Consider the following 69258-nt stretch of genomic DNA (forward strand, 5'->3'; position numbering starts at 1 on the left):
GCATTTAGGAAGTGCCAGGCCTAAGCCAGGGACTCCCAAGCCCGAGCTCACGAGCTAATTTCAGAGAGGCCTCGTTGTCCCCATGGGACAGGTCAATAAACTGAGGCAAGGAGCTGCTCCATGACTTCTAGTAAGTGGCATAGCTGGCATTTGAACCCATACCTGCCTGAGTCCATAGATCATGACTTTCCACCCACTGCCTGGAAAGGCTGAGCCAGAGACGCAGGAAGAGAAAAATGATAATATAAATAACATATCCCCCTTTCTTATCTCATCAGGCCCTCTCCATCATTGCGTGGGTGGGGACCTGCAGGCATCACCCCTTTTTACAAATGGGCAAGCAGAGGTCAGCACCCCGCACCAAGCATTTCTAGCAGGAGGTGGAATCTGCTTCCCTCATGTGAGGTCCCTGGCAGACCGCACACTCATGCCTGCCCAGAGGTGAAGGGTTGACCCCTTGACCTTTGTCAGGCCCTTCCCGCCCTCCCTAGCCCGAAGCTTTCCTTCTGAGTCAGCTGATCTCGGGGCCAGATTGGTCAGTGGCTCCTAAAATCCCCCTACCTCCACGTGGAAGCATAAGAGAGGACTGGCCTATGTGGCCATTATATACTTTAGACAGTCTATATACACCGATGGAGGCCCCACGAGCAGAGGAGAAGATAACCAACGCCCCACCTTACAACCTCCGAGACTCAGTTTCACTGTGTGGGGAAGGAGAGGCAGTAAAGACACCCACCACCATGAAGAGCCACGTTTCCTGCTGTCTTACTAGGAGCCACAAAGCTCACCATCGTGACCCACCAGTTCCCGGTGCCCTGCACACGGCGTCGGGCGCTCAGTGGATGTTGCAGAGCAGGAAACAAATGTGCGCACGCCGGGCATTGTGCTTAAGGCTTGTACAACGTTTGGTGAGAAGGATGGAACATCTACTAAAGCCCGGGTCCCGACCTCTTGCACAGCGCTGCTGTCACAGTCGCTTTTTCACACAGGCGAAAACTGAGGCTCAGGGGTCACCAAACTTGCCCAAGGTCACCGCTTCTGGAAAGTAGCCACGTAGAGATCTGAACCCAGGTCTCGGCCCCGGGGGCGCACTGTAACCCCTCCATGGGACCCCGCCTTCCCGCTCGCGCCACCCCAGCATACGTGGGGTTTTCCCAGGTTACGCACCCTAGGCGGGCGCCCGGAGCGCTTTGGAGGGGGGCGCCGCGGGGCTGGGAGAGCGCGGGGGCGGGGCCTTAGTGCCTGACAGGCGCGAGGCGGGCTCCGCGAGTCCCGGGCAGTGGGCGCGGCTTGCGTCTGGACAGGCGGCGGGAGGGACCCGGCTCTCGCCTGGGGGGCACCGAGCCGGAGTGGGCCCGGGTTTCCCGGGTGGAAGGCGGGGCTTGACAGACAGAGGAGGAGCCGGATTTGGGGCCAGCAGGGGCGAGGCCTGTGCTTGACAGGCAGGGCAGGTCGGTGTTTGATAGGCAGGGGACGGGCCCCGGAGACGGACGGGCCAGTCGGCGTGCAGGGGCGGGGCTTACGTCGGCGCCGTCCGGCCGGGGCCCCCGCGGCGCTGCCCAGTCTGGCTCCGGCACCGCCCGTCCTGGACGTGTATTTGCCGCCGCCGCCGCCGCCGCCGCCGCCGCCGCCTCTGCTCCGCCGCCGCGCCCGGGCCCCCTGCCCGCAGCCATGAGCGCTCTCCGCCCGGGTAGAGCCCGCCGACCTCTAGATTAGTTCTGCCGCCGCCCCTGGACCCGCCTGCACCATGGAATCGCCCGCCTCCAGTCAGCCCGCCAGCATGCCCCAGACCAAAGGTAGGAACGCCTGATAGGGAGCGCAGCTTGGACACCCCCCCCCCCCCCCCCGCCCCACCGCCGCGCGCCCATTCGGGCCTGGACTGCGGACCCCGACTTCGGTCTGTGTGATCCCATTTCAGGCCGTCCCGGACGGAGGCAGCATTCCGGTCCAGAATCCCTCCCTCTTCGGGTCTCCGTCTCAGCCTAGACCTCACCTGGGACCTCACCTGGACCCCAGCTGAGGCCTTGGAACAGCTCTCGGGCCCGCATTCAGGCTAGGATCTCGTTGTGATGACCCCGCTCCAGATCAGAAACCTCACTCTGACCTCCTCATTTAGGCCTTAACTGCCCCTAGAACAGGAACTCTCCCAACCTGGTCCCTCAGTTGGATCCAGGTGGGATTCACTCTGATCTGCACCCCGCCCCAACTTCCACTCCCTGGTCCCAGGGCTGTATCCACTCTGAGATTTAAAGGACTCCCCAACCGAGCCCCAGCAGTGCTGCCCTGCTGGGGAATCTCACTGTAACCCCCTCATACCCCCCCCCCCCCATGTGGGTGCCCTGGCTATACTCCAGCTAAGAACTTGCTCCTCTCCCCCAACTCTGTCCATCCTTGTAGGCTCCTCATTGCTCCTTCCCTGGCGGGCCTGTGGCCTGCAGCCTGGTCCCCAGGAACCTCTCTTGGCCTCCCACCCCACCCTAACACACGGCCCCCCTCTCCATCAGCTTCTCCTTGTCTCGACTTGCAAGCTTCTCTCTGCACTTGGAGAGCTCACTGCCTTTTGCTCTCCTGTATCTCCAGGGTTAATCCGCACCGGGTTTGTCCCTGCTGCCTCTGGGTTCAGGGCCGCCGCTAGGCCAGGGTGCTGGCTGTGCAATGGGCTCACTCTTGTTTCTCCAAGTAGCCGGCCTTCCTGGAAATTTTTGTGAGGTGGCGGCTGCGGCGGCAAGGCAGCAGGATTTGTCATGCGGGGCGGGGGTGGGGGGGTGAAACTTGGAGGGTGAAAGGGGGATTTTGTGTGTGTGTGTGTGTGTGTGTGTGTGCACGCGCGCACGGAAGAGGGAAGGATGTTTTTGGCATGTTCAAGCCTCAGCAGGCTAAGGCTGTGTGAGATTTCCAAACCGGACATAGCTGTAATGAATGGGCTGCCTCGTTGCTCTCTAAATCTGCTGCTGCCTCACACTGGCAGCAGGAGTATCTCTGGACTTCAGTTTCCTTGTCTGTAAAATGGGAGTAATCACACACCCCTTGTGTCGTTTTCTGGGTGTGATACGATGCAGCAAATCCTGAAGAGCTTCCAGCAGGCATGGGTGAGGAGGGGAGGAGTGCAGCAGGGCACCTGGCACACAGTAGGTGCTGAGGCAGGCACAGTTGCCCACACCTTGTTACCGTTTTCCTTGTTGGGAAGGCCTCAGCATGTGGGGTCAAGGCCTTGCCTCTGTCTGGGTTGCAGCTGCATATAGTGAGGTGGAGAAAGGTAACAGATGTCACTCAGTGGGCCTCTGCTCAGGAGCTGATCCTACCTCTTTTTCTCTGGAGGAGCCCAGGCACCGGGAGGGCCTGTGGGGTCCTGGGGAGGGTGTGGGTCCATCTCTGCCCCTGTGGCCAGCAGCTGCGGTGGCTGGGGGCCAGAGCTCGGCTGGCCCGGTGGGCAGGGTAATTACGTCTTACGTAAGTGGGAGGCCGGATCCCTGCCCATTGCCCAACCACTGTGAGTAACTCAGGAGGCACTCAAGGGGGGAGGCGGCTAGGGAGGGACTTGCACTGCACAGACCTCGTGGAGCTTGGGAGCTGGGAAATCATATGCTTCTCCATTCTGGAGAACCAGGAAATCAGACACTTCTTTTCTCCAGCTTGGGGTCTGTGCCTGGCTTGGTCAGTGCTGTGGGACTTAGGACAGGTCCCTCAGCTTCATTGGGCCACAGTGTTTTCACGGGCAGAAGGAAGAGGTTGGAAGCGGTGTTTGTCTTCGAATGCTCTTTCAGCTTTTCCAGGCAGGCAATACCTCACCCAATAAAAGTTGGAGTTGTAGAGTTGTGAAGGGAGAGGGGTCCTAGGTGTGAAGGGAAAAGGGAATTTGGGGAGGCACTGTTTGATTCCCATGTGCTGTGTGACTTGAGTCCTGGTGTTGCAGTCTCTGAGCCTCTGCAGAGAGAGAACCAAGGTGAATTTCCAGTTTGTGGGTCCAGGTAATAGATGGTGTTGGTGGGTTAGATGGAGATTCAGGAGCCTCTGCAAGGCTCAGGGACCTCATCTGCCTCTTTGGGGTCTGTGGAAGGATATGGTGGGGAGCCATAATACCTCCTCATTAAAATCCTGAGACTTGTCACTTATCAAGCTTTTTTTCATGTTCCATGTTCTCTCCCATTCATTCCTCCCAGCCCCATTTATAGATGGGGAAACTGAGGCTCAGAGGTGGTTAGTGCCTTGCCTAGGGCTCATACAGTTGTGACAGGTGCAGCTAGGGCTCTGTCCACGACTGTATATCTCCAGAGGTCTCCCCAGTGCTCCTTTATGTTCCATTCTGTGCTGAGTTGGTGGGACCCACCCTCCCTGCACCCCATCATCCTAGCTGTTGGGATGCTCTGTTATGCCTTGAATCTGGGTCCTCTCCAGGGCTAGCCTGACCTGGCGCAGGGCCTGAGCTGGAGGTGATGCCTCTTGTGTGCATAGCCCTTTACAGTTGGGACATTTTATATTCATTCAGCCTGACCCATCTGACAGATGAAAAACTGGGGCCAGACAGGGGGAGTGGCTGGACTGAGTCCACAGAGCTGGGATTCTTAGCGGGGGCCCTCCCCATCCTGGGCCCAGCATCATGCTCTTCTCCACCTTCTCAGAGGAATCTGAACAAAACAGGGCGTGGTTGGTACTTGACCTTACCTTTGAGCTTCAGCTTTGAGCTTCCTGCCTCACAGCTGGTGTCCTGCTCTGTGCTCCATGCCACAGGCCTGGGGAGTTTTCCATGAGTCTTTGAGGCCCCAGGTCCCTCAGCCCTGCAGGTTTTCCCCCAGCCTCCTTGCCCACATGCCTTCTTTGGAGTCAGAGGCCAATGGCAGCTGGCGCTGGGGCCAGTGGTCAGGGGCACATTTGCTCGGCATGGTTTGGGTCTGCTGCTTCAAGCCACATGTGTCCTTGGGGGTACCGTATGCATCCTGTCACCGCCCTCACTGCACTGTGAGTGCCGCCCATGCAAACGTGTCATGGTTGATCTTCACATGGCTCCCGCTGCCCAGTGGGGACACTGAGGCTTCAGGAGCATTGTCTGTATCCTGGCCCTGCCTGCTGTGACTACTGTCCCCCCCCTCAATCCCCCCGTCCAGTCCCGTTCCTGCTGTCGGAAAGACTGGAGGGTGACACCTTGGGGACTTCCCCCACCCCTGATGTGACGCACAGGAAACTCTCTATCAGCCAGCCCATGGCTCCAGGCCTGAAAGGAGCAAAGTTCTCAGTTGCCTGTGTGGGGAGAAGGCTGGGGCAGCAGGAGGCTTCCGGTGGGTGAGTCAGCGGGCACTGGGTGCTGACTCACCCGCCGGGCATGCCAGCCCAACTGGCTGCTGCTTAAAGGGGCGATGCCTGCTGACTGGTGGGTTGGGAGGGGGGCTATGAGCCCCGGCCTTGCAGGTCAGCATAGAGTCCTCAGATGGGCATCAGAGGTGGCCCCCTTCCTGGACCTCAGACTAGGTTGGGACCTCTGGGCAGGCCTTCCCCGGCTCTGCTCCCGCCCCGCCCAGGAACTTCCTCTGTTAGGCAAGAGCCCTGCTTCCTCTTGTTCACAGAACAGAAGCAGGTGGTGGTGGCCATGCACCGCCCTTGCCTAGGGAATCCTCTGGTCTGCTGGGGGCTCTGGGAGGTTGGGGAGGAGAGGTGGTATGGGGTCGGCCTGAGCTCCTGGGGTGGAGAGGTGACCATGGTCCAATTTCAGGGCAGGCTCTTTTGCTATGTGATGTTGGCAAAGTTACATTCACTGCGCTCTGTGAATGATTGCAGTGCCCTGGGCATGGCGCACCTATCCCATGAGAGGCCTCAGCTTCCTCATCTGCAGACTGGGAATAGGGACTTTTCCTGCCTGTCTGGCTGGCAGCCACAAAGATGGATGCAGACAGCCTCCTTCCAGTCTTGCTAAGTGTTAGGTAGTAGGCCGGCCAGATTGGCCTCAGTCCCCAAAGAACCTCAGCTAGACAGGAAGGAGGTGCAGGGAGTAGACAGGCCTGTGTTCAAATTTTGGCCCCCTTCACTGCTTCCTGACTTCCTCTTGTGCCCTCTCTGACCTTCGGTCTCCTTTTCTGTAACGTGGGAGTGGACACTCCTCCCTTGCAGGGTGGTGGTAGAGATTGGAGACGGTGTCTGTCTAATGTGTGGCATCTGTTATTATGTTCTCATTGTTATGGTCATGGCTGGTTATTTGGCGATGGGTGAGTAAATAGAACCCTGGACTCTGGAGATGGGCTTGTAAGTCCTGTGACACAAGGACTCTGACGCTGGCTGCAGGGTCCTGCAGGGTCCTGTAATGCCAGCTACAAGGTACCAGGCTCTTTCCCCACTGGTCCACAGCTGGAGCTGGGGCCTCCCATTGCCTCTTGGGCCTTCCTGGGGAGGCCTGTGGGGAACAGAGGGGACTGGGGCAGGCCTCTTTGCAGGTCTGCTCTCCTGAGCACAGGGGAGTGTGGGGTGGGGAATCAGGAGGACAGGTCAGTCCCTCAGTTGGTAGAACTTCACATGTCAGGTATGGTGCTGGCTGTGGGGATATTGGGGTGAGCAAGGAGCACCCTGACTCTCAAAGAACTCTGCCTAAGGAGCAGGAAGAGGTTTTGGAATCCAGATCCAAGGTCAGGTATGTCCGTGGATGGGGGTCAGGTGAGAGGGAGCAGTTGGGTTGTGGGTCCAGGCTGGGTGCAGGGCCTTGGCAGCCATGCAGAGTATTGTCAGGGTCTCAGGTGGGGTCCTCTGTGTCTCTGTTTGTCCCAGAGGAAGAACGCTGGGGGTGGCACAGAAGACGCCGTGCACAGAGCCCTACCCCCCGGCCAGATGGGGTGATGAGGCAGGCCTTGAGCTCAGCTCCTGAGGTTGGGGTTTACAGCCCTCTGGGGACCATCCTTCTCCACATGGCCCACAGGAGTCAGGCTTGCTTGCTCGGCTCGGCTGCTTCTGTCCATGCCCTCCCTAGCACTGAGCATGGAAACCCAAAAAAGCTTCATATAAAAGGCATGAAGAACTTACAGGGCTGGGCAGTGGCAGCCTGGTAGGTTGCCTGCAGCTCACAGACAGCAAGCCTGGGAGCTGTGTCCAACTTGGGAGAGGGTCATCAGGCTCACCCTGAAGGGCTATTGTCCCACTTTCCCTCCTGAGAGGTCCCTGTCACCTCTCCCTGCCCCGAGGGTCCCTTTCTGGGGTGTCACAGCTGATCTGGCATTCCAGGGGCTGTCCTGGCTTCTCTGCCCTTCTCCCAACTGGTGCCCTGCTCCTGGGCGGCTCAGCATTGACCCTGTTGACGCCTCCGGGCTGAACCCCAACCTGGCAGGTGGGGTCTTCCATTCGTTTTAAACTTTTCAATTGAAGTATATCACAGACCCCAAAAACATATATAAAATGTACCTCTGTATTTTAATGAGTAAAAATAAAATGAAATCTGTGTAGCCAATACCCAGCTAAAGAAATCGAACATAACTGTACCCCAAAGCCCCTCCCAGAATTGTGCCTCCCTAACAACTGCCCTGACTTTTGTATTAAACTTTTTTAAAAGATTTTATTTGAGATAGGGGGAGTGAGGAGAGTGAGAAAGCACAAGCACAGGGAAGGAGCAAAGGGAGAGGAAGAGGCTGACTCCCTGCCGAGCGGGGAGCTCGATGTGGGACTCGATCCCAGGACCCTGGGACCATGACCTGAGCTGAAGGCAGATGCTTCACCGACTGAGCCACCCAGGCGTCCCTGTATCAATCACTTCTTTATTGTTTTTTGAAATTGAGTTCTAATGTACAAGGGGCATAGTGACGCTCACCATCCTTCAGAAGGGGGTCTACACTGCTGTGGTGGTGGGGAGAGGCTGCAGCCAGCTGGCTGTTCACGGCCATCTCCTGCACTCACAAGCTGTGGGGCCTCAGTCTGTATGATGGGAATGATCCTAGAACCTTAACGGCAGGGTCACGGTGAGGCCTCAGTGCACTGGTGTATGCAAGGGCTGAGTATGGGGCCGGCCCAGAGCTAGTGTGGCTGAGTGTGGACAGCTGTCCTTGTTACTTCATGTGGGTCTGAAACTCCTGGGCTGACTGGGCGGGGCTCAGCCAGTGTAAGGGGAACCTGGTAGCTCTTGACTTTCCTCCTCCGCGTCACTGTGCTATTGCCACCATCTTCTGTGGTGCGTCCTCAGGATCACGCAAGCCAGTGGGTGGGAGGTGACCTGGGAGGGGCCTTGGGTGTCAGGGGAGATGTGGAGAGCTGAGGAGCGTTTCTGTGCGCCACTAAGTAGGGGCTGGCGGTCGGAGGCCTGCCCGAGACTGCTGTGGGTGTGGGGCGGGGGGATGTTCTCTGCCCTCCCTGTCCTTCAGTGTCTGTGTCTTGGTCTTCCACTTCACTTCCTGCCTCCATACTAGTGGCACAGCATGCTCTGGCCCGTCTGCCTGGGGCAGACCCTGGGGTGGTGCGGCGGGGACCCTTGCTGGGTGAGCCTGTGCGCGCTCCCGGGGGGAGGGGCTGCTTCGAGGCCCAGCTCTGTGCCACCTCCCTCTGTGACCTCCTGGGTGAGTGTTCTCATCTGAACGGAGGGAATGAAACACCTCTGCTGTTGAGAGTGGGGAGTGATGTGATCTCTCCAGTTCAGGGACGCCTTGTGTGCTCATTTAATGCTGAATTAGAACCTGAGCTACGTATTGGCCTTTTTACCATCAAGAATACATTTTAGGTTTTCTACACAGTGAACCCATGTTTTATAAGATTTTGTTTCGATGCCAATGATAATAAAAGCAAGAATGGCCTTTGTTAAGGAAAGGGGCTTTTACCATTTTGCAGGAGCAGGCGTGTGGGGCCCGGCAGTGCCTCCTGGTGGCCTGGGTGACCTCCCAGTGGCCCCAAGTGGTGACCTGTGAGAACTTAGCCCACTAGCCTGAGCAAGAGGAGTATCCCATCTCCCCGAGGCCCTGGGAAGGTTAGATGTCACTCCAGGAATATTCCTCCCTAGGTATAGGCTCTTGAAGCCCGGGATCTGCAGTCTGGGGGTTCACTTGGCAGTCTGGGGCCCAACTTGGCAATGGAAGGCCTTGCGGCCAGGGTGGCCACTGATCCGACCCGTTTTGTGCCAGACACTTCCTGCGCAATGTCTCATTCAGCTGTTGTGGTTACCCAACAACATGGGGTGTCGTCAGCTCTCCGTCTGACAAGTATACTCGCCTCGAGGGGGGAGTGACTTGTCCAAGGTCACACAGGTCTGTCTGAGGTCTGTCTTAATAACCCCTGACTCTGGCTCACCTGTCCTGGAGATCAAGGTCATTGAACTCCCCAGGACATCTGAGAGGAAACAGGCTCAGGGAGGAGGTGTGCTTGCCGGTGGTCACACAGCAGCTCAGCAGCTCAGGTCTCCTGGTACCATAGCCTGTCCTTCTGCACTCACTGCCTATTGGCCTCTACCACCGTGGTGTGGCAGATGGTCTCGTGGCTGCAGATGAGGTATGTGGAGCCAGGATCAGGGGGCCTGAGAGGTTGGGGTCTGTGTTTGAGTGCCGGCATGGGACTCTGCGCAAGTCTCCAGGTCCCTGGCCTGCAAGTCTGCAGTGGTTGGCCTCTGGGGCACCATCCAGGGCTGAGCATCCCCCAGGAAGGATGCCAGCGAGCCTGGCTCCCCGTTTCACAGGGAGGAGGAGCCTGAGGCCCAGACCTGCAGCGGCCCCAGGCACAAGTTTCCACAGGGCTTCTTTCTTCCTTGTTCTTGCATTTAAATTCCTTCCATGGAACTAGCTGACACTGCATGTGGTTAGGAAAATCTCAAAGGTGCAGGAACGTGGTCTGTTGATCCTTGGACTCCTCTGTGAGGAGACCGATGTTCTCTCTCTCTTGAAATCTGCACGCCACCTCCTGCGTGGAGAGTGCTTAGCATGTCACCCTGCCCAGGGGCCCGCTGGACCCTTGCTGGTTCCCGGGGTGGTCTCTTTGTTTTACAAACCCTGCCTCAGTGCCGTCCTCTGGAGAGTGGAGAGCCTGTTGTCCCCACTGCCTGGGGCTGCTGCAGTGGTCCACGGAGACAGGAGACGGGATCCGAGGCTTAGCACTGGCCAGGCACACGACAGGTGCTCAGAGATGTTGGCGGTGCTATGTTCTCTCTCTCTCTGGCGGGAGTTCCCCGAGGTGGGCTTCCTGGGTCTGTGGGTGCTTCGATAGGGCCGAGGTGTCTTCACGTTGGTGGCCCTGTGAGCTCACACAAGTACTGGCCCCATGGGGCCAGACTCTGTGCCTCGGGGTCTCGCACCCCAGCTAGGAGTGGGCCTCCCACCCCACACCCTCCAGTCGTGTTACCCCCCCCCCCCCACCTTGTGCGCTTCTCCCCTGCGCCTGACCCTCTTGGCGCTAGAACTTTCCTCCTCCTCGCCTGCTGTGTGTCGGCCTCAGCTCAGATCCCACCTCAGAAAGGTCCCCGTCCCTGGCTTATAAACATTACACCCACGGGCTTTGTCTGTTACTTGCTGGTGGTCCTGGCTTTCCCGTCAGCCCTGGGTTTGGCCCTGGTGCATTCTTGGCCGTTGGGGCTGGGGGTGCGCTGGGAGCTATGGAGCAGCATCTCCGGCCCTGGCCCCCTGGGTACCAGTGGCATTGCCAACAGTCATTGTCGCTTGTCCGAGGTGGGAGCCCAACAGTGGTGGGGGGCGGGCAGGGGCCTGGCTGCTCATTGTCCAAGGGGCGTGCACTGGTGGGGGGCGGGCAGGTGCAGAGTCCTCCCCTCCTGCTCTGTGGATGAGGAAGACCCTGAGAGGTGGAGGGAAGGGGGTTGTCAAGGGCCTCAGATGCCAGGGCCTGCCCCGGGGGGCCAGCACTCAGCCGGAGAGAGGGCAGGGCCAGGGGGTTGAGGGGCCCCCACCTGTAACCTGTTGCTCACCTGTGGGGTGGAGCCCACAGCGCCCTTGGCAGGTGCCACATGCTTGGTGTTCGGTAAGTAACAGAGCCCTTTATCTGCTCTAGGATCTTGGGGACAGGGCGCCGCAGTGCTAGGGATCCAGCTGGCCCGCTGCCTGGGGGAGGCAGGTCTGTTCTCGCTCCCCACCAACACTTGGTGGCGGTGGCCCCTGAAAGCTTCCCAGAGGCCTCCTGTGGGAGGGATGCCACGGCGTGGAGACTCCAGCCTCAGACATATGTGGGCCTGAGCACCCAGCCCTGCCATTCGGCTCACTGTCTCTGAGCCTCAGTGGTACTGTCTGTGAACTGGGTGCCCTGAGCGCTTCACCTGGACTCGAGCACAGACCAGCAGCTGGGGCTGGTGTAAGGTCTGCAATGTTCGGAGATCACTGGGGTCAAGTGGGGGTGTGGGCTTTGGCTCATGAGAGCCCCCGACACCAGCTGTGTGTTAGCTGCCTGTGTGGCAGGAGTAGCTGGGACCAGTTGATCTTTCTCTGAGGGACCTGCATAGGATAGAGGCGACGAGCCAAGTGCGGCAGGGGCTGGGAGGGGGCATGGCAGCCTGGGGCCGTCTGGCCTCCCACATCTGCAGGGCTGGCCCAGACACTCAGGGCCTAGGACTTCTCTAGTGGACAGCTTACCAAGCAACCAAAATACCCCAAAGGTGTGTGGGGGGGTAATAAATTGGGAGCAGTTGGTGTTGCTTTTGTCATTGGAAATCAGGGGTTGCGACCCAACATGACGACATGTGGGGGGCTCCCTGTGTGTGTGAAGGCCCCCGCAGCGTCTGTGGTGAGGGACGCACCACCCCTCCCCCTCCCACCGTGGACGGACCCTGAGAGCAGGTGGTACTGTCCAGTCTGTTTCCCCTCTCCCCGAGGCCTCAGGGTAGGGTTGACACAGGGGGTGGGGAGACCCCTCTCTCAGGCTTTCTGTTGATGTTTGGTCTTTGGAGCTACACAGACCTGTCTTTGTGTCTGCTCCCTACCAAACACTCACTGTGTCACCGTGGTCAAGCCACACCTCTTCTCTGATCCCCTTGGTACCACAGGTACAAGAAAACACTTTCCTGTACAGAGCGGCTATCTGGGGCTGAGGGCCTCGTGTTATTTGGGGTCCTCCGGGTTTCCAGATGGCTCCGTCTAATCTTTGCCTGTCAGGCACCACCGCAGCGTGGCCCTGATAACTTCGGAGGACACGCCTGGTAACCCGAGGCTCACCGTGGGCCCATTATCCCCATTGCACAGTTGATCTCTGACACCCAGAGAAGTTAAGGCACTTGCTTGAGGGCATACAGCTAGGAAGAGGCAGAGCTGCAACTTGAACCCAGGCTGCCCGACTCGAGTCAGTGCCCATAAATGTTTTCTTAGCTGCCCCTGAAGTAGTGACTATAGAACCATGACTTGTGAGACGTGACAGAAGCGAAGCCAGTGGGACACAGTGAGAGGCAGGGACAAGGAGCTTAGCTGGAGTGATCAGGAAAGCCGCTTTGACTAGGCGAAAGGTGAGGATCATATACCAGCAGGGATGGAGCTGCAGGGAAGAGCGCTCTAGGCAGAGGGAACAGAATGTGCAAAGGCACTGCGATGGAAGAGAAGGCGGCTCATTTAAGGAATGGTGAGTGGGAGGAGATGAGAGCAGGGCCAGGCAGAGGTAGGAGTTGTGGGAGTCCGGGGTGCCTCTCTTTGTGGTCTTCTCCTGTCGGTCAGTAGCCGAATTCCTTATTCTCTGCCTGTGGTGGTGTTGAGAGGTTGGAGAGGGCCAAGGACACACAGAAGCCTGGCACTGTGCCCACCGGTGCCAGAGGCCCCGCAGGCTGAGGCTGGCAGGCTTGTTGTGGTTTGCTGGTGGCTGCCCGTGAACCTTTGTTTGTTGTGGTGACGGTCGTCATATCGGGCCCACACCTGGGCAGCCCTGGGCCGCCTGGCCATCTGGGCCCAGCACTGACGTGAATGGCAGACAGTGGCGGTGGCTGGTGGCCTGTGGCCCGTTCCTGAGCTGTCTCCAAGATGGCCTCACCCACTCCCTCTGACAGCTGGGGAGCTGCTGCACGGAGCCCATGTCCCTGGCAGGCAGATAGGTGAGAAGGCCAGGACCCTACTCCTTCTTCCCACCCAGCCCATGTGCTTGGAGCAGCCTGTGTCCTGCCCCAAGCCCAGAAGGAGGAGCATGTGGGAGATCTCATGTACTGAGGGCCTCGTTCCTCTTTCACCCACCTGGCCTGGCCACACGCATAGAGGCTCCCTTGACTACTAGGGAAACTGAGGCCTGGTGAAAAGGGGCCCGTCTCATGACATTTGCAGATCCTAGGGTGGGAGATGGGTGTGCAGGTTAGGGCCAGAGAAAGGTTAGGGAAGGCCAAGAGCAGGTAGTGTGGGGGGATGTGCTGTGAGCCCCAGGAGACCCCCTAGTGGATTGTTTTTTTGTTGTTGGTGGTGGTGTTGTTTTTTAGGGTTTTATTTATTTATTTGACAGAGGGAAGGAGAGAGATCACATGACCACACACGCAGGGGGAGCAGCACAGGGAGAGAGAGAATCAGGCTGCCTGCTGAGCAGGGAGCCCGATGTGGGGCTCAGTCCCAGGACCCTGGGATCATGACCTGAGCTGAAGACAGACACTTTTAACGACTGAGCCACCCAGGTACTCCTGGATTGTTCATTTTTTAACATAAAATATTTTACTTTCTGGTTACAAAAAGCTTCAAGTGAAGAGTAAAAGCTCCCCATAATTCTCATTACATAGGGTGGCTTTTTTCCAGCTTTGTGCAGAGGCTTGTAATAACTGTAGTGACCTGTCGTGGGCCATCGTATAGGGCTATCTGCTGTGCCCCAAGCCTGTGCCGAGCACCTCATAGATGATCCCACCCTGCAGGGTGGCATGCGCTTACCAGAGTGCTGCTTCGAAGATAGAGGACTTGAGGGGCCGAGAGAAGGGTACCATGCCAGGTCTCATCAAGGGTCGAAGCTGGACTAGCTCAGGCTGCTGCATGTCACATGCAGCGTTAGCAATGCTGGCCTGGCCAGTAGCCTCCTCAGGCCTTAGGGCCTGCAGCCCAGGGCCCCTGCCCCCACCACCAGGGGTCAGTGATGACTTAGTCTGACCCAGGGGCAGCACGGATGTGGCCTTAGGAACCCACGGGCCTGGATACCTTGCCTTTTCTGTTTTCTTCTTGTCATGCAGAATGTGCAGGGCCCTGGGAAACCCAGGGAAGCGTCTGGGTCCCTGTTCAGCAGATGTCACAGAGCTCTCTGTGGGGAGTACAGGAGGCCCGTCCCTCCTCCTACAGGGAGAAGCTCCCAGCAGGAGAGGGCGCCAGGAGTGGCTGACCTGGCCCAGTGCAGTCTCCGAGTCACCAGATCTGGAAGCATCTCCCCCTGAGTCACCATGCAGCATCTTAGTTCCCTCCAGTAAAATAAGGCTAAGAACTCCCTCCAGGGTTGTTGAAACATCTGGAATAGATGGGAAGGGCCATTTGTGTGGCCAGCAGGCTGTTGCTGGAGGAGAGAGAGACCCACTATGCCCCTGAGAGCTGGCCACGTTGTCTTATCTGTAAAATGGGATGAAAACACCTCACACAAGGGCACCTGAGTGGTGTGGTCGGTTAAGCGTTTGACTCTTGCTTTCAGCTCAGGTCACGATCTTGGGGTTGTGAGATTGAGCCCCAGGTCGGTTCTGCGCTCAGTAGTACTTGGGATTCTCTCTCTTTCTCTCTCACTCTGCTTGTCCCCCCTTGTGTGTGCACACTCTCTCTCTTTCAAATAAATAAATCTTTAAAAAATCCAAACGATGGCCACATGCCTCACATGGGAGCTCATGATTACGCAGCTGGTCTGCCCCGGCGCCGGGCGAGCGGTGGTGGCGCCCAGTGGGTATTATGTGTGGAAACTTGTTTTGTGCGGCCCCTGGGTTGTTCCCGGACAGGCCTGGGCTTGGGGGCAAGTCGCGCTGATGCCAACAGGGTGCTGTTCTAAGTTCTCTAAAGATCACTACCATGTAGGTAGTGATCATTTGTCTGATTGAGGATACGGGGGCTCAGAGAAGACTGGGGACTTGTCGAAGGTCTCTAAGGGGCAAAGGTGGGATTTGAATTTGGGACAGAGAAAGCGTATGATTCGGCGACAGACGTACTCCAAGAGCTGGGGCCAGCGTGGGGAGAGCAGGGCTCCCACTGGCTCTGGGGTCGAGGACAGTGCCATTGCAGCCCTGACTTGGCAGTGGGCATGAGGGCACCTGGATCAGGCCCTTGGGCTGCCAAGGGCTAGGCAGACCTCCCTCAGAGCAGGCATCTGGGGCCTTGGGCGGCTTCTGTGGGGAGGAGGTGCCTGCCTACACCAGCCCCAGGGCTCAGCCCACCCACCCCCATGCAGATCCAGGACTCTCTTCCCACCAGGGCTCTTCTTGTGGCAAGTCATCTAGCTCTGAGGACAGCTGGGGCCAGGCCTCATCTCCCCAGCAGCAACAACAACTCTATCCCATCCCCTGACGGTGGTGTCAGGCCCTGCCTGGCTGCTGGGTCCAAGTATGTGGGCCTCCAGGCCAGGGGCACATGGGGCACTGAGGCCATGCAGCGGGATGTGGTGGAAGCTGGATGTGAACCCAGTTCAGAGGTGGCTTCCGGGGCTTGTGCTTCCCAGTGTGCTGTGCATGCTCATGGCCGGTGGTGCGGGGCCCCGGGCAGCTCCCACTTCCTTCATCAGGGGCGGTGCGTGAGGTGGGCGGGGAAGGCAGAGCACATAACAGGGCTATGCCTGGGAGGTGGGAAGGACACTCCCACAGGAGCTGGCAAGTGGTCTGCGTGGTTTTGGGGACTTAGGGTCACGTGCCACCTCTGCCACCTGCATTCTCAGTGGCCTGGGAAAGTCACTTCCTCCTCTGGACAGTGGAGCTCCAGTCCCGGTGGCTAAGAGCCGGGGCCATGGACTCAAGCCAGCCTCGGTCTTCCCCCGTGGGTCTGGATGTGTCCCGCCCTTGCTCTCCTGCCTGTAAGGTGCCATGGTGGCCTCTCTGGAGGGCGGCCCCCACGGAAGCTCCCTCCACCGTGCCCAGCGCCGCCGTGTCCAGCGCTCCGGAATGTGCACTCCGCTAGCACGGCTGCACGCTGGGCTCCTGGCCACCACTCTCAGCCAGCCCAGGAGCCATGGGCATGCGGTCTTGGAGAGGCGCAGCCCCTCTCCCGTCCTTAGGAGACTGCCTGGTGCCCTGGGAGGGAAGTGCCTTCCGGCAGTGCTCCTGGAAGGGAAGGCAAAGGCGAGAACTTTGGGGGAGGGGGCGGCAAGCAATAGGCAGGCAGCAGGCTTCGGTCAGTAGCTCCCCAGCCCGCATCTGGTCCAGACTTCCCAGCCGCCCCTGAGAGGGGCCTCTGCGGTCCCGATGACAGATGGGGAAAGGGAAGCTCTGAAGAGGGGCGGGCAGCAGAGCTGGGACCTGAGAGGAGCTCTGTCTGCCTCTGAGGCTTTCCAGCTAGGTTAGCGCCACAAGTGGGAGCAGGAGCTGGGTCAGTTTGCTAGCACCTCGGGCTGGGGGCTGCCAGATGCTTCCTGCCTGATGGTCCCAGAGGCCAGGAGTTCCTCAAGGTGCTAGTGGGCTGGTTCCCTCTGAGGCTGTGACGGAGGGGCCCGTTCCAGGCCTTTCTCCTAGCTTCTGGATTCCTTAGGGATTCCCTGGCTTGCAGATGGCCATCTTCCCCTGTATCTCCTCACATTCTCCTCCATCTGTGCGTATCTGTCTCTGTGTGTCCAGCTTTCTCCTTTTCTAAAGCCACCAGTCCTGCTGGACTAGAGCCCACCCTCATGACCTCATTTTTAACTTGATCATCCCTGTAAAGAACCCATCTCCAAACAGGGTAACACCCTGAGCTACCAGGGCTTAGGACTTCAACACATGGGGTTTCTAGGGGCACAGTTCAGTCCTTACCAGGCACTTAGGATGCAGGGCTTTTGCAGGGGGTGGGAGCACAGGCCCTGGCGAGCACTTTGGCTGCTGGGACGTGGCCCTACTCCCTCGGGGGGTGCCCAGTGGTAGCCTGGTGTGTGCCCCAGGGGGGCAGATCTGTGATGGAGTGAGCTTCCTTGGAGGTGTGCTCTGGAGACATCTTGGGCGGCTGTCGGGTGACTGCCCGAGGCCGGCTTCCGGGAGGCCCTGTGGGGCTGGAGCCAGAGATGTCCCTGTGCCCAGAGATGTCCCTGTGCCCAGAGGCACCAGGCCCCTCAGAGCACTGCCCACACTGACTGATCCTCAGCATCTGTAACTGTGCTCGGGGCCTCTGAGGGCAGGGGGCCTGAATCATCTCTGTCCCCAGGTCTGTCCCCAGGGGATGTTGACAGACTGAGCGTTGACCAGGTGCCTCACCTCTTTGTTTTAGGGAAGGCCAAAAGGAAGAAGGACTTACGGATATCCTGCATGTCCAAGCCGCTCGTGCCCAACCCCACGTGAGTCTGTCTCAGTTTCTCCACTGGCTCAGCCTAGAGAGGCTTCCTGGAAGGGGTCGAAAGGAGGGGAGCAGGCAGGGGACAGCGTGGCCCAGAGAGCACCTCCTATGAACTAGGCCCTGGGGGCGTGGCCATGGGGGCTCACAGGTGTCACACGTCCATTCTGCATCCCCTTCTCGCCCACCTTGGGGATGGAAGGGTGAGGCTCTGGCCATGTCTGTGTGACCACGCCTTGTATGTGACACCGCGGGTGCCTGATGACAGACTGGGTGCCGTGAGGAACACCACGGCCCGCAAGCTGCCTCCCGGGCACAGGACGCGTCTTGGGCTCATAGGCCAGGCTGGTTTGCTCCTTCTCTCAGGCAAGGATATGCTGCTTTCTGAGGCTCATGGGGTCCTGCTTTTCCCCCCACAGACCCCCCCGGAACCTTGACTCCCGGACCTTCATTACCATTGGAGACAGGGTAGGTGCCGGCTGCACACCTGGGGCGGGGACTTCATGGGTTGGAACCTCAGCGTTTGCATCTGACAAGTGGGCATAAGCTGACCCTGTAGGGCCACTGGGAGGTGGCTGTGGGCGGTGGGCAGAACTGGGCTTTGGAGAGGAACCTCACTCCCCAGACGTTAGCTCTTTGGTCCTGGGCTGCCCACCCTTAGACCCTCTCACCTGGAATGGGGAGAGTTGGCCTGCCTCATAGGGCTGGAGAGCCAGAGCTATCATGAAGTTTCCTGATCTCAGAGTTGGGGTCCTGGGGCTACCAGTGCTCATGTCACCTGTGGGAATGGTGCATCAAACATGGGGACTCCTGGCTCTAGCCTCAGAAGCAGCACCAGGTGTGTGCCTTGCACACACACCTGCTGATGGCTTGCTCCCCAGCGATTGAGATCCTGGCTGGAGACTGTGGTTCCCCCACAGGCAGAGACCCACTGTGGAGGCCTCTCCATGGCTGACAGCCCCCCCTCTCCTCGCACCAAGGCTCATTCCCTCCTGACACTTGTCAGTGGGTGACGTTTAGCTTTCTCATCTGCCGGACAGCAGAGGGCATGAGGGAGAGCAGGAGGCCCAGGGCCATACTGCCTGCTGTGAAAGCAAGAGCTTTGCTCTGTTCTTTCTGTCTCTAGTGCCTGAAACCGGAATGTGCACATAGTGGGGACTCCACAAATACCGGGTGAATGAATGATTCCGTCCCAACCCCTGAGTAGGGTGGGGAGCAAGAGGGAAAGGGCCTCTCTGGAGCTCCCTGTGCCAACTGGGGGCGTTTTATAGGCGGTCATATTTATGCCATGTGATTGTCTTGAACGCTGCTGTACCCATTTTATAGAGAGCGGTGTGAGTCTGAGAGGTGGTGTGACTTGGCCCAGGTCACACAGCAGAGGGTGGTTGGTGTAAGATTTGAGCTCAGATCTAACTGACTGGCTGTTTCCTCTCTGTTGCCCCTGCGCTCTCCTGACTTGTGGCCTCTCTTTTTTCTGTCCCCCAAGAACTTCGAGGTGGAGGCCGATGACCTGGTGACCATCTCGGAGCTGGGCCGCGGAGCCTATGGGGTGGTGGAGAAGGTGCGGCACGCCCAGAGTGGCACCATCATGGCCGTCAAGGTATGCAAGGGCTCTACTTCATCCTGCCCCACGCAGCCCGGGAGCTTGGGGACACTTGGGGGGCTTCCTGGAGGAGGCACAGGGGCTGAGCCTATAGTATGGCCCATCGGTACCCCTTGGAGCGCCTAGTCCTCCTGCGAGGGATAGGGGGTGGTCGCCCTCTGCCGCATGGCCCCTGACCGTAGCCCTCTGTCCTGCAGCGGATCCGGGCCACCGTGAACTCACAGGAGCAGAAGCGTCTGCTCATGGACTTGGACATCAACATGCGCACAGTCGACTGCTTCTACACCGTCACCTTCTACGGGGCCCTCTTCAGAGAGGTGCGGCCCTGGTGCGTGGGTGGGTGGGAGGTGGGGGCTGGGCTGCAGGGAGGAGCACAGGCTGCCCCACCCTACCTTCCCTCTGCACACCTGCCCCCCTCAGTCTGGCTGCCCCACTGTCTGCTGTTGCTCACTCGGGGACCCCAGGAGACGTTTGCCAAGCGCCGCTGTGTGCCAGGTGCTGGGCACCGAGGGAGTGAGACCACACGTGCAGGGTTCTTGAGAGCTTTTTCCCAGGACCCACGCTGCCAGTGACCCTGTTTCCTGCCTCGGTTTCCTTGTCTATGAAATGAGGCCAGTGATTGTATCCACTTCCCAAGGTCACGTGAAGATACAATGATGTGACCCAGGGCCTGGCACTCAGTCGGTCTTGGGGGTCACCTGCTTGCTTCTCTGGCGTCCAGGCTGGCATGGTGGGGTTCTGAGCAGGGGCAGCCAAGGAGGTGTGCAAGGGTCTGGTTCTTGGTCTGTGGGCAGCACTGGTTGTGGGATGAGAGAGCAATCGGGGGTGATGCCAGGGAGTGCGGCTTGCCGCAGCTGAAGGATGGCCTTCTGCTAGATGCTCCTTGAGCATCTACCAGGTCCCAAAGTGTGCCGGGTCCGTGCCTCCTCACCCTTAGCTCATGTGCTAAGCACCTGGTGTGTGCCAGGGGCAGGCTGCCGGTCCCCTTGCTGCGGGGGGGCAAGAAACAAACCTGCGCCTCGCTGCATGCTGGGTCAGAGTCGGCAGGGAGGCACCTGGGCCTACAGGTACCCCACGGAGATGCTGTACCCAGCCTTCATAGAAGACTGTCCTGAAGGATGAGCGTTTGTGGCAGAGCTGGCAGTGAGGGAGGCTGGGCTTTGCAGGAGAAGAAGGGAAGCATCCTTCAAGGCTAGAGCTAGGATGACCCGTGCGTTTTGGGGGCCATAGCGGCTGAGGTGAGGTTGGTCTGCAGGGCTGGGGCATGGAGCTGTGCTGCAGCTGGCCTGAGAGCCCCCATGTGGAGGGACACAATTGGGTGTGTGTTTTAGTTACTTCTTTCTGGAAACTGCCATGGACTTCAGAATCAGAGGGAGGAGACCAGAGGCAGCAGAGCTGGTAAGGCTGGCTGGCGTACCACTCACTAGGGTAGACAAGCAGGGAAGGCGGAGAAGCGGAAGTTGGAAGATTGCAGAATAGGAAGAGCTGGGAGCAGGCAGGTGTGTCTGTGGGGAGGCCTGAGCAGCGCCAGAGGGTCAGGCCCGTGCTGACATGGCCCTAGCGCAGGCTGTCCAGATACCGGCACCACCTGCACTGACCCGGGCTCACCTCCAGCTGTCCTTCCACAGGGAGATGTGTGGATCTGCATGGAGCTCATGGACACATCCCTGGACAAGTTCTACCGGAAGGTGCTCGAAAAGAACATGACCATTCCAGAGGACATTCTGGGGGAAATTGCTGTGTCTGTAAGTGACCTTGCTCTTGGGAGGGGTTGGGGGATTCAGGTCCATAGGCAGGGGCCCCAGCCCTGTGCAAGCAGGCACAAAGCCCAGCCTCATGGTGAGAGCTTGGGCACAGCTGGGTCCCCAGTGGGGCCCTGAACCTGGGCGACTGCCCTCCAGGGACCCAGTTCTCCCAGAGCCTTCTTGCTGAGGAGACCCCAGAGCCTGGGGCTCCCAGAACCACACAGATTTGGCAGATCTTAGGTTTCTAGTGGTTTTTTTTTTTTTTTTTTAAGATTTTATTTGTCCGAGAGAGAGAGAGAATGAGAGAGAGCAAGCATGAGAGGGGGAAGGTCGAGGGAGAAGCAGACCCCATGCTGAGCAGGGAGCCAGATGCGGGACTCGATCCCGGGACTCCAGGATCATGACTTGAGTTGAAGGCACTCGCTCAACCAACTGAGCCACCCAGATGCCTGGGCTTCTAGTTTTTGTGTACCCACTCCAGAGATTTCTACACCATTTTTTAAAAAAAGACTTAGTACTTAAAACTTCCTTATGCCAGAAATGCCCTAAGACAGCTCACAGAGGTACAAACTAAACTGGGGGGAAGCGTAGCATCCACCGCTTGAGGTCAGGTATGTCTGGAGAAAAGTAGCCAAGCTGGGCTTGAGCGTCTGGCAGCCAAAGGGAAAAAGGAAACGGGATCAGTTATAGTGGTGCCTCTCGGTCCTCACTGCACGTGGAGCATTGAAAACACACCGTGCCAGAGTATCGAGTTAGGGTCTTTGGGGTAATCGTCAAGGGTTCCCCACTGTGTGTTCTGGAGGGGAATGGCTCAAGCACATGGGCCTCTGGCTCTGCTGAAGGAGAGGAACCAGGGATGCTGAGGAAGAGCTGGGGTTTGCCCAAGAGCCTGCTAGGGGTAGTGACAGCCTCTTGGAGGGGTCACAAGCCTGGGACTCTGCAGGATCTTGGGTACATCATTTTCCTGGTAAAGGCTGGGGCCTGAGACACTGGCCCACTCGGGTGGGAGGGAGAAAAGCAAGAGGCCGGGTATGTCTGCACCGGGATGACCATGACACTAGGGTCAAAGCTGGGATGCAGGCAAGAGCCTGGGACAGTGGGCGGGGGAGGGCAGGGGTGCATCTGTGGCAGAGGGAGACAGGTAGACATGAGTAGGGGGTCTTACTGCTGTGTCGTGGTTAACAGAACCAGGAGTAACAGCAGCCTTGTCTTTCCTCCTCCTGCCCCCAGATCGTGAGGGCACTGGAGCATCTGCACAGCAAGCTGTCCGTGATCCACAGAGGTCAGTCTCTGCCGCGGCCCCACCGGGGGTGGAGTGGGGTAGGGTGGGCGCCTGCGGGCTGCTCAGAGGCAAGGGCTTGCCCAGTCCTGCAAGGAGCGGGGACCTCTCCCCTTTCTCCAGATGAGCTGCCTGAGGTGATAGGTAGTGAGGTGCCCTTTGGGATCCCGATTGAGCCTGCTTCCCAGTCCAGGCCACTGTCACTTCTCCAAGCCATTGTCTTCCGATCCCACCACACTGGACCCAGCTGCACGCCCCCCGTCCACTCTTCCAAGCCCTTAGGTTTGCTGGTGCTTGGAGCAAGAATTGGACTTCGGTCCTGGGAACACTGACGGGATTTGTTTCGACATAGTGTTGACATATCGTGAAATGCACAGATCCGTAGTTAACACCTGATGAGTCTGTTCAGAATTTACGTCCACATAACCTGGCCCTTTTCAAGATGCAGGATGTTTGCACCTTCTATCCCACTCCAGAAAGTTCTCTGGGCCTTTCTTGGTCAGTCCCTGCCCCTATATCTCCCCTTTGCCTCTCATCTGGTTTCCCCCACGGTACATGGGTTTTACTTGTTCTTGAACTTCATGTAAATGGATTCGCGTGGCCTTTCTCCAGCCTCTGGCACTCAGCCTAATGTTTGTGAGGCTCAGCGGGGTCGTGTAGGTCGTAGTTCCTTCTTTCTCATTCTGAGTAGTTCACTTACCCGGATGTCCCACTTCTCTCAAAGCTCATTAGACCAAGGCCGCTTCAACTCCTGGCGGTTCCCCCAGCCCCTGTTCCCCCCACCCCCCAACCACTGTTGGCAGCTCAGTGTGGAACCTGCTGGTCCTTTTCCTGTGCATTTCTGTGCTTCTGCACGTCGCTATAGGAAAGCATGGAGGTTGCATGTGTGCTGCATGTGCTTTTGCTGGAAGATTCCCTGCTGTGTGGCCTGTATCCTACTCAGCATGGACCCCTGACCTGTGTTTATGCTTCTACCCTGTGCCTCCTGGCCGAACCTCCCATTCTCTCAGCGTGGATGCTGGTTGGCTTCTGGGTTCTCCACCGGTCAGTGGCACCACCCCCCGCCAGAGCCCCAGCATGGGAGCACCCCGGAGCTGGAGGTTCTGCCAGGAAACAGGCCAGGTGCCCCCTCTGGACATTGTGTCCGAGTGCTGATGGTGGGTGCAAAAATGAGGTCCTGGTAGAAACTCCCTTTCTTCCCCCTTGTGACTGGTGGCCAGAGCATGTTCTGGCTGTACTGCTCCCATCTTTGTGGCCTTGGGCTGGAACAGCACCTCTTGGAGCCTCGTCCCTCATCCACTCCCTGGGCCCTTGTATCATCTGCCCCGTGGGTGGTGGCGGTGTTGGAGGAGCCTGTTGGCCTCTGGCAGTGCCCCACAACCCCAGAAGATGAAAAAGGGGTGTTCTATCCCTGGCAGATGTGAAGCCGTCCAATGTCCTCATCAACAAGGAGGGTCACGTGAAGATGTGTGACTTTGGGATTAGTGGCTACTTGGTGGATTCTGTGGCCAAGACGCTGGACGCCGGCTGCAAACCCTACATGGCTGTGAGTGCTCCCGCTAGAGGTTCAGGAGAGAGGTGCCTGCAAGATCAGGGTTGGGTCCTGTCCTCTGTCTGTTGGGGACAGGGCTGTCCTGAGGCCCTGCATTTCCTGCCACAGCAGGGGTGATCTGTAACCCAGCCTGACCAGCAGCCCCGCTTTACCCCTGGTATTAGCGGTGTCCCAGATGCCCTTTTAGATGATAAAAGTTTCCGTGACCTGTAGGATTTGTGTAGGTCCCAGCCCTGTCCCACAGGCCTGAGGGTGCTCCCCCTTCCTGGGGCAGGGGTGGCTGTGAGGCATAAGGTTTGGGCCTTTGCCATAAGACCCTAGCCCTCGTTGGCCTCAGTTTTCTCCCCTGCTCTGTGGGGGGTGGGAGAGAAGGATTAGCACTGACCCTTCTGGTTGGGGTGGGGGAAGGAGGATCTAGCGGAGGGAGCCTTGGGTGTCCCCTTTCTGGCCCCTCACCATGAGGTGGGTGTTCAGGCCTCACTGGTCCCTTACAGCCTGAGAGAATCAATCCGGAGCTGAACCAGAAGGGCTACAATGTCAAGTCCGATGTCTGGAGCCTCGGCATCACCATGGTAACTGCTTGCAGCAGGGCCCCACCTTTGCTGGTCTGGGGAGGGGGCCTGGGGGTGCCATGGCCCTCCGGGAGCTTTTGATGGGCCCATCCAATAGTTTAGGCCTGGAAAAAAGGGTTGGCTTCACAATCTGAGAAGAGAACATGCCATCAAAAATTATCATATATCTAGGGGAACATCTGCAGTGATGTTAGCCCTTTCCAGCGGCGAGTGGTGTCCTTCATGAAAGTTCGCGACAGCTTATGGTAACCTATCAGACCTTCCCCAGAGCTCGTGGCACTTGTTGAGAAATCACAGCCAATTCCGAATTAAGTGATTTAAAAAGCAAAATGGCAAAATTCTTAAGAAAATTATTTTCTCACAGCAAGAAGTTTGTTGCTTGTGAGGTCCTGGCGCATTTCCTGGAGTGTGGTGGGATGGGGTGGATGGGTTGTCAGTCCTGGGGCTGTGGGGGTAGGAGGGGTGAGGGCGGGTCCCCAGCCCTTAGCTCAGCTGGGATGGCTACATCTGAGGTCCAGGAGGAGGGCTGGGCCATTGTGCCTCTTGTTCTTTCTAGAACCGCCCAGTGAACGCCTGTTTCTGCCTGAGTCAGGGCTTGGCTCAGGTCTGGGTCAAGGTTTATTTAGATACCAATATAGAAAGCCTATTTTGGTACCCATGTGGAGACCAGAATGCGGGCTCCCCAACCCGGGGTACATGGGAAAACGTTGTCAAAATGGCCCCAGTGTGCACTGAGCTTGCTGGGGGGGTCATCGGCCTCCATCCCCATCCCAACCATTGGCGCTAATGGGAAGTGTCCACAGTGTGGTTGTTTCCATGGTCATCACCCTCCCTGTCCCAGGCCCCTTGGGCCTCCAGGTGTTGGGGGCGGGGCACAATCAGTAATCCAAAACCAAACCAGTATAACACCTAGTGGGAAGGGGTGTGGAGGGAGAGACTCAGGGGCGGCAGAAGAGCAGCACAAGCTTCTGAAGCAGTAGGGGAGGGCCCTGCAGGACTTTGGGGGCAAAGGCCCTGAGGTGGGGGGTGCTGCCTGAAGTGAGCCTGGAGGGTCAGATTCAAGACGAGGTCAGAGAAGGGGTGCGGGGCAGTTTAGGGTCAACGTAGATGTTTTGGATCTTACTGATAATGGGTTTCATTATCCTCACTGCCTTCCTCATTGTGTGACTGTCACCCTGTAAGCAGTGCCTGTGCCCACTGACTGGGAAGGGACCCAAAGCAAAATCATATTGTCAGAGACACGGAATTGGGAGATACCTTCCATTTTTCCATTGAGTACTGCAGACTCAATCCTTTTTCAAGTAAATGGTTTTTTTTTTTTGAAGCAGAGAGGAATGTTCGAAGGCTAGAGGTGCACGGTCTACCTGCAGATAAGAGTCTCCCAACTCCTCAGTTAAAAAATCAGAGCAAATTCTAGCTGGATTTCCAGATGACACAGGGCTGGTTGGATGTTAGAGACCCCCCACTCATGACCGCTTGACACACATACTACACCCCTGCACCCCTCCATCTCTTCCTCCCATCCATCTGTCTGTCGTGACTGGGGACCCACCACATCCCAGTGACGGTCTCAGGTGTTGGTGGAAGTCGGGCAGGGTGTGCTAAGTGCGTATTTCAGGTAGCAGGAGCTGTGTCACTAAGTGCTCCAGAACCTAGTGCCAGAAACCGGCGACAGTTCCTTGTTTCCCAGGCTTCTGCAGTGTGGGCTGGACTAGCTGGGCAGTACTTCCATGCCGTCTGGCTCTGGCTGGGGTCAGGGCTGGGCTGGAAAGTCCGGGGAGGCTTAGCAGATGTAGGGCCACTACGTGACTGCCTCGGCCATTTGCTTGCTGGGTTCCAGGGTAGCTGATGTCCCCTGCGATGGCTGGCTTCCTTGAAAGAGAGACTCTGTCCTGCCTGTCCCAGGATGGGCACTGTGTCGCTTTTGCCTCATTCTGTTGCTCAGAGCGTCCCAGGCCAGGCCAGGGTCAAGGGGAAGTAGAGTCCATGTCTGGAGGGGGGACTAGCTTGCACAAATGGGAGAAGCTGCACTGGTAGCTTAGGAACCTGACTGCCCCAGTAGAGGTTAGGTTTGTCCCCAGAAGTTATGAAAGTCATAGAAACACCATCTAAAAATAGTAAAAACAAAAACAAAAACAAGACGAAAAATAAAAAAAGACGAGAGGTAAAAAAAAGACAAAGTAAAAAACAAAAACGAAATGAAACAAAAAAGACCAAAAAAAGAAAAAAGACGAAAGTAAAAAAATCATCAAGGAGACATAGCCCCTTCTCCCTGCTGTCCACTGCCAACATTGTGCAATTCCTTCTAGATGTTTTCTCTGGTTTTTATTTTGCTTTTTTCCGTTAGCACGACATCACTCGTGTTTCCCGGAGTTGTGAGGACCCCCCATGGGCATCCCCTTGAGAGACCCCACACCATCTGCCCCCATCTCCCCAGCCAGTGTCAAATGGGGGCTGTTTCACTGGATTCCGGATTTCTCTTTCCTTTCAAAGTCCCTGGGTGACCCCGCGGGAGGGACTAGCAAAACCCTGGGTGCCAGGCCTGCTCCGTGGGGGGTTTCCCTCCAGGCCTCGGAGCCCACCCTGGGTAGCCATCTGCGGGCACGTGGGCACAGCCACGGAACCTACAGACGTGGGATGAGATTGGGAAGGCTCTTGGCCGTAACAGGTGTTGAGCAAGTGCTGAGCAGATGAACAGTGAATGGGGTATCACGGAGTGTGGCCCTTGTGGTCATGGTCTCGGTTAGGGTCAGCCGCCCTGCAGCAGGCCAGTCCCCGGTGCCGTTTTGACTGCCTCTTAATACTCTGTTACAAATCACACCACACCATGCATTTTGTGCCCAGAGGCTGTTTTGTTTTGTTTTGCATATTTTGAACTCTAGAAAAAATTACGGGGAGTGGGAAAAAGGGTTAGGAGGTGAAGAGTCTGGACGGTTTTCTGTTTTTCTAATTGTAACTCTGGCAGACCACTGGATCCTTCCGTGGAAAACCACACAGGACCCTCACTTCTGCTACTTGGAATCGGTGAACGTTCTAGGAAAAAGCACCCTGAATTAGTCCTGTGAAAGTCTTACCAGCTCACAACCCTGCCCGCTGCGGTTTGCAGACCCTCCATCTGTGGGGTGTGTTTATGTCTTGGCTGGAAAGGGGCCTTTAGCCTAATGGGAAGGCCCTTTCTTAGCACAATAATTAGTGAGCTGTTCAGGCAGCAGTTGCCAACACGAAGCATTTGTTTGAGCTGAGGTCTCTTGTGTTCATTATGGTGATTATGGCCTGTCAGTGAGAAGTCTCTGTGCTATTCCAGGCGGGGGCCTGGGCTGACCTGATTTTTTTTTTTTTTTTTTTTTTTTTAATTCGGCAGTCAAAATCAGAACCCAGAGTTTGTCTCAAGATAGCTGGTCTTTTCCACAAATGACTTCCCGCCAACTGCAGGCGAGGCATGTGGCGAGGGGCCTGGCACGGGGACAGAGGCCAGGTGGCTTCTGTGTCACCTGCAGGGAGCTCCGGGTTCAGTAGGACTGACCAGGCCTCCATGGTGGCTGTGTGTTCAGGAGGTCAGCAGGGAGGGGGAAGTCTTCCCGGAGGAGGAGGCCTTGCACAGGACGATGCTGTGAGGGTGGGGTGGGAGCAGCTGCACACTTCAGTTGCTGATGGGCCCCGGGGGCTGTGGCCAGAGCTGGTCAGCTCAGGCCTCTCCGTCTACAGCTTTGGGGAGAGACCGGCTTGGGAGGATAATTTCATTTCCCATTTGCCTGCTCTCTCATAGCAACAACTGCCCAAATGAAGGGCAGCAGGTCCTTAAGACCCCGTGGAGACTGTCTGGGGGTGGCCTGTGGCGAGCGGGGAGGCCACTGCCTACCCCACGTGCCTTTGCTGACTGCTGCCTTGTGGGAAGGTGTCCCAGGGCTGCAGCGCCTCTGATTCTTCCAGATGAGCTGGAACTTGGGTTTTTACATAAAGCCTTCTGAATTTAGGTGGTTTCAAAGCCCGATGACAGTCCCACCAGTCACCACCCCGGGCTTGATTTGCTTCGTGAGCCGTAGTCTGTGCCGACTGGGTCAGGGGAACCGACTACCGCTGTTCCCCCAGCTTTGATCTTTGTTCTGATATCATGCGTCTGCCCCTCAACCCTCCTGTGGCCCAGCTTCGGGCGGCAGGCCAGGCCAGGTTCCCCAGGTTCCCCGCACGGCCTGCCTCCAGGGGCCAGGTGTATGCGCCTCTGACCCGCGCTCCTGCCTCCCCGCAGATCGAGATGGCCATCCTCCGCTTTCCGTATGAATCCTGGGGAACTCCTTTCCAGCAGCTGAAGCAGGTGGTGGAAGAGCCGTCTCCCCAGCTCCCAGCTGACCGTTTCTCTCCCGAGTTTGTGGACTTCACTGCACAGTGGTGAGTCTGCAGCCTCCCAAGTCCTGCCCACATGACATAGCATCAAAATATGCAGGGCAGAAAGAAAGCACAAGGAAGAGCTGGCAAATGATGGTCTTTGGATTTTGAAAGAGATCTGAAAGACCACAAGGTATTCAGAAGTGGAAGAACATATGGACATATCTTTGTATTGTGGGCAAAGAGATACTCAGAGGAAAATTTGTCTCCTTTATTTCTTTTATGGGAGAATAAGAAAGACTGCAGACAAATGAGCTTGGCAGGCAGAGGTCACTGGTCACCTTGCCCTTTCACACCTGGGTGTCCCTGGTCCCTGGAGCCGGGATGAGGAGTTTCCCTCCTGATGAAGGACACCGTGTCTGTGGTTGTTAACGACTGCGTTTCACTGTCGTTTGGTACTGGATGGTTGAGAATTCTCTGGATCACTCTGGAGATAAGAAAACAAATATCCCAAGAGGCAAAGCAACTTGGTCTAAGTCTCTGTAATGTGTACCCCCAGATCCCACTCCATCCTCAGGAGTCCCCCAGAACAGTCCCAGCCCTTCCTCCCAGGGCCCCAGGAGGACATGTGTGTCCTCACTGCCCACTTAAGGGTGAACCCACCCTGGCTTGGCTGGCCTGGACCTCCCTCCTCCGTGCCAGTCTGGCTTCAGCCTGCCCCGTTCTCTCCTAGCTTGAGGAAGAACCCTGCGGAGCGCATGAGCTACTTGGAGCTGATGGTGAGTGTGGGGCGTCGGCCACGTGGTGGGGCTGTGCGGGGAGGGCCTCCCTGTGCACAGAGCCCTCAGCACCTCTGGCTTGCCTCGTCCTGAATCATTCAGCTACTCAGTTGTGCCTCAGGGTGTGCTCAGACATACCCCGGCTCCCTCCCCATCCTCCACACCAGGCCCCTTGGAGGGGCTCCAGAGGTGCTCTGACAGCTGGTGCTGAGGGCTGGGGTGGGAGATGGTAGGGGGAGGGAAGCCATTTCCTCCGAAGCTATTGGAGAAGGCCTCACAGAGGAGGTGATATTTGAAGTGGGCTTGGAAGCATGAATAAGGGCTTCGGTGCTGATGGGAAGGGCACCTGCGCCTGGTAGGGGTGGGGTGGAGGGAGTTCAATGTGGCCGGAGGGTGGCTGCAGGAAGGAGGGCAGGGGGAGGAAGCCAACCTGCTGTGTCTTAGCTAGGAGGGCTTCCTGGAGAGGGAGGTTCTAGAAGGAGGCATAGGAGATCGCCAGGCAGAGAGACCTGGGCAGGCGGAACGCATAGGAGCCAGGGGTGGTTTGGGGAGGCAGGGGCATCGCTGCCTGGCCTCCGAGCTCTTACCCATGGTGACTGGCTTCTCTTGTCCCTCCAGGAGCACCCGTTCTTCACATTGCACAAAACCAAGAAGACGGACATTGCTGCCTTCGTGAAGGAGATCCTGGGGGAGGACTCGTAGGGGGCGGGGCCATGGATTCCCTCTGGCCCTCCAGTGCCCCACACCCCCTCCGCTGGGGCACTGCTTGCCCACACCCATGAGCTAGTGCCACCACAGCCTTGGGTGTTTGGGGGAAGACTCAAGGGGGTTGCTCTTGCCGGACTTGGCAACAAGCCGTTGGCCCCAAGTGCCAAAGAACCAGACCATCGGGGCCTTCAGCCAGGCCCATGTGGGCCCCACCAGTGCCTCTGCCCCTGCTGCTCCATGGACCCCAAGTCTCCAGCCCCTAAGATCCTGGACTTGGACGGGCCTGGATGGCTTCCACGAGACCCTACTGCCCCTTGCGGAGAGGGCAGCCAGTGCCTGAGTACGGGAAACTGCCTGGGCCCAGCCCTGGATGCCACCCAAGTTGTATATATTTTTTTAATCTCTTGACTGAATGGACTTTGCACACTTTGGCCTAGGGTGGCCACACCTCTGTCCTGGCAGCGGTGTCGGGGGACACGGTCGGGGGATGAGCCACGTGAATCCTCCTGCGCCCCCATGAGTGAGACAACAGAGCCATGTGAGCCTTCAGCCCAGCACTGGCAAATGGGGCCTCTAAGGGCACATGGGCTCAACCCAGCCCCTGGCCACTGCCTCGGGAGGGGGGATTGTTTCACTTTTTTTTTTTAATTTATCCTCTTGATTTTTTTTTTCTTTTGCTTTGTGGGTTTGGCTCTTTTTTTTTTCTTGCATGGTGTGGAGCCGATCACTTTTCTCCCACCCCTTAGGGACCAGCAGGTGGAGACCCCCTCTCTGCTCAGTCTGGGGTCTAGGGGGATGGGCCCAAGGTCTCTGCTCAGAGAGGTGCTAGGGGAGCTGTCCAGCTCACTCTCCTTGGGGACCGGCTCAACAGGGGCTGTGGATTTGCTTTTGGTGTTGTTTTAAAAAAAAAAAAAAAAAGGAAAAAAGAAAATATATTTTTTTGAAGAAAGGACTGTGCCCAGGGTCTTATCCCTGATGGGTTGGGGCAGTTACCTGATTGTTGTTTTAATTTAAAAAAAAAAGAAAAAGAAAAAGTGGGACAAAGATTGTGTGAGACTGTGTGTCAGAGCGGCGAGCCCCACTCTTTGGTGAAGGTCGTGTAGGATGTGCTCTTACCCTTGAGCCAAGGCCAGAGCAGCATGATCAGGGGAGGTGGGGGTTGGGGGAGCTGCTGCTGAACCCCTCAGGCCCTGCCTTGAACAGACCCTCGCACACGTGAGGGCACTGCAGCTCGCAGCGGAGGCTGCAGGCCCGGTGCTGGTCCCTGGGCAGAGCAGCAGACACAGGCCCAGCCCACTGGAGGACTGCCTGAGCAGCGCCCCCCGGTGAAGACCGCACTGCCCGGTGCACAGAGGGATGAACATGTGCCAAGCACTGGCCCCCAGCCTCTCCACAGCCACCTCATCCAGGCTGTTAAGTAATTGTTTCCGGTTATGTTGTCATCCCCACTTTACAGATGAGAAAACAGGCCAGAAAGCTGAAGTAACTTGCTCAAAGCCACACACCCTCCAACAGATGAAAGCAGAAGGGAATTTTTTTTGCTCATGTAATTACTGGCTTCAGGCATGGTTCGATCCAGGGGTCTGGCTAATATCCTGAAGAACTTGTGTCCAGCTTACCTTGGTGTCCTCTGTCTGGTTTCACACTTCCCTCATGGGGACCAAGTCAGCAGCCAGTGGCTCCCACCAGCTTAGGGCTGCAGCAGAAGTCTCAGGGCTGACTCTCCTAGCTAGGAAGGGGTCACATGCTCATCCTGCCAGTCGCAGGCCAGGAGGATCAAACTGGGGATAGTCAGCCTACTACATCTTGAGGCCTGAGAGCAGGGCCTCCCTAGTCCTCCATGGGAAATTGGGCCATGTTCCCTGAAGGAGGCACTGATACCTTTGTTGGGTACATCTCAGTGCACACTCCTCTCAGCCTCAGTTCAGCCAGAAGTGAAGTCTGTTTTTTACCCCAAGTTGGTCCTCAGTCTGGGACAGGCTTCTGCCTATGAACCCTTCCCCAGCACAGCACTGAATCATTTCGAGGCACTTTGTGCCCCTCCCTACTTCCCTCATGAAGGCAGCTTCTCACCTCTGGCCTCTGCCCCGACTGTGGCCTCTGCCTGGTGTGCCCCTCCCCATCTTCCTGCAGCTGTATTCCAGGTCTGCTGTGTCCACCTGCACATCCACCGCCTTGTGGGTCTGCGGTGTCCCTGCCTCAGAGAGCCCTCCCCCATCTGGTCCAACCGGGCTACCTCATCTTTATCAGCGTTATCTGGGTAGATCTGCCACTGTTGTGTCCCCATGCAAGTATTGACATCTAGCAAGTACTCAGTCAACGTTCCTTGAATGAAAACGCGAATGAATGAATACACGAAGGGAAGGATGAGGGCGTGAATGAATTCTGAAGCCTTGTGTGTAGGTGCGCGCGTGGACGTATGCGCGTGCGCGGATCGGCTCGCAGGCGCGTGCGCGCTCGTGTATGTATGTGTGCGCGCACAGGACAGGCAGGACCCGAGTCCCAGGGGCGCGGCCCCAGTCGTTCCTCCTGCCGCCACCAGGAGGCGGCAGAGCCCCGACTTTGACCTCGTGTCCCCGGAGCCCCGCCCAGCCTCCGAGCTCCCTGCCCACCCACTCTGCTCCCCACCCCTCACCCGCACTCAATGCTCTCCAGCGGAGCGACCGGGTGGGTCGGGGCCGGCTGGGGTCCCACGCTGGGGCCCCGAACCTCTCCGCCCAGTTCTCGGTCTCTGCACCCTAGGCCCGCTTGTGCTCAGCCAGTCCTCTCCTTGTGTGCGCGGGCCGAGTTGGGAGCTCCGGCTGATGCAGAGTGAAAGGGCAAAGGCCTGACTCATTTACAGAACCTCATGGGTGCACAGCCGCGCCCCCCCCCCCCCCCCCCCCCCGAGCTGGCAGATCGCTCTTCAGTTTACAAAGAGCAACACAGTTTACAAAGGACTTTGCACTTTGCAAAGCTCGGGGCTCTTTACAGCACAGTGTGCAAAGTAATTTACGTTTGCAGAGCCCTGTACTGAATTATAAAGCACTTTGTAGTTTCCCAAGTAGTTTACAGTTTGCCAAGTGGTGGCCCCATTAGGAAGCACTTTAGGGTTTGCAGGCAGATTCCTCTGCACATAGTTCAAACAGAGGTTGTTTACAGATTCCTTTACTATTTATAGAACCCTTCAGATTTTACAAAGGGTGTCCAGGCATCCAAGTGGGGGGTGCCAGTGTGCAGATAATTTGACATTTACAAAGGACATGCTAAAGCCCCAGGCCGTTGACAGTTCATATAACCTATGACCTCTGTGAAGGCTTCCCGCGTGCTCCTCACTGAAAGTGGCCAGGTCTTCTCTTCCCTATCCCCAGGTTGTGAGGTAGAGGTCAGAGGCCCTTTGCCAGTGCTGGTTGTCTTCATTCCTCTCCAGGCAGCACAGTCTGGTTGGGGATGGGGTGCCCATCCCTGGGGCTAAGGAGTCTCTCTGGACCGATAGATGGATGGCAGAGGCACGTGGACTTTCTGTTGCAATGACAGTAGTGAGAGCATCCTCATCAGGCAGCATTCAGGCCTGGTCAGGAGTGGGAAGGCAGGCTTAGCGGGAAGATGAGGCGAGTTCCCCTCCGGAGGCCAGGGAAAGGCCAGGGAAGGTAGCCTCCCTTGTTAAATATCAGCCCAGTCCCTTGTCTCCTCAGAACTATGCTGTGGATCCCACCTCCACTCGTCCAAGCCTCCTGATGGCCCACAGCGCCCACACCAGCTGCTGGCCATCTCACCACTCTCCCACTTCTTATCTGCGCTTCAGACACACAGTGCTCAACCACGCTAACCCCACCTCAGGGCCTTTGCACTGGCTGTTGTCTCTGCCCAGAACACTCTCCCAAGATGTCCAACCGGCTGGCTCAGATGTTTACATGCAGCCTCATGACAAAGGCCTCCCAGACTCCCCGAGACTCTATCCCTCACCCTAGCATATTTTCTTCCCATTGCACCAGGAGCTCTCATATGGGTACCCAGAATGGAGGGGGCCCTGGCACTGACAGGAGGTGACAGGTGCAGGGAAGGTGCCCTCTAACTTCAAGGCTGAACCTAGAACCAAGGCAGCGGGGCCCCGGGAGCCCAGCCCCATCAGAACTGTGCCAAGGTTTGGGCGGCGGCTGGGGGAGGTGCTGCGGTTCTATTTATTTTGGGGCATCAGTCCTGGGAGGGCTCTCCAGGAGCAAGGTAACAAACACTTCAATGCGCTGTGTGGAGCGGTGCACCTCCGAGAATGGGAGCAAACAGCTCAAGGCCACACAGCGAGCAGCACCAAAGCTGGGCGCTCAGCGCTCCGTTGGCGTGTCCCGCGCAGCAGCCATCCACAGCCTGGCTGGGGCTCTGAGGGCAGGGCTCCCTGCGATGCTGCGGACTTGAGCACAGCCCTCCTGAGAGAGAACCGTGATTAAGGCTTACTCCCCCGCTCCAGTTCTGAAGCCTGTTTGGGTAACTCTGGCCCCAGGGGAGGGCGGGCAGGGAGGGGGTGGCTGGCAAAAGGCTCCCAGTCCCGAGCTTTATCTTGGGTCTGCTCCATTGCTGCCTTTCCTCTTCCGGCAGGGACCTAGCATCTGGCCTGGCCCTCCTGGGCTGGACTGATCCCTTCCCCGCCAAGCCCTCCCACCCGGAGTCTGTGGCCTCTGCTTGGACACCTCCCCCAACGGGGAGCTCATTCTCCTTTAGACTTCCTAGAGGGATCAGAGGTTCTCCTTGTCCTGGTTCTACTCCCTGAGGCCTGTGACGTGAGGGCCTCATGTGTAAACCCTGGCACGCTGTAAGTGTTCATTTCTTTGCCTCTTGTGAAAGCCATTCGGAACCCTTTTGGAAACCAGGTGGGAGGGTCTATATATACATCTGCTGTGCTATGTTTATCGTGGCTCGTGCATCCTCACACCCGGGTACTCGGGGTCTCCTGGAGGTTACAAAGGCCCAGGGAGTGTCTGGCCCTGCCCGCAGCACCCCCCCCAGACAGTGAAGCAGAACTGGGTGAACCCAGAAACCCGGGCGTCTTGCCCCGCCCCCCACCCCCAGCCCAAGCTTTGCCCTACCCCGAATGAGCCACCTGCCAAGCCAGGTTTAGCTGCCTCCACCCCCTCCAGGCTCGCTGAAGCTGTGGGCTGCTCTATTCTTGTCCTGGGCCAGCCTTGCTGCGCGAGACTGGGGTGGAAAGATGCTTGGGGTGCACCAGCCCAGGAAGTCCTTCCTTTCCGTGGCTCTCCATTGCCCAGGGCAGGGGGAGAGGGGCAGGCAAAGGGCACCGAGTGGGTACTCTCCACGGCAGAGCCTTATCTGGATTGCTCACTGTGGGGCTTGGCCACGGAAGGTGTTATCTGAGCGCCCACTGTATGCCAGGGAGCCTTCCAGAGCTGGAGCTCCAGCGGGGCCGAGGCTGACCGGGGCCTGCCCTCAGTGAGGTCAGCGAGGGCACCGGAGCGGGAAGGAGAGAACTCACAGATGCTTAAAGCAGCATTTCCCACTTCTTTTCCATTATTGCTCCCTGAGGAGAAACACCACAATAAATTAATTAATTACATCATTTATGTTCATTAAACTTAATTATAATTAAGTAGTTTTGATTCATGAGGTGAATTATTTAAATTTACTTTCTCCTGAACAAAAGATAACTTGAGAGAACTAAGGAACACGATTTTGTCACGTGGGGTCACAGATTATTGTACCATCGAGACTCTTTTACTCCCCCAAGAGCCAACTTTTGCCAAATGTATGGCTAAGAGTACTATAAACCAACACTCAGTGTTATGACAGAAAAGGGGACAGGTGGGAGTGGGACCCTTATGGGTCCTGGCCATGGGAGAACCCACAGCCTCAGAAGACTCCATGTAAGGGGACCAGCAGGAGGAGGAGGAAAGAAGTAGGTGAGGAGTGGAAAGAGCATGCCAGGAACAGCCTGTGCAAAGGTCCTGAGATGGGAGGGGACTTGGTGCCACTGAAGAGAATCAAGGTTTGGGGCAGATCCTGTAGGGTCCTGTAGGACATGTCAAAGACTCCAGATTTCATTTTCACAGCATACTGGGAGTCGCTGGAGGGTTTTAAGCAGAGGAGAACAATAGTAACACCTTTCTGAGATGTCATCATCTCTGCTATGTAATGCCTTTTGATATCCAAGCCCTGCTCCATGCCCCGACCTCCCTGAAGGTTTACCTACCCTCCATCCCCACTCTTGGGTCAGACAGCCCTCCCTGGACTCTGTCACCCCAGGCTGTGTGGCCTTGAACATGTCACAGTACGTCTCTGAGACTCAGGGTCCTTCTCTGGCCACTGTTCTTGCTGACATGGTTTCCATGAGACCCTGGAGGCCCATTACGGGCCTGGCGCACAGTGGGTGCTCAGTCCCTCTGGTCCCTCTGGTTCCTGCTCTTAGCCGCCCCTCTTGTGCTGTTCCAGGTCCAGCCACGGAATGCAGAGCACCAGGCACTGTATTCCTCGGGCTCCAGATTCATTCTCCTTCTCATAGTTGCCTTTAAACCCAAACTTCATTCCCCGTAGTCCCGCCAGGATGGCAGAGCTAGGGTTGCGTTTTAAACCTTGGTCTCATTCTCTGTCCTGGGTCTGGAACATTTCACAGGCTGTGACGGTGGATGGGGACATACTTCCCTTCTGGGCTTCTGGGGGCCTCCTGAGTGCAGCAGTGCAGAGCCTGGCCAGGTGTCTGACCTGATGTTAGAGCCTCCTTGGTCCCTCCCATCTATGGACAACTTTTAGCAAATCGCCACTTCTCAGGGCTGTGTTGTTGGTTGTGCGATGGAGCAGAAAGGCAGCCTGCCTCCTTGTATGATCTCTGTGAGTGTTGAAGAGGAAAGCGCGGAGGAGGGGCAGGCTTCAGTGCTGGGCCTTTTGGTTGGGGAGCAAGGGCCAGGATCACTGGAGCAGGCCCTCCCTTGCATTTCTTGCTCATTTTGGGCTTTCTGCCGGAAATTCCCTTCAGAATTCTTGGTTGCAAGCAACAGAAATGTGATTGTTTACCCGAGGTAAAGGGGGGATTCTTGACTCAGTCTTAGGACTTACTGAGTGGAAGGGAGAAGATACAGGGGCCCGGGGCCTCCATGCCAGCCTGGTCAGGACTCTGTGGTGACCCGTGTCCAAAATTAAGCTTCCAAGTCCCAGGCAGGGGTGGTCTAATGACCAAACCAAAGTCTGGTCCTTTCAGACTCTGCAGGAGGACACAGAACACTGCTGGCTTGGGATGCTCTGCAGGAGCTGCTCCTGTTCAGAAGAGATTTGGATGCCAGACGGCCAGCCCACCCAGATGCAGATACTCACTACGCCTTACCTCTTCAGCCTGTGAACTCCTATTCATCCATCGAAACCCACTTCCTCCAGCTCTGCCTTTGTGTGGTTTTCCTGTATTTGTCACTCATTTCTTGTGGTTCCTATGGCCCCTTGCTTCCCTCTACCCAAACCCAATCACACTGGGTGGCCGTGCCCATGTCCATGCCTGCTTACGGCACCAGACTTCACTCCCTTGAAGCAGAGGCTGACCTGGCAGTTAGTGATCACTTACCCTCTGCCACACACTGTTCCATGCACTGTGCACAGTTTACCGCATTGAATTTTCACAACAGCCCTTGGAAGTGGGTTCTGTTGCCTTTCCCATTCAACAGAGGATGACACCGAGGCACAGAAGATGCTAGGCAATTTGTTGAAGATCACATGGTGGGTGAAAGGCAGGCTTGGGGTCCCAGCCCAGGTAGCCTGGGGTCCAAGGCCTGGGAGGGTCCAGCTCTCATTCAGGATGGTATCTGGCCGCCACTTGGGTGCTCTTCCCCTCTCAGGCATTTGAGGACCTCCCTTCCCCCCAGACTGGGTTAATGGAGCCCAGTAAATACAATGCCAGTATCTAAATGAAAAGCTCCGTGTCATTCAATTCTTCAAGTTGTAAGAATAAAGAAAGTACATAGTTCTCCAAACATTGGCAAGCACTATTTTCAGAACTAGGAGGGAGAAAGAGCTGGAAAGAGTGGGAAGATCCTGCAGCTTGGGTCACAGGGACCTGGGTGGCAGTGCCTCCCAGCAGCGTGGCCAGGAGCAGCCCCTCGCGTCTCCATGGGGTGAGGCCGTCACCTGCCTGCAGCCACGGCTGTTGTGCCCCGCCTCGCCCCCCGGCTCCGCAGCTCTGCCCAGGGCACGAACGGGCCAGTGCTGTCCCGGGCCTCCCCAGCTGGACAGAGCTCCAGGAGCCCCTGGGGGCACTGTGGTGAGAACACACCCCGTAGTGGCTCCTTCTGGCTTGGGTCTCATTTCCCTGTGGCTATTTCCCAGGATTCCTTGGGAATCCTTGCTCCCAAAGAATTCCTTGTTCCGTGTCCGCTCCTGGGTGGACCTAAGGAGAGGGGGTGCCCCCGTGAAGTACACTGAGGGACACAGAAGCTAACAGAGGCCGGGGCTTTAGTCCATAGAAGTGCTCAGTGAATGAAACCCCAAGCCCTTCCATTGTCCCTACCCACTGTGAGGCCATCCTGCCCCCAGAAGCTCTCGTGGCTCTTCACAGGGCCCGGAGTCTACTTCTCCAGGTTCTCACAGCTTTGGGCTTTTCTGTAGCATTGCTCCTCCCTTCAGCCACCCACCTCAGTCCCCGCATTTCAGCTGGGCGGCCTCGGGCAAGTCGCTGCCCCTCTCGGATTCGCCACATTCTGAGGCCCACATGCTGGCACCTACTGCTTTCTCTGGGAAAAATGCTGGCATGGTTTCCTGGGCAACTGAATTATGTGGCTCCTGTCATCTGCCGGAACTCGCGGCCAGGGGTCCTAGGGGAGTATCTTTGGGGTTGTTGGTGTTCATCTCCGCTGGGGCCACTGGATGAGGAGGCCGGGGGAAGAGGTCGACAGGGTGGGAATCACAGAGGTTCTGGAAGGCTTCACCTCCCCATGCGTGGAGCACACTGTTGGCGTCTGACCAGAGCCTGCAGACCTCCTTATGGGAACCATGTACCCAATCCTCTCTGCGGGCTCTGGGCTCTGGGCTCTCTGGCTGACCACCCACATCTCCGGCCTGTTTCAGAGAATGGCCCGTGGGCCTTCTTCGCCCCATACAGCGGAGTGGAAGTACGTGAGAGTCGATGCCCTCCTCCCTGGGTCACCTCAGCCAATCTTCTGCAGCAGGAAAGCGCACTCCCGAGCTCCCAGGGATCAGGCTCTGGCCAGGACAGAAATGCTCCCTTGCTGGGCTTCTCCTGCTTGCTCCCGTTTCCCTCACTCTCTTACTGGCTTCTCGGAGCACTTCCTTCATGGAGCACCTGCCGCAGAGTCCTTGTCTCGGAATCCGTCTCCAGGAGAAGCTGTCATAAGAGAGCTCGCTGGCCTGGTTGTCTTGGGGGCACGTAATAGAGCAAGTGTATCAGGTAGGATCCAGGTTTGGCTGCTTATTAACAACAACGATAGCCAAACCAAACTGATGGTGGTTGAAACCAGACAGATGATTATCTTCCTCTCCTATAACAGCTTGAGGGACAGTGAACTGTGGCACAGAGGCGGCTTCATGGAGTCAGCGCCTGGGTTCCTTCCATCTTGCTGCTCTGCTCTTCCAGTGGTGTTTGCTGCCTTTGTCCTTATGACCCAGGATGGTAACTATGCTCCAAGCCCACATTCTGGGTGGCAGGGATGGGGAAGAGACGAAGAGGTGGCAAATCCCTTCCCTGGAATGGCATAACCTGGAAATGGTACAGCATTGATTCACATCCCATTGGCCATATTTCAGTCACATGGTCATCTGTTGTTGCAAGGGATGCTGGGAAATGTAGTTTTTGTACAGGCAACCAGAGCCCGACCTAGACCCGCAGGGATCTATGACTGTAGAAGGACGGGGAGTAGAGATGAGGGAAATCTATCAAGTCCAACCACAAATAACGGCACAAATAGTACTTTGAAGCTGGCACAACGTTCATCTTTCAGTGAGAATGGCCTTAAAGAAAATATGCTGAGGATTGTGTGAATGTGCGAACAGGACCTATCAGGGAAGGCGGCATGGCTCTGGGTGGTGGGCTGTAGGATACTGTAAGGTTTTCTGGAGACGTGCGGTGCACCAGGGCCTCCTAGGGTCAGGAGTTGCAGAGGAAGAGACAAGAAGTGGCCAGAGGGGAGCTGCCAGTAGTGAGGAAACCCTCAAGCTTCTCCACTTTTCAGTTATGCTGTGACACGCATGGGAGCCTGGGGTGGGGGGTTGCTGATGGAGGGAAAGGAAATGGTGTCCATGAAAGTCTCACCAGATAGGCAGTGGGGATGGTTGCAAGAGACAAAGCTAGACTGATAGTGAGAGAGACACAGGGCACTGGAACAAGTTGGGTCTAAGGGAGCCGTCGGCCTCCAGAGGGTTTCCAGAGGAGCTCTAAGAAAACCAAGTCTCCCTTATCAGGAGCAAAGGCATTTAAAATTAAAATATGATGGGCTGTTCTGTGAGGCTGTTCGCTGGGTTCTATTCATTTTCCATGAATGTTTGCAAAACTAGAATCACGGCAGACTTACCCACGTGCATCCTTGGTTCACTCAGCATTCAGTCCGAGGCTTTCAGACCAATAATCACCATTTTGAGGGCTTCCTAGCATTCCATCGTCATGATGTACTGTCCTTTCCTGAGACAATCCCCTTTCGTTGGATGTGGCTTCTGACTCCAAGAGTCTGCTCCAAGAGACTAATGCTGGCGTGGACATCCTTGAGCCGGCAGCTTGGTTGGCGGTTCAGAGTTTAAATGATTTCCCTGGGCACGATTCCCAGAAGAGAAGTGGGGCAAAGGAGAAGCACATTTGCCTGTAAGGGCCCCGGTGTGTGCAGCCAAATGGCTTCCTGGCCTGGTTCTGCCAAGTTACCCGCACACCTGCGGAGCCCGAGAGAAAGCTTCACCTCCTGGGAAGGGTGTGCTGCTTTGGTTTAATTTTCCTTTCCCGGATTTTTGAAGTGCTGTGTGTTCATTGTACACATTTCAGAAGCTATTGAACAATTTAAAAAGAAAACTTGCTTATAATCCTGTCTGCCAGAACAATTTATGATTCGTATTTTTTAGAATTTATTTCTTTTGAGACATACTTGACACAGAACACTGTGTGAGTTTCCGTATACAGTTAGCATTTTGATGTATATCTTTCCAGCCTTTTTTTCTATATAAAATTTTTTATGGTACAAAAATTTGCACACATAAGCCTTCTATTTTTTAAAAAAGATTCTATTTATTTATTTGAGAGAGAGCGAGAGAGCACAAGCAGGGGGAATAGCAGAAGGGGAGGGAGAAGCAGGCTCCCCGCTGAGCAGGGTGCCTGATCCCAGGACCCTGGGATCATGAGCTGAGCCAAAGGCAGACGCCTCACCGACAGCTACCCAGGCGCCCCCACACAGAGGCTTTTATTATGAAAAGTTCAAACATAGATAAAATTAGAGCAAGTAATGAGCAACTGAGTACCGAACACCCAGTTTCAAGAGTGCTTAGTGCACGCCGGTCTTGTTTCTAACGTGGTACCTTTTTACCTCCCAAATTATAGGGGCAGTCACCCTATTCATCCTAGACATCATATAAGTTCATCCCCAAATATTCCAGAATGTCTTTATGAACAATTAGTCCCTAAATAATAGTATTAATATCATTATTTAATACCTCACCTGCAACAATCATTGGTTAATATCAGCACATGTCCGGTCTCTGTTCAAACTTAGAATCGTCTCAGACATGTCAAAATGCATCAAAACCTGGTTGAATCGGGATCTGAATGAGGTCCCCACATCACACGGGCTGATGGATCTCCCAAGTCTGTTTCATCCCCAGCTTGCCCTGCCGTGTGTTTTTCCTGGTAATTCATTTGTCGAAGAACATGGATTGAAAGGCTTGCAGAGTTTGTGTACTTCCTGCAGATTGGGAGCTGGATCTCAGACTCAGGTTGGATTTTTTTTGGCAAGAGCTCTTGGTAGAGAGCTCTGTGTTCCTTTCGCAGGTGGCATTGCGTCCCGCTGGCTCTGGGGTGAGAGCAGCTGCTGACGGTCAGTGACGGATTGCTAATGGATTAGTGGTTGCTAACTGGTGAGCTCTCACTCTGTTGTGACTACTTCATTTATTTCTATGTTACTATGGAGAGAAACTCAGCTTCCTCTACTATTTGACTCCCTGGTGGTACGGTTTATAAAGGAAAGGTAGAGTACATGCTTGCGTATCCCCTGCCATAGTTAATCACTCTGGTCTTCTAGTGGTGGCCCAGTAGGGATTACAAACATAATTATGAGCTCATGGGTTCAAAGATACTTCATATGTTTCAATAGATTGTGATAATGACCCTTACTGAGGGTTTCTCCCCTGTAGGTTGTCATTAAAACAATATATGGTTTAATCTTAGTGGCAGTTGGAAAACATGGCCAGAAATTTTGGGACATTCATGCCATTGAGAGGTGTGGTCTCTGTGTTCCCCCTTGGCTCTGGGTGACTTGCGACTGCTTCAGACCTCGGCAGAGTGGGGGACAAGTGATGTTCAGACCTTCTGAACTGGGTTGTACAAGGCCACAGAGTCTATACCCAACTCACTCAATACCCTGTTGCTACGATCCCTTGCTGCTTCCAGACCCTTGGCTGGAGAGGCCACGTGTAGCCCAGCGACCCACAGTCCCCACCACGCTCAGCCTCCCAGCTGCTCCACCAAACCCCAGTCACGTGGGCGAAAGCGTCCTGGATCTTCCCGACCAGCTCACCTCCAATTGGATGCCAATGAGTGAACTGTACCAGCCTCGGGGGTGGGGTGGGGGGTGGGGAGGGAAGCACGAGCCCCCCAGCCCACCCGCCCTCAATTCCTGACCCACGAAATCATGTAATAATGAAACGACTGTCTAGGCCTAACATAGGGGTGGTCATGGAACAATGGATAATTGGAACACTCTTCCTTTTGTCTCTCTCACATAAGCCAGCTCCTATCTGCTCGTATAGTCCTCTGGATTAGATCAATGGCGCGTACCACACTCTCCCCCACCTCACAGGCCCTCACTAGACTACATGTTCTGGCCAGCACTCCAGAGAGATTTCGAGCATAGTATTGGAGTTTCCTTTGTTAGCCAACCTAAAAACCTTTTTTCTATTAATAGGTGAGCTAAGACCATATAATCAATACGTTTAGCCTCCGTTCTGCCATATTGTTTTATGATACATTTAGACCAGTGTGAGTTTTTTTTTTTTTTTTTTTAAACAAATGGTCTTTCAGTACGATTTTTATTTCTGCCTCTCTTTGGTTTTATCTTTTCGGTCCTTGGAAAGTTCCCGTATCTGCTCCCGTTGTTACCTTTATTACTCAGCTCTGTACGAAATACTTTCCGCCCCCTCTATTTTGTCTCTTGGTTCTCCACTACGAGCGATACTGAAACCTGCTCTGATCCTCCTCCCAGAGCATCTGATCTGAATTACTACCTTGTACAGGCTGAACCGCGGGACAGTTGGCGAGCTCATGCCAGCTTTTACGCGCTCTTGTCGTGCTCCCTCAAATATCTGCTGGCTGCATTGCTTCAGACCATCCTGGAGCTCTTAGAACCATTTTTCGGTCTTCGCTGTCCAAGGAACCACGTGGTCTGTCTGTGTACAACTCGCACGACTTTTGTTCGTGTCTGTCTGGTCATTTCAGTTGTCTGAGCTTCTTTCCTGGGAGCATCCTCAGAAAGTGTCCACAGGAACAGTAGCCTTGGGTCTTTGCTTGTTGGTGACCATTTCTAACCTTTATATTTGGGAATCAGTTTACCTGGATCTACCCTCGTTGGCTCATGCTCTGGTCCCCTCCTTGTAAACAAGCCTTCTAGTTGCTTCTGGCAGGAAGTGTTGAAGGAGGTCAGTCTGATGACCTGAACTTCCTGCCAAGTGACTGTGTCCTCCTTTTGCCTGGATTCCCAGAGGCATCCATACAATATGTCTCTCTGGTGGATACTCTGGGCCAATCTTCCTACGTATCCCGTGTTGTTTCAAGGTAGTTATTTCAGGAAAAGGATTTTGTTGCTGCTGTTGGTTTATTCTTTTGTTTTTGTTTTTTAAATTTTAATGTATGGACATTGAGTTCAGCTTTGATTACTTTCTTCAGCGACTTCTATTATACATATGTTAGCTCTCTCTGCCTGTTCTCCGCATACGCACTTTCTCTTGAATCCCAGTTATCGCTCCCCTTTTTCCTGACGCCCCACAACTTATCTTCCTTAGGTCAATCTGGTGTGTTTCTTTGCTCTCATGTTCTTCTCAATTTGGGCTTTTTTCTCTAATGAGGACTTTCTTTTATTTGTAATTTTCACCTTAGTCCTAGCACATCTTTTCTGCGGTCTTTCCATTTTGATTTGTTACTTGTTATTCTTTTGTGTCTTTTATTCCTTTGAAAATTTTTGTTGACTCATTTTTAAATTAGGATATGTTTTTTATGTTCTTGAGTGTGTGTTCTATGGGCACACATTTTGGGGGTGCCCTCATTATCCGTGATGACATTGCCCATTATTCCATTTTCACAAAGATAACTTTGTGTGGAATTAAATGACAATCTTTTTCTGATTTTCATTTTTATATTAAAGGAGTTTTCTGAACTTTCTAGAAGAGGGAGGGGTCAGAATCTGGTTTTAAGCTTCGTAGCTCTAGAGTTCCTTCTTCCGTGTGTCTACAAAATGTTAAAAAAAAAAAAAAAGGTCTTGTAACCCCTCTTCCCCTCTATGTAGACCTTCTCTTCCCCCTTTCTCTCTCTCTCTCTCACTCTTTCACACACACACACACACACACACACACACTCTCTCTCTCTCTCTTTTTCTTGCTTCTAGTTTGTGGTTCCTGTTGTCACTGTTATGCCCAATGTGCCTTCTCCTTTCAGCAGATCCTTCTTGGTGTGGTCCTACCCTGAAAGGGACTTTTATCAGTACTGGGAGTTCACAGGGCCTGCTCTGCTCCCTTAAGATATTTCTGTGGCCACTTGTGCTCACCCGCTCTAGGGAGTGCATGGTGAGTCTTCCCAGCTTCCACGAGGCATGGGTCACTTCTGATCACTTCCGGGCTGAAGCAGCCAAGACCGTCTCTTTCTGTCTCTTTCATTCACTGCTGTGGTCATCTTGGAAGATACAGCTTCAGCAAAGATGGAAGGGGCTGGACCCCTGAATCCCGGATTCCCCCACCTGACCATATCAGACCAAATGTGAGCAAACAGTAACCTTTATGGTGGTAAGCCATTGGACTTTGGGGGGTTATTAACACAACCTCTCCGATTATGACTCACACAGAAATTGATATGAGGGAGAAATGCTACCATTGCAAAGGCCTGAAAGAGGGGGCTCTGGTGGGGGGGCAGTGAGTAAGGAGTCTGATATGAGAGACTGGAAAGATGGAGATCTGTGTTAAACATTTCACAAACCTGTCTCCAATGACAATTTGGAAGGGACAAGGAACTCCTGGACTTATGGTTCCTGGGGGAAGAGGTTGGAACAGAAGATGCAGGTAATGTTTCTTTGCTACCGCTGGCTGCATTTGGCAAGGATTACGAGGGAGAGATCAGCACAAGAGGAATGGATGGGAATCAAGATAAATCTGAAGTTCAGGACAGAGTCAGGCTGATGTAACAATCTGGGTGCTTCTCCAGGCCCAACAGCCAGAGGTGGTGTTTAAAGAGCTTTGGACCTGAAAACCCACAACACCTCTCCTTTGCTTAAGGTGACTGAAGGGCAATATTACAGTAGGACCTGGCCTTCCCACCTCTTGTGTCTGACAGAGTCAACCATCCCATTGAGAGAAATAAGGTCAGAGGTGATAAAGCAAAGGCATATGGGTGAGAATTTTTTCTTGTCAAGAAGTTTAGCACATAGAATACACCTGAGGCAGATAGAGCAGATGCCTGCTGGGGTTTTAATTAATTAATTAATGTTAAGAATTAATTAATTTTTTTTAAAAAAGAGATTATTTATTCATTTTCCAGACAGAGACAAAGACAGAGAGAACACAAGCAGGGGGCACGGAAGGCACACACAGAGAGAAAAGCAGGGTCCCCACTGTACAGGGAACACGATGTGGGGCTCTATCCCAGGACCCTAGAATCATAACCTGAGCTGAAGGCAGATGCTTAACCGACTGAGCCACCCAGGTGCCCTAAGAAATAACTTTTTAGAGGGGGAGAGAGAATGTGCGTGCACACATATGCACAAGCGAGGGAGGGGAGGGGAAGAGAGAGAATCTCAAGCAGGCTCCGTGCCCAGCATGGATCCCAATGTGGTCTTGGTCCTGGGACCTTGGGATCATGACCTGAGCCGAAATCAAGATTCAGATGCTTAACCGACTGAGTCACTCACCCAGGTGTGCCCCACCTACTAGGCTTTAAAGGGAATATAATTAAATTTAATTAATTATAATTTAATTTATATACATTTAGTATAATTAAATTTAAAGGGAATGAAATCCCAGGCCTGGGCTACAAAAGCCTTTGATGATCTGACACTTTAGATGGAATGAAATAACGTTTGAGTTTTCACCCCTTCTAGGAGAAAGGAAGCAGACAAGAAAGTGAGAAAGCTCACTCCGGATATGGCCAAGAAGGAAGATAAAATAGAGTTAGGGGGATGGGGGGACAAAGAGCCCCAAAAGGTACAGTGAGGGGCTGTGGAGGAACCTGGACATGGAGATTTTGTCAGAGAGAGGACTCAGGGCTTCAGTCGAGAATCTTCTCACCCGCAAGGTAGGGGCTACACAGTGTGCCTGGCAGGTTCTCAAGGTTGCCATGCTTTCTGAAATTCTCAAAGTTTTTTTCCTTAGAAATTCTAGATGAATGTTGAAATGTCTTGATGGACTCCAAATGGGAATGCTTATTGTGATTATCTGATCCCTATTGCCCTGGGAGGATATTGGGTATACGTGGAAAGGAGTATACGACTTGTGGTTTTAGTTCAAAAGGCTCTGGACAAAGAGGAGCCCCACACAGAGGATGACCAGTGCATGTTGCCCACAGATCCTACACTGTCGTCTGGAGGCAATGGTGGGGCAGGACATCGGTGTCTTCCCTTAAAGAAGGGGTGCGTGTTCTGTGTAGGGAGGAGGGAGGAAGGGGTAATTGGAATATTAGGGCAAAAACAACTAGCACTCACTGAAGATCCATGTTTTCAGTCTTCCTTGCCATTGCAGTGGGATCATGTGACTTGTTCTGGCCTCAGACTACTAGCAGATGTGACCTGGGTTAATTTCAGGGTGACACAGGTAAGAACTGCAACTCTCTTTCGACCTCTTTCCCCTGATGATGGTAATTGTGGAAGTCACGTGTCCCAATGATGGAGCCACAAGATGGCGGCTGGCTGGATGCTGGGTGCACCATGTGGAGGAGACCCGCCTTGCACAGTCCTCCAATGTACGGGACACTGGGACAGGAGAATGAGGCAAACCTCAGTTTGGTTACGATCGTGGGGAGCTCTTACCACAGTGTATCTTAGTCTCTCCTGAGACTAGAAGCATCCTATTTTTTTAGACAACACTGAAACCCTACCCACCATGTTATTAACAACACACTCAGAAAAACTGGTAAACATCAGCTTTGTTGAGGTATAATTTACAGACAATAAAATATTTGTCTCTAAATATAATAGTTTATAGACAATAAAATCCACCAATTTTAAGTGACATTTTGAGGAGTTTGATAAACACAGACAGCTGCGTAACCACCACCACAATCAAGATGTAGGACACTTCCTTCATCCCCCCCAATCTGCTCTTACTAATTTGCAATTGACCTCCATGTTGACCCCCAGCTGCTGACAAACGCCGATTTGTCTTCCGTCACCGTAGTTGTGCCTGTCCCAGTCTGCCGTAGATATGTAATTATACTGTAGCTAGCCTTTGGTGTCTCGACGCATTCATTTAACATGATGTCTCTGAGATTCAGCCAAAAGTCTGTTCCTCGTTACTGGGCACCAGTACTCCATTGTATGGGTACACCGCGTTTATCTGCGCATCGCGTGATGGACATTTGGGTTCGTTCCAGTTTTTGACTGTTGAAAATAAAACTCATGAACATGTGTACCCAAGCTTTTGTGGTCATGTTTACATTTCTCTTGGGTAAATGTCTAAGAGTATAATTTCTGTGTTGGATAGAAGACACCGTCCACCGTGTTCCCACTTGGGTGTCCCATTTTGTGTTCCAGTCATCTGTCTATCAGAGTATAACCTGCTTTTTATCTCAACTGGTATCGCCCTGATGAAGGGAGACATTTTTCCGAGACACAACTTCAGTGGTTTTGATAGTTCAAACCATTCCCTGGTGTTTGACATTTAGGTCACTTGCATTTTCCCCCGATTGTAGAAATGATTGTGAAGGACATCTCGTACATGAATTGTACTGTACATCTCTGCCTGTTCCCTCCGGTGAAACTCCTACATCAGCTACTCCAGGGTAAAGGGTACACACTCGTCTTTGGGTACATACCGCCATATGTCGCCCGCTCACCAACCCGCTCACCATTCAGACCAGCAGTGTGGGAGCATGTTCAGCCCTTTCATATGTAATCTGAAAGACCCCTTCATATGATGAGGATATTGGTCTTTTCTGTGTCTTCTGTTTTGTTAATAAGTGTTCACAGTTTGTGTTTTGCCTTTGTAACTCTGCTCAGGGCATTTTTATCCACAGACATTTTAAACTGTTTTGTCATCCAACATGTCAACTGATTCTTTTGTGATTTCTGTCTTTGGTGTTATGCTTGGAAAGGCCTTCCTCATCTGAAGATGACAAAAATAGTCACCTAGATTTCTTTATTTTTTAAAGAACTTCAATCTTTACATTTAGCGCTTTGTGTTTGTATTTTGTAACTGTGAAATTTATGAGGCGTACCAAAGAGCCTGTGACACATATGCAAGCTTAACAAATCGTAACAGTAAAAATCCTCACCCCAAAAATATTCGGGGAGAAGAGGAAGTGACAGAAGAGATACAGCATTTGCTTTTTTGTTTCATTTATGTAGCATTCAGATTGAGCAAACCTGAGCTCTATATTGTTTAAGCAAAACAATAAGGGAAAGCAAGGAAATGAACAGCGTTCTAAAGGGCCATTTCTTCTACAGGGGAGGGCGGGGTGACACCAGGTAGGGACACCCAGGGCATCAGAAGTCTCAGGTGCTGTTTCTTCAGATGGCTGGTGCTCCCACTGGTTCATCTTAGCATTCTGGTTTAAACTGGACACAGTCATTTTATATACCCTTTCGGATATATATTCCATGTCATTTAAACACTTTTTAATCATGACACAATTTACCAAAAATTTAAGTATACAGTTCTGTAGAGTTAGGTATATTCACACTGTTGTGCAACCGATCTCCAGAACTCTTTTCATCCTGCAAAACTGAAACTCTGTCCCCATTAGACAACTCCCCACCCCTCCTCCCCCCAGCCCCTGGCAACAGCCATTCTATTTTCTGTCTCTATGACTTTGACTACTCTAGGTGCTTTATATAAATGGAATCATATAATTTGTCTTTTCGTGACTGGCTTATTCCACTTAGTATAATAAGACCTCAAAGTTCACCCATGTTGTAGCATCAGAAGGATGCTGCATCAGAAGTTGCTTCCTTTCTAAGGTGAAATAATATTCTATCGTATGAATACACCACATTTTATTTATCCATTCATCCGTCAATGGACTCCACATAGAATTTTAAAGAAATAAATACAAATGTCAACTCTTTGCTTCTGCATTTGACTATCATTTACTAGGAATATGTTTGTGTGTATGGTGTGAGGTAGGGGTAGGCAGCCTGCTCTGAATTTCTCGAGTTCTGAGAACTGTGAGAAATGCACTCCTTCATTTTGCAAGCTTTAGTGTAAACTTTACCATGTAGGGATGCTAAAATAAAGCATCTGTTCTTTTATTCATCAAGTATGAATCAAGTACCTGCTACTTGCCAGGAACTCTTGTAGGGCCCGGGGATACCACTCCGTGAAGACGGCTATAGACACTGCCCTCACTCTGCCAGTGCCTGGTACCAAGGGCTGGCAAATAGGGACCAGTGTGGGATCAGAGGAGAGAATGGTCACTTCCAGCTTCATGACGGATGTGAAGAGAGGTGTAGAGGGAACAACTTAGCCAGAGGCCTGAAAATATAATGCAACTATCATTTCCTACTTTGTCACCCAGAAAGCGTTTAGTGGCAGGTGACAGGAATCCCCAACGACAGTGGCTCGAATGTTCATATAAAGGGAAGTTTGGAAGCAGCTGGTTCCAGAGCTCAGTGGAGCCCCATATCTTTCCAGCTGCAAGATGGTCACCTTGGCTTTGGCCACTGCAGCCTTTCACGCTAGCCTGCAAAGTCTGGAAGCAAGCAGGTGGCAACCATCTGAAAAGCCTGCTCCTCCTGGGTCTCTCCCTTTGTACCCAGAGGCCGATCCTGCCCAGGCTGCCCGCACACCTCACTGTTGAGAAGTCACATGACAGCCACAGCCCAACCGCTGGAGATGGGGAGTGGGATTCTGTGGCCAGTTCAGGCCAATCATAAATCATCCTCTAGAGAGCCCTGCCGTCCAAGATAGGAGCCACAAGGCACGCGTGGCTCCCCAACACTGGAACTGCATGCAGCTAGGGAGACTGAGGAACTGCATTTTTATTAAATTCAATTTCAGTTAATTGAAATGTAAATGGCTATCGTAATATTAGGACAGCAGAGCCCTGGAGTCTGGGCACTTTGCCCTTGGCTGAAAAAGTCTGGGTTGGTTTATCCGGGGAGGAGGGAGGCAGCTGATGAGAGAGTCACCGAGGGGGTGTGTGTGTTGGGGGAGGCGGGGTAGAGGCGTTATGGAGGCTGGTGTGGCCTCACACACTCCCGATTGTTTTCTCAGGATGGGAGTGAGGGGGACCCCCACCTCATGCGTTGGCGGGCGTGCTGGCCTCACATTTCCAAGAACTTCAGCCCCGCCCGAGCGCTATAGAAGGCACAATTTCCTCTCCAGCGTCTCTGAGGATCCTACGGCTGTGATTTACTGCTTCTACTAAATGTTGCAACTCCTCTTCGGGTCTCTCCAGCTGAGGCCCTGAAGAATATTGAGGAAGTGACACAGCGGCAGAATTCCTAATGTCCTTTATCCTGTCCTGAGTCACACTTCGTAACTTGCCTTTGCCTGGTGGACCAGACAGGACCGGAGGAGCCAACTGCAGACGCGTCATCCAGAGACACGCAGATGTGAGCCGCCTTTGGGGAGGGGCATTGCTAGCCCATTTCACAGGTAGGAAAGGTGAGGTCGTCCCTGTGGGCTGGTTGGGCTCACTCAGGCTGTGCACAGTCTCCTCTGTGGCCTCTGGAGTCAGAGCCAGAGGCAGCCACAGGCCTCAGCCCATAACTCAGAGGGAAGTCGATGGAAGCATCGTTTGGGTGTATTTTTAACCTCGCTGGCTGTGAGCGGAGAGGACGGCGCTGCTCCATGACATCAGGGAGGATAAATGGGCGAGGTGGTGGCAGAGGCCGCTGGCTGACCAGGCCTTCCCAGGGAGTCAGTGCATGGCAGCGAGCCATGACTTGATGATGGAAAATCGAGGCTTGGAAGGTGATGACATGGCCAAGGTCCCAGGGTGCATGTGTGGGAGTGCGTGTGCGCGGGGCGGACTGCGAGCTGAATATCCGCCAGACTCCAGGGCCCTCCTGCCTCCCAGGGCAGAAGTGCTTGGGCTCCACCTCTGGCCCACGATGGGAGCCTGATCAGTTACTTTACTTCTTGGTGCCTCAGTCTCCTCATCTCCAAAATGGTGCCGTAGCCCTATGTCCGGGGGTGGGGGTGGGGGGTAAGCTTGCCGCTGCGTGTGGCCGCCACTCACATCCACTCTGACCTGTGTGCAGCCAGATGTGTGCTGAGCGCCCTCCACAGCGGGTTGCAGTTCCAGAACCACAGCCCAGGCCACCGCTGTCAGGAGGTGAGACCCTGGTCCAACGCCTCCCACGCCGGGATGGCACGGGGTAAAGATCCAAGCCCAGGCAGTTTTGCATCACGACCTGAGCTCCTACCCATGACCCTTCAGGTCAGGCTGGTTCTAGAGCAACTTTCCTGGCACTGCTGTTTCCCTCGGGCCTGGCTCCTGGCTCCTGGCTCCTGCTGAGTGTGTCCCCCCTGCTCCCCAAACTCACTGGTCTCAGCCTCCGCTCCGTGGCCTCCACTCCTGCTTGCAATCTCGGGGGCTTCTCAGTTCGGCCGTCCAGTCACTGATTCAATAACCTCTTCGGCGCATCTCCTCCGGCCCTGCTGAGAACAGACCGTGGACACGGCACTGAGCCCCGCCTGTCCCGGGGAGTGGACAGACATCGAAGACATAAATAGTCATCATGACACAGCCCTACAGACGTGCACATGGGGTGGGAAAAGGGTAGGGGCGGCTCTCTGGCCTGCGGCCGAGATGTGCGGGAGGTCTCTCAGAGGAGGCGACACTGTGTCCGAGCTTCAGGAATGAGAAGGAGTGGGGCACACGACGAGCTCAGGGCCCATGATCCCGGCAGGGCCATGGGCACCGGCCTGCGGGGAGGTGAGGTACAAGCAGGGTCTCCTGGAGGCCCAGAGAGAAACCAGTGTGGCTCAGTGAGACAGGCCACCCTTGCTCCAGCCCAGCCAGTCCCAGTCCTGGCCATGTTTGGGGGTCATGGGCGTGGGGAGACGGTAAGGCTTGTTACAGTACACATTCCAGAGCCCCATCCCAGTGGAGGTGGATTTGAGGTCCGAGGTGGGGCTCACGGTCCAGGAGTTTTTACGACTCCCATCCCCCTGGACTCAACCAGAGACTCCCACCCACAGCAGGGTTTGAGAGGGTAGGAAGAGACACTGTGCCTCAGAAACGTGTTTTCGGGGATGAGTGCCATGAGAGGTGGTGCCTGAGTTTGATTTCCTGGTGACCGACTTTAATTTGGGTGCAGGCAAATCTAGCTATGGTCAAGGAACACGGGTCCTGCCCTCCAGAGACTCCCACAGTGGCAGGAGAGATGGTGCTGAACTGATGGTTTTAGGTCAGCGCTGGGGACCAAGGGGTCACAGAAAGGTGGATCCTACCAGAAACCACAGGCTGGCAAGCAGGGCCCAGACAGAAATGCACGTGTCTGGGCCTTGAGGACTGCACATGAGTCTGCCACGTTCCAGCAAGGAAAGAGGAAAGAGCATGCCAGGCAGAAGGAAGGGCAGTTGCAAAGATGTGCTGGGTGTAGCCACCGCGGACCGTGTCCCCGGGCTGCCGGCACGCGGGGCAGTCCCTGCCAGCCCGCGGGGAGCCACGCCGTTCCCGGGTCCTTCTCCTCTCCTCCTGTCTGCCACCATTCAGAGCACAGCTGACTTCCCAGAGGACAAGCCCCCTCCTTGCGGCCCCCAAGTCAATAGGGAGGAGGCTGATGCTAGCTCTTTTATTCTCTCTGGCGGGGGCCGCTACCCACTCAGTCAATGAGCAGCCGGTGCAAAATTGTCAGGAGCAATGAGAAGGCACGAGCTTGATCTTCCACAATGCATCTTTATTAATAATGCTTTTAATGATGCAACCCAAACGGCTGGCAGGAGCGGTCGTGGCCGCCCGTCCCCTGGGCGTGCCTTCTCATCCACCCCTGCTGCCTCCCTGACTCTCTCTCCAGAGGAGAGTGGGCAGTGCGTCCCCTTGCAGACGGAGGGCAGGCCTGCGGCTGTGGCCCAGTAGACCACGATGAAGCAGGGCCGAGGAGTGTTGCCACCCGCTGGGACACCTTGACAAATGCCTCTTACACTCACAGGTGCAAAACAACCATCATTTTATTTAGCTGACAATTCTGTGGACTGATGGTCGGGTTGGGCTCCATTGTGCTCCGCTGGGTTTCTCACTGCATGCGACCTCACCTCGGACAGCTAGGCCTCCCTCCCCAAAAAGTCCCAGCCTCCAGCTGGCCAGCCCTGCCTCGCCCTCATGGTGGAAGGGTCTCCAATCCAGCTTGGAAGCTGCAGGGCCTCCCGAGATCTTGGCCAAGACCAGGTCTGGCCTCAAGTCTGCCTTACCTTACTGGCACTGCAGCTCCCATGATGCAAGGGGACAGGAGATGGATTCTTTCTCTCCACAGAAGTGGCTGCAAATAATTTGGAGCCATGTGTGCAATTTACACCGGAGAGCAGGAGTCAGGCATTCGGTCAGTTAAGATGGGAGCTTATGGTGGGTATCACTGGAGCCACAAAAAGAAACCGGACTCAGTTTCTGTTCTGCAGCTGCCTCTGGTTTGTCGGAAGTCTACGTAGTCAGATTGTGTGTGTGTGTGTGGGGGGGGGGGCACCCAAGGTGCTTGAAGTCAGTGGAAGGTTTAGCCTAACACAGAAATGAGATCATGGAGGTGGGATGTGGTGTGGGGACGAGAGCTGCCATTGGGTTTGCCTTGATTTACCAGGGTTGCTCTGGGGACTTCTGGGTTGTTTGACGTGTTCCTGCTGAGGTCCACAGCAAGTGAGGTCACATAGGCCAAGGTTGGTCTAGGATCGGAATCGAAGTGTGCCTGGCTTTTTGCACGTGTCCCGGCCCAACTGGCTTTGTTTGACCCAGTGATTCGGTGGCTGAGACATTCCCAGGTAAGCTGGCAAGGCTGGTGTGGATGCAGGTATGGCTGGAGGCAGGAGGCTGGGGATTTGGACACAGAGTCTGGACAGAAAGAGAGCGTCCAGGAGTCATACCCTGGGGCACCAGGCAAGCCCTGCTTTGGGAACTACCTGCTCCCTCACCCCTGCTCTGCCCCATGTTATGACTAAGCTCTCTGCTTGTCTCACGACCCTCCTTTCCTTTCTGATGTGTTTGTCACGTGCCCAGGGGCATAGGCGGCGATGCGTTGCTCCTTTTCACCTGGGAAGGAAGCTTCCCTCTGAGGAGAACTCTGAGCCTATGGCTCAGGCTGGGGCCTACCCCAGAGAGAGGACTGGATGGGCTGCTGGTGTCTGCTGGGCAGTGGACGGTGGTGACAGCGGCAGCAATATTAGTCACGAGCATTGTCTGCTGAGTGCTGTCTTGGGCTGACCTCATCTCGTTCTCCTGACAACATTCCGGTTAAGTGTCATGAAATGTGTTTTGCGGATGAGGAAAGCAAGGCACAGAGAGAAGTGGCTTGTCCAAGGTCACAGAGTGAGCCAAGGTGGGGACTGGGGAATATCCAGCTCCAGGGCCCAGACTTATTCCCACGAAGCTGACCGGCTGCAGGAGCCAGGACGTTGGGCCCAGGGGATCCCAGCCAGAGGCTCTGTGTGTGTCGCGGCCCTGGGCTTCCGAAGCCAGCTCTGACATGGGGGCAGCGACGGGCCCAAGGTAACACAGCTGTGAAGTGGCAGAGCCAGGCATCAGTCCGGGGCAGGTGGCCCTCGGAGTCCTGGACAGGAGCCCCGCACTAGGAGCGCCCCAGGCTTCAGGGCACAGGGCCAGCTGCTTGTTGGGGAGCAGAGCACCAAGGGACTGGTGAGGCCACCGTTCCCTTGGGGGAAAATTCGCTCCTTAATTTTTGCTTCCCTGGGGTCCCCTCTGACTTGGTGGTAGGGAAGAGAAAAGCTCGCATGAGGTAGGGTCCTGGCCGACAGGAGGCCGACAGACAGCATCCTGTCTACTCCGAGGGGCCCCATTGGCCTGGAATCCCCCTGTCCTCTTGTCTGGGGTCTCCAGGCAAGGAGGTTGTCTTAGAGATCCCTCGTCACAGCCACGACCCAAAACTAATAGCATGCCGGTCATGTCCCACGCACATCCCAAGTGCCCGCTGCTGTGCAGAGTCGGGTGCCATGGGTCTCCGTGAGCCTGGAGGCCACGACCGGTCTCCGCTCCCATTTTACTGACAAGAGAACAGAGGCAGAGCGTGTCAAGGACTCACCTCCTCAGGTAGCTAGGGGCTGGCCGGGGATCGCATGAGGACCTTGTTCTCTTGACCTCAGGCCCATTATTGCTGGGGAAACTGAGGCCTGAGGAGAAGCGAGGTCTCACCCTTGTCTCTTGGCGCTCGAGTGGAAGAGACAGTACCAAAACTCCAGGTGCCGATGATGATGGAGAGACAAGGCCCTACATCCTGAGCAAGTTCCTTCACCTCCCCAGGCCTCAGTTTTCCTGTTTGTAAAATGGGACGCACCTGCCTCCGAGGATGACATTGAGGACTGAGTGAACACAGGTCAAGTATTTAGAACAGTATGTGCCCAGCACATGGTCAGTGCTTGGTAAAGCTGGCTGTCAAGGCGGCAGTCGTTAACTGTCAGGGATGCGTTCTTGCTACAGCCCAAAGACACGCCTGCTAGGCTCTTCACTCTCTTCGGTTCACAGACCAGCACCCATGCACAGGGTTAAAGAGGTGGCCTGAGCTCCCTCCCCCAGCCCCGCCAGCCAGGACGTGATCTAGTCAGCCTCCCTCCCCATGTCAGAGGGGGCAGCCGAGCCTGAGTGCCTGGTGCTCACCCACTGGGGCCGGTACCAGCAGGGGAATGTCCTTTCCTAGCAACCTGGCGGGGACTGCACTCTTGCTTTGGACACTTTGGGGTGCCCCCTGGTGGCAAGTGGAGGCTGCCCTGTTGTGACTTTCTCTTTGTGGGTGAGGGGTCTTCCCTGTTTCACTGGAAACTTCACAATGGGGATAAAGGCTCACGTGGCCCTTGGGCTGTATCAGGCTTGTTCTAAGTGCTGTGTACACTCTCCCAGCGCTCTCCCAACTGCACAGGGAAGGGACTGGCATCAGCCCATTCTGCAGATGGGAAAACTGACCTGGGAGACAAAGTTGCACAGCTGGTCAGCAGCAGGGTTCGGCCTTGAACTCATGCAGAGGGTCTCAGAGGCCACATCTTAAACCCCTAGGCTATGAGGTGGGTTCTTCTATTTTTTTTTTTTTTTAAGATTTTATTTATTCACTTGAAAGGGAGAAAGAGAGAGGGAGCAGCAGGCAGAGGGAGAGGGAGAAGCAGGCTCCCTGCTGAGCATGAAGCCTGATGCGGGACTCTATCCCAGGACCCTGGGATCAAGACTTGAGCCAAAGGCAGACACTCAATCATCTGAGCCACCCAGGCGCCCCCTCTATTATCTTATTACACATTTATTGTTGGGGAAGCAGGCACAGAGCAGTGTGGCGGGTGTGTATCTTACACAAGGCCACCCAGCCAGAAAGGGCTGACGCTGACATGTGAACCTGGGCTCTCTGGCCACAGAGGCTGTTGAAGTCACCATGACACCCTCAGCCTCGCCATGGTCTCCCCCAAGTCCCCTCTCTGCACCCCACTGGCCCTCACTTCCTGGGGCCCAGCCCAGGCTCCTCTAGTTGGTCTACTTATCCCTCCCTCGCAGTTCCGCTGACCACTTCACGCATTCACCTTTGGTGGAGGGTGACCTCCCCAGGCCTCGGGGCACCTTTCTGAGAAATGGCCTTGAAGCCTCGCAGGGCTAGAGGAGGCTGGGGAAATCTCGAGGTGGACTCAGGTACCCCTCCAGGCTCTGGGCGTCCTCCCTGCCCCCTGCCGAATCCTCCTGGGCCCAGACTTGGAAGCCTTCAAGGGGCTGCCAGGGCTTCGGGGGTACCTATGGGTGGCCTCAGCTGCTGCACTTGGAAACTCACCTGACCCCTGTGGGATGTGGTGGGAGACTTTTCCCATCCGCTAACACCCTTGTCCGGGCCTTCCTATCCACCAATTCTCCGGAACCGGAGTTACAGATTTGGGGTGCTTCTTACCCCTCCCCCACCCTGCCTCAGGCCCTTCTTTTCCCTTTGAACTGTCTGTCTTGCTGCGGAGGAAGCTATTCATAGCCCAGATGATGCAAAATTTATAAAGTGTGGCTGGTAGGCTGAATCTGCGCTCGGCGCAGGCCCCCCTGCCCTCCTCCCCACTCCCCTCTCCCGTCTTCCTGTGTGGTGGGAGGGCAGCTCCCTCCCCGGCTCACTCCCTCAGTCCCCATCCCTCCTGGCCTTGCTGGCCTGACTTTCCACTCCTGGGGGATCCCGGGCTGAGCACAGTTGGCCTGTGGTCTGGTCTGTGCTGTCCACCCCCGCCCCCTTCCACACTCCAGCCAGCCCTTCTGTTTCCTCACCTAAGGAATGGGTTGTTGTAAGAAGCAGACACAGCAGGGCCAGGCACTGCTCTAATGGACTCATTTAGTCACAACACCCCACAAAAGAGTTGCGATGATTATTTGAATTTCATAGATGGGGAGACTGAGGCACAGAGAGGCTGGCTGGCTGAGACAACCAGGGCCTGAGGGGTGGAGGGCTGCAAAGTGGCGGAGTGGGGATCCAAACCCTCGCCTGCCCCTTCATCACTGCCTCGGACCCAGCGCATGAGCCTGCCTCCCTCTCCATCTGAGGGGAGGCAGAGTCCCACAGCTGGAGAGCCACGGGCCTGGAACCTGAACCCGGGGCAGGGGGGACCAGCAGCCACCCCTTAGCCTCCAGTCTCTCTCCAAGTTGGTTATGGCTTTCCCCTGGAGACTCTAGGGCTAGAAGCTTCCTAGAACACTGGAGCCTATCTCCCTCCCAGATCGGTGGGCGAGGCCCAGGGAAGAGACGTGAGCTGACCACGGACACAGACAGGGGCCTGCTCTGGCTCAGCTCCTGCCCACTGGGAGTGGGTGTGTGGCCCCTGACACAGCCAGGCACAACCCCGGAGCCTTCACCCACCCTGGGCAGCCAGACTTGTCACTTAGACCCCTTGCTGACATCGTGGCCCCCACTGGGGGGGGGGGGGGATAACGCACGAAGCTTGGGGCAGGGCCCGTCTGCTGCTCTCCCACAGTCACCCTCTCAGTCCTCCCAGCAGCCTCGGAATGGACACTGCTCTCAGGCCCGTCCGGCAGATCCAGAAACACGAGTTCAGGGAGGTCAAGAGATGTACCCAAGGTCACACAGCCGGCGGGCAGCCAGTGTCAGCCGCTGGTCCTGCCATGGTCCCGCTATGTCCCTAGTGGTCCCACACACCCGCACCCTTTTATTGCCATAAAAGTAATCTTCCGTCAAACTACCCAGCTTAAAACGTGCTGCTCAGGGGCACAGAATGCATTTCCAGTGTTGTGCATCCATGTCCACTGTGTTTAGTTCCAGAACATTTTCCTCACCCTGAGAGAACACCTTGTACCCGTTAGCAGGTCCTCCCCAGCCCCCTCCCCTCCACCCATGCAGGGCAACCTTGAGCCTGCTTTCTGCCACAGTGACTCTGCCTCATCTGGGTATTTCGTACAAGCGGGATCACACGATGTGGGTCTGGCTTGCTCCGCTCGGCATAATGTCCTCAGGGCCCAGCTGCGTCGTGGCAGGTGTCAGAACTTTATTCTTTCTTATGGCCACGTACTGTTCCAGTGCAGGGAGAGTCCGTTCACATTTTGTTTCTCTGTCCATCTGTTGCTGGGCATTTGGGTCACTGCCACCGTGTGGCCCCTGGGGATTGTGCCGTTAGCAACATTCATGTACCAGTTTCATGTGAACACGGCCTTCAGTTTTCCAGAGCGGAGACCTCCGACAGGAGTGACTGGCTCGTCGTCTTGGACTTGCTGGCTGAGGCTTCCACAGTCGTCGCTCCTCCAGTCCCCTGCTGAGCTGACCGGGGTGCATCTGCCCCTGCGGGCCTGAGCCGTGCTACGTCTCCCACTGAGTGTGCGCTTTGCTCCTTCCCTCCCTGATCGGTGGGGGCTCTGAGGGACCGGGTCCCAGACAGGAAATTCATGGCCCACAGAGGAAAGGAGTCTAGCCCAGGGAGAACAAGACGGGCTGGGATCTGACCCCAGGCCAGCTGGAGGCCCCCTGCCCACCCAACCCCACGCTGTCCTGGTTCTCCCTGTTACCGCGTGTCGCTGCAATGGGGACTTGGCTCCTAGAGACGACGAAGCCACAGGACACTCACATGCCATCTTCTTGGGGCATCACTTTGCTCGAAGAGCTGAGGCAGGATGGGACACTGTCATGCACAGACAAGCCCCAGCTGGATTCGGCAGCACAGTGCCTACCTGCCCTGGATTTTTCACCCTGGGTCTGAGAAATGTCCATCTTGAATGGGCTGACACGTGCTGGGGACCCACCCCTGCAACCCCCGGGTGCTCAGTGTTGGGGATGTGATTGAAACTGCCAGACGGTGCTCACTTCAGCCGTACATCGGCTCAAGTTGGAACAAAACTCTCAGACGGCCTCCTCACGGTGTGCATTTCGGCGGCATCCTTGCCGTCCCCTTCCTCTCCCAAAGACAGAGGGCAAGCTCCAGCCCCTGTCTGGCTGCCTTAGGCTCGCTCGAGACTCTCTGAAGCCCAAGATGGCGAGGAAGGAGACCCGTCCGTGCACGAGCACAGCCCTCCAACCACTGGCTTTGGCACCAGTTAGGACAGTGGCTTTATGTTCCTTTCTCCAGGGTCCCTGGCTGCCCTCCCTGCCCCTCCTGTCCCTTCTGAGCAGTTGTGGACACTCCATAAATATTGAGCTGATGAAAGGATTTGTCTCTCTGGCCTGGCCGAGGCAGCTGGTAATGGTGGCCATCTTGGAATTCCATGAGTGCCCCTCAATGTTCTGGTATTTGCCACTCGCTCACTGCATGTCGGGAAACTGAGGACACAAGTGGTGTCCAGCCTTTCCCAAGGTACCTACCAAGACTGTGGGGTGGGACGGGCTCATGTGGGAACCAGCTCATGTGGCTTCTGTCCCCGGCATTAGTTGGGCTCCTTTGAGTTGGCTGTGGGCCCAGTGCCGCTATGTCCCTGAGTCCTGGATCACTGGCATCCTGTCGGCCATGAGCACCAGCTCCTCTGTTAGTCCCCCATGAGTGCCTCCAGGTTTTGGGAAGGAGATGAACCACCCATGTGACCAGCATTCACTGAATGTTAACCCTGGGCTAGCTAACCCTTCCATCCATGGTGCCCCTGAGACAGGGGTCCTGACCGCAGGGAGCGGATGTTTTCATCAGGGGAAGAGAAAACCTTAAAATGCCAGGTGGGGGTAAGGGCTGTGAAGAAAAACAATGCAGAGAAATGGATGGAAAACTCGGGAGAAACCACTTGGAGAAGATAACATCTGAACAGAGACACGAGAAGACTTCCTTCTTCTGAAGGAAGAACTTTCCAGGTAGGAAAGTGGGAAGTTAGTACGTGCAAAGGCCCAGAGGCTGGCAGGTGCTGGGCATGTTCGAGGAAGTTGCCTAAGAACTGCCGAGATTACAGACTTGGTCTAGCCAGCAGACACATTCCATTTGGCCTTCGGAGAGTTAGCTCTCGTGATGACTTTAAAATTTTGATTTAATGGCCAACATTTTAAAGCCCGAGATTCCTTTTCCCCATCAAAACTCCAGATTCCCAGCCTCTCTGAAGAAATGAAAGCTCTGACAAGCCCGAGCCCTTGTTTTGGAAATCTGGGTCCTAGTGCATCCAGCTTGGACTCTTGGACCATCCCCTGCTTCGTCTGCCCACTGGAGTGCACAGGATGTGCATTTGTGCCCCCAACCCTACCTCCCTGCAAGGGTCCCTTGCATGTTCTGGGGGACATGCTTGGGTACCCTCAGAGGTCTCGCTTGCGCCCCCATAATCCATCTGGCAGGAAATTGGTAGCTGGAGTGTTGAAGCTCTGTTGTCACCAAACGAGGCAGGACTGAAAGGTTACCCAATGTCATTTCCGTTGGTGTCTCCAGCTCCTAGCGGTTCAGGGCAATTTTTCTGCCTCTGGAAAGGTCGCAGGGGGCCCCACTTGCCTTTTCCTGAGCCTGTGCTGCCCCTACCCTAAAACCTTGGGCAGGTTGCCTTGTCTGTGCCTCAGTTTCCTTATTTGGAAAATGGGAGTAAACAACCACGGACCTATCTAGCTCAGGACAGAAAGGGGGAGGAGGCAGGGATCTTGATGCTTTAGGGCTAAAAATCTTACTCATTTTCAATTTAGGATCAAAAAAGAAGATTTGGGGACACGCCAGCCTTTGGGTTGAAGCCAAACCCAACGTGGCATTCAGGGCCCCAGGATTTGGGATCCAGCATGTTACATCTGCTCCCCTTCCTTCTTCCTTTCCTACCTGGCCTTTATCTTCCCTTCATGGTTCAGCCCATATCTTTGAGCACCTGTCACATGTCAGAGACCTGGGGGTCGCTGCCTTGCTGTGGCCCCCCTGCCCTTGCCCACTGGTGCTTCGAGTGTGGGAAGGGGATGCTTCCCGCCCTGGCTCTCTGCAGGCATGTCTGGCAGCTCCTCCTCTCCTCTTGTCTCCAGCCTTGGAGTGGACAGCTTCCTGCTTCGCACATAGCTGGTGATCGTCCTGGGCCCTGTTCAGCTTCTTGGAGCCTTTGCCACCTGCAGATTCAGTTCCCGAGAAGCAGTCTCTCTGTCCGGGAGACCTGGAGGGCTTTCTGTATCCTGGATTCATCCTGCCTGCTCCCCCTGGCCCAAGTCCCCACTGCACAAAGGTCTGGCTCCGAGTCTTTTTCCTCTTGTTCAGCACTGGAAGCCCCCCGAGGACGGGGGTGTCCCGCTTCCTTCCTGGCTTGGCAGCATCCAGAAATCACACGGAGCAATGCTTAACGTGTCCTATTCATTTCCAACTCGCCATCATCCCATGTGTCGGGCACTCTAGAAGTGCTCGCCATGTTTTAATAGGTAGGTAAACTGAGGCACAAGGAGGCCAAACCATGTGCTAGGGGCCACACGGCTACTACATGGTGACAGCTGGGTTTGGAGGAGGTGCCGGCACAGACTTTCTTCGAGGGTGAACGAATGAATGAACGAGAGAAGCAGGGCTCTGAGCCTGTTTCCGTCCCATGTCTGCTGGGGATTTGCCCACTGTCGTCTGGCCCCCAGTCCACTGGCAGAGCCTCCTGTGTGGCCCACATTCAGCCGGAGCCTTCGGTTTGGAACAGAGACAGCCAGAACCGAGCAGGGACCAGATGGGCTCAAGCTCCTCCTTCCAGCCCCTACCCCCGCAGCTGAGGACAAGACATGGACACAAGCAAGTTCTGTAGCACGACTGTGGCAGGGCCGGGACAAGGACCTGAGGTGCCACCGCTTTTCCATCCACCCGCTAGAGCGGGCTTGTCGCTGTCCCAGTGGTAAAGGGTCCTTCTCCCCAGACTGCTGGCGCCTGCCTCCTCCAGCCTTGCTGCACCGTGACCTTCTCTCCTCCTTGAACAGCCCAAGTTCATTCCAGCAGTCCTTACTCTCCCCCAGGCTTGGAACACCCCTCTGCCAACTCCGACTCAGGCTTCGGGTTTCAGGATAGATGTCACCTCCTCAGGGAGGCCCTCCCAGTCCTCCAGGGTGCTTTAGGCGCTCACATTCAGGAGCTTTCTGGTTGGTGTTCTGATCACACACCTGCAACACCCCCCGCCCCCGACCAGTGCCAAGCTGCAGGGACAGGGCCCCTTGCTCACCACAGTGCCTGTCCCCGGGGCCCTGGCATACAGCAGGCGCTCGTGAGTGCTGGGGGATGAGTAGCACATCTTGTGTGCAGAACGCATCCTGCCTAAGAAGATGGAGCTTCCTTTTTCACAGGCCCAGCAGACATCTCCTCGGGGCCCAGTGTCTGGGACAGGAGAGTGTGCTCCCCTAGCAACACAGGAGTCTGCGTGGGAGACCTCTGGCCCTCCAGAGTTGGGACCAGGGAGGACTGGTCGACACACCAGGGTCTGCCTTGACCTCCTGTCCCCCCACCCCGCCCCCCATAGGGGGCTCCGGGCCTCAGACCTAGGACTCCTTCTCATTCTTGTTCTTACAGACTCAGAACCCTCATGCCTATCAGGCATGACTTTTTCCTTACACAGTCTGTTCTTGGCGCCGGGTGTTCAGGGATGCTCTAGAGGCTGGTCCTATGGCTTCCACTCTGCATCCCAGGGCCCACGGTGGAATCTGGCAGGGCCTTCTCACACACCCGGCTCCAGAGATCTTGAAAAGGCCTGGCATATGAGCTTGTGAGGTCTGCCTTACACCTGGAGAAAGGCCCCCTGGAGAAACTGAGCCACTTGCCTGTGGTCACAGAGAAGCTGCCTTCACTGTGAACAGTTTCCAGATGCTTCCGCGGCCCTTCCTCCTTCCTGTGTCTCTTCCTTCCCTAGAAACTCGGATTTGGAGCCAAGGCAGGCCAGAGGGCTCAAAGGGAAGTGCCCGTTCTGCCCGTGGCCACAGCAGCCCGTATCTCAGGTCACACAGCAGTAAGTCAGCAGCAGGTGGGGTTTCAAGCCAGCAAGGGTCTGTTGGCTCCACGGAGCTGAATTCTCAGAGGGAGCCGTGTGGGGTCCTGCCTGTGGAAGGAGGGGGTACAGTGCAGTGTGGGGGGGAGACTGGCCATTCAAAGCTTCTCCTGTGTATGGCTTCTCCCCCTCCTGGATTTCTCAGTGTGGGTCTCGGTGAGACGAGGTAGCCTGATGGGCCGTTGTCACCCTGGGTCAGGGAGCCAGTTCAGTTGTGTGGGGGCTGGAGGTGGGGCCCAGTCTCTGTGCCCAGGAAGGGGGCAGCTGATGGGAGTTGACTGGCAGATTCTAGGGATGGCCGCCAGAAGGATGGGCTGGGAGTTGGCCTGAGCTGGGTCCTTGTCTGATGCCCAGTCCTGTGGTGGGGACGGTGATGATCAGGTGTGACCTTGTCCTGCGGGAGCCAGGAGGGAGGACACGCACAGGGGGGCACACATAGGACTGCTTAGGGATGCCATGGGGTCCCTGCCTCAGCCTGGGCAGGACAGAGAGCCTCTTTACTCTGCCAGCATTATACAGTCTCAATAACATGAAGAAAGCAAAAAGAAGAGCCCCAAAACCTGGGACAGGCCTTGTTGATATCCGGATGTTGCCCTCCGGATACTTCTGTTTGCATGAACCATGCGTCCTTATTCTGTGCCACCTGCCGCTTGCCTTCCTGATTGCCAGGTGCAGGGCGCCCTCCGTGCGGGCCACCATCCTGGCCGCTGCAGTTCTGCCCCCCGTGTGTTGGACAGTAGCCCTTCCTGCTGGGCTCGGGCCCTTTCCACCGCTCAGCATCACAGCAATGCCGCTGCTGTGCCCCTGAGAACTGCCCCATGTCCTGATGAGTTCCTGAGGCTGTGGGCATGGCTGAGGCTTCCCGGTCAACGGGTGCACAGGTGTCATATGTATATGCAATTTGTACTACACACACGGTGCACGGAGCAGAGGGTGTAGTGTGGCCATCCCCTGCACTTCTCTGTCCCCCGGCCTCTCACTTCCCCTCTCCCAAGGCAACCACTGGATTTCTTGTGTGTCTTTCCGGAGGCTTCCACACATGCACAGCACTGAGATGAAATCTTTCTGGCAGTTCTTATTTTTAACAGGAAATGTAGCACGTGTAAGTGCTGCTCTGTCCCTCGCTTTTCTTTTAGTGTGGTGTATCTTAGAAGCGTTTCATGTCAGGAACAATCAAGCCACCTTGTGCTTCTTCTCGGCTCTATAGCATTCTGTGGTCTGATGTTGCTGATGCTGGTCCCATCCGTGGCTCGTGCTGGGCCTCCCGGGGTCTGGCCCAGCGCTCGTGTAAACAGGCTGTTGTAAGCAGCCTTGCGTGACTGTCGCTTCCCACTTGTAGGAGGACACCGTGAGCTGTGTCTGTGGGCCCCGGGCCAGTGGTTTCCGGCAAATTTGCCTACATGGCCTTCACAGCAGCCATCTGGCCGGCGATGAATCTGGTGCGCGCGTCCCTAGGCCATGCGGGGGTCTTTGCCAATCTGATGGCGAAAGGGCATTGCTGGGTCGCTTGCATTTCCCACACGTAGGACAGCACTGTCTGCAGTCAGGGTGGGTAAGGGTCCTGCATGTCCAGGGCACGTGTCAGGGACAGACAAAACTTCCTGAAAGATTTACTGTGGCAGGGCCTCACAGTGCGAGAAGGATTCCCTCAGGGGGGAAAGCCCGGGAAAGGTGCCCAGGCTGGTGAAGGAGCACAGGCTGGGAGAGTGGCCACCAGGGCGCGGTCCGGGGGCGGGGCGGTTGCGGGGATAACGAAAGGCCTTCTCCGCAAGCCTAGTTTGTCCCTTGGGCACTAGGGAGCCAAGTCAGGAGAGGGAGAAGGGAGGACCCCGGGGGCAGACGAGCAGGGGCGACCCTAACAAACCAGGCCTGTCCCCCTTAGCAAATAATGAACCCGGAATGGAGCGGAGGCTGATGTTTTATTCATGGCCGGCGCGGAACCATCAATCACCAGTTCCTGCCACCCAGCCCAGCACTGCCTCCATCATCCTGCCAATCCGGGCTATTTTGGGCTTGGGCTTGGCCTCGCCTCCCCCATCATCCAGGCCCCTCTCTCCGCCTGGGCTGGGGGGCGCTTGTCCAGGCTCCAAATGAAAGGCCAGAAGCCACAGGTCCATTTTTGCTGAGCATTTGGGTAAACTGAGGTCCAGAGAAGAGCAAGGGTGCTATCAGACTCCTACACTGAGGATGCGGGGAAGATGATTCTTCCCATCTGACAGAAGGGGAGTGGAGGGCCGTGGGCACCACATAGGGTCGAGTCGAGAGGAACCGAAGCTGGAGCTGTTTTCGTCTGTCATCACTTGTCCCAGGTTCTTTGCAGCCACCAACCTGCTTCAGAGAAAGGGGCTTCTGGGCCCCCAGCGAGCCCAATGCCAGTGCTGCCCCCCATTCACTCCATAAACACCCCGATGGTCTTGTCTGTGCCAGGCCTGTGTCAGACCCTAGGGCCACGGCAGGGGGAAGCCCCAGGGCAATGCTGGGCCTAAGCACAGCAGCCCCTCTCGCTCGCCACAGCCAGCACAATGCAGGCCCCCCGCAGGGAGAGGAGCCCCTCAATCCCAGAACCTTGGGGATCCTGGCAGAGCTCCTTCAGAGGACTCAGTAGGAAGCCCCGGCTCAGAGGGGAAGGCTGCTCAGAGGCACACGGCATGGCACCGGCTGGGACAGGAGAGAGCAAAGGGACGGAACATGTACTTAGTATTACTCTGGGCCCATGGTGGTCGGCTGCTGGACTTGTGCACCTCACTTAGTCCTCAGCATAGCTGCACGGGGACTCAGCGATGAGCTGAAGCAGTAGGCAACCCCCCAAGGGCTCCTTCCCCCAGTCCAGGGCACCCCAGCTGCCCAGCCTCAGGGTGGGGGAGGGGAGAAAGCAGGAGACCACCATGGGGCCACATGGAGCCCACCGTGGATGCCTGATGCTGCGAGGGGAAATGAGCGGCAGAGCAGCACAAGGCCTTGGAGCTGCCGCATTGCTGGGGCCTGTTGGTTTCTCAAAGCAGGGTTCCCCAGTCTCCCAGGGTGGCTGGGGTGCTGTTGACTGTGTGCCGGGCCTGGGCGCATGCCATCCCCATGTCTCTGGGGCTCCACAGCGAGCTCTCTACCACTGAGTCTTAGAGAGATGGCAGCATCTCCGACATGGCTTTTGATCCGGGACCTGGGTCTCGTTGGGGTGCCCCAGGGGTTCTGCGTGGCCAGAGTCGAGCGGATGGCCAGTAGGGAGGTTGCTTAGTGCTACATCGGGAGGGTCTCGTCGCCAGGCCCTCACTTGCACATCTGTGTGATCCCAGGCAGAGGGCAGGCAGGGTCTGCCCAACACTGGTCCCCGCAGTCCTGCTGGCCTAGAGCTGGTGGGAGCTGACTGGGGGCTGGACTCTGTGACCTCTGAAGTTGTTCTATGAGGATAGGTCACTGTTTCATTTGGGTGAGTAGCACCAAATATGCTAGATTCCGAGGGGTACGCCAAGTACCCAGTGGGCTCCTTCCTACCTCCAGTCCTAGAACCTTGGAGGAGAGCCAGGGTGTGCATGGGATGATGGGGGTGTAGCTTCCTCTCTGCTCCAGCCATGAAAAGTCTTCCTAAAGGGCATCAGGGGGGGACCCTATGGGATGTCCCTGCCTCCATGCCCCCCACCAAAGCAGCCTCTGCTTCCTGTGGCCTGGCTCATTTCCATGTGCCACCGTGGGTCCTGGTGCTGCCCTGCCTCTGGCTTGGCCCTCGGGGCCAGGGAAGGGCAGGAGCTGGCAGAAAGGAGCAGTTCTGTCTCCTCCCGCCCACCTCCTGCTCCAGAAGGTTCTGAAGCAGCCCGCCAACCAGAGGTAAGAGCTGGAGTCAGGTCTGGCTCCCTGTTTTGGTTCTGTTGCCTGGTAGCTGCTGGGCAGCGTCCAAACGTGTGTCTTCCTCTGTACGTGAAGCTGGGGCAGTGAGCAACGTGAAAGATCGTGCAGGGCTCCCATGCCCCTCTGCCAGGTCCCATCTGCCAGAGCCCTGCCCTGCTCGGCAAGGCTCGCATTTCTTGCCCTGTCCTGGCTGGAACCACACCTCCCCTTCCTGGTTCCTGCCCACCTGGCCTGGCTGGCGACCTGGTGTCTGGCCCAGGTTGAAAACAGCCTGGACCCCACCGCCTTCTGTGGAGATCCTCCTGGATTTGCAGGCACTGTCTGGTCCCCTAGACGCATCTCCAAGACTAGGTGTGGAAGAGCCAGATCCTGCCGCGTGGGATGCTTGGATCCCTTTGGGGACCCTAGTGGGCTTTTGTCATGTTCCTGCTCGCACACCTCTGCCAGTGGGGAGCCCACTGCCACGAAGAAGACCAGCCACACGTTTCGGGGCCAAGCTCTGTTCTAAGCCTTTTGGTCACAAGTAGCCTTGTTCCAGGGAGGTCTCCAAAGCTGAGGAGTGTCTCTAGATCCTTGTGTACAGCTGGTCTCTCCTCCGCCGGCTCCCTCCCCTAACCACGACCTGTCACGAGTCCCTGCTCCCGCAGGAGACGCCCTTACTGTGGTCTCGGTCTATCACCCTGTTCACAGCAACCCCACACAGCCTAAGTTATTACCCTCATTTGCCAGATGTAAGCATGGAGGGTGACATCTGGCCCAAAGTCTTCCAAGTGGGTACTTGGGCCCAGGACCAGGAGACTCCAGAGTCTACTCTGAGCCCTTCAGGGGCTGTCCAGTCCCATGACCCCAACCCTCTGCAACTCAGCCGCATCACCACGTTCATAGATGAGCAAGCCGCGACTGGGAAAGCAAGGCGGTGACCAGAGGGCCAAACCGACAAGAGGCCAGGCTGGGGGAGGGGCTGCTGGTCCTCCCTGGCAGTCCTGGGACCCGTGCTATGCCTCCTGCCTGAATCATCCTCCCCGTGTTCCTGCAAGCAGGCCTGGCTGCTTGGGGCAGCAGGGACTGGAGGTCTCACTGGGGCCACTGAGAAAGCTGGGGGTCCACCGGAGAGAGGAGCCTACAGGCCCAGCACATGGCTGATCGGCCCCGTTGCCTGGGAGCAGCTGAGGGAAGAGGTCATGGTCTCCCACCATTCCCATGACCAGGAAAGAAGGAGAGATCATGGGGGCCAGGCTGGGGGGCAGGAGGTCAGTACCGATGCTGAGGCTCTGCCCCAGAAAGCTGAGAGGCTGTAGACAAGGGGCTTCCCCTCTCGAAGTGTCCGTCTCCCCATCTGTGAAAGGAGCTCGCTCTCACACCATCTCTCACAGATGGTGCCGGGCCCGTCCAGTGCCTGGTGTCAGGCACTGTGTTCCTGCTTCTTTTCCTCTGGGCCCTGAGCGCTGCCTGGGCCATCCCGGTTTTCACAGGTGCACTGGCAGCTTTATGTCT

At 55.7% G+C, this 69258-nt stretch overlaps 1 protein-coding gene and 2 long non-coding RNA genes across 3 annotated transcripts; 2 read left to right on the plus strand and 1 right to left on the minus strand.

Moving 5' to 3' along the window:
- Positions 1 to 1620: 1620 nt before the first annotated feature.
- On the plus strand, positions 1621 to 30907 carry MAP2K3 (mitogen-activated protein kinase kinase 3). Its single transcript, XM_059148468.1, has 12 exons — positions 1621 to 1796; positions 17238 to 17304; positions 17720 to 17768; positions 18787 to 18900; positions 19101 to 19220; positions 20532 to 20648; positions 21879 to 21930; positions 23346 to 23473; positions 23974 to 24051; positions 28298 to 28437; positions 29108 to 29153; positions 29772 to 30907. The coding sequence occupies exons 1-12, from the start codon at positions 1748 to 1750 to the stop codon at positions 29853 to 29855; spliced, it is 1044 nt and encodes a 347-aa protein (XP_059004451.1). The 5' UTR covers positions 1621 to 1747; the 3' UTR covers positions 29856 to 30907.
- A 2420-nt stretch (positions 30908 to 33327) lies between these two features.
- Positions 33328 to 40407, minus strand: LOC131816613 (uncharacterized). Its single transcript, XR_009348120.1, has 3 exons — positions 40352 to 40407; positions 34936 to 35370; positions 33328 to 33411 (listed from the first exon to the last, which is right to left on the minus strand). It is a non-coding gene; the product is annotated as an uncharacterized LOC131816613 (long non-coding RNA).
- Positions 33403 to 37801, plus strand: LOC131816612 (uncharacterized). The gene is made up of 3 exons (XR_009348119.1): positions 33403 to 34322; positions 36460 to 36674; positions 37042 to 37801. It is a non-coding gene; the product is annotated as an uncharacterized LOC131816612 (long non-coding RNA).
- Positions 40408 to 69258: the final 28851 nt, after the last annotated feature.

Source organism: Mustela lutreola, chromosome 15 (genome assembly GCF_030435805.1).
Source record: "Mustela lutreola isolate mMusLut2 chromosome 15, mMusLut2.pri, whole genome shotgun sequence".
NCBI lineage: Eukaryota > Metazoa > Chordata > Mammalia > Carnivora > Mustelidae > Mustela > Mustela lutreola.

Excerpts from the sequence above, each read along its gene's own strand:
- MAP2K3 (XM_059148468.1), top strand. The coding sequence starts at position 1,748 with ATGGAATCGCCCGCCTCCAGTCAGCCCGCCAGCATGCCCCAGACCAAA. Across the intron at positions 1,797-17,237 it reads CAGCATGCCCCAGACCAAAG|GGAAGGCCAAAAGGAAGAAG; the intron begins GTAGGAACGCCT and ends TCTTTGTTTTAG. Across the intron at positions 21,931-23,345 it reads GCTGTCCGTGATCCACAGAG|ATGTGAAGCCGTCCAATGTC; the intron begins GTCAGTCTCTGC and ends TATCCCTGGCAG.